A 71,390-nucleotide genomic window follows, 5' to 3' on the forward strand; every position below is an offset into this window, starting at 1 on the left:
CATCCTGGGAATCCGGTCTACAAGCGCAGAGGGCTATAGGGGGAGAAGATGAAGTGCAAGAGCAGGTATGTAGCTAGTAGCAAGGTCTTGAACTTAAGAAAATAAACTCTTGGGGCATTTTTTGAGATTGAGAGTTTATTGCAGCTAGTGCTCAGCAGGGCTGGGTGCAGCCCCTGTTGTGACAGTGGGGATGTGCAGTGGGGCTGCAGAGCACTGGCTGTGCCAGGCTGGGCTTGTGAGGAGACGCTTTTGGGAAGGCTGTTCTGGGATTCAAGAGTCCCAGACTGGTCCTGTGCGAGGCAGTAAGCCCAGGTGATAAACCTGCTTGAGTCTGCATTGTATCCCCTGGATTTAGAGACTTGAGCTGCACTAGCTTGGGGTTGCTGCTGTGCAATCTGTTGCACGATGTGCATGTGCTGCTATGTCTGCAGGGACGGTGGAATAACCTCTTATGGAGGGCAGTGGAGTTGCTAACATCTAAGAGCCATTAAAAAGGTCAGGAGGCAGAATGTATAAATTAAATGCTTGTTCTCAGATGTCTCCAGGTGCTCCATGAGAGCTAATCAGAAGTCTTCCAGCCAGGGAGGAATCTTGCTCTAGATTCTGTAAGTCTCCTCAGGTCTTTGAGCCATGTTGGTTGCAGATTTCTTTTTTTTCTCTGCAAAGATTATTTTGTTTTATTTTTTGGTAGCGCAATATGTGGGTATTTCTCAGAGCTCTCCTTTCACTGTAACATCACCATCCAAAATAGAAGCATTGTGTCTGGCTTCATGGAAGGTCTCAGCACTCTTTGAAACTCTGTTGGAAGCTTTTCATTCCCTGGCTATTCATACTTAAAAAATAGACTATCTTGGCTGGATACCTTTTGCTTGAGCACAGAAGTGCTCTTGTAGGTTGGTGTTTGAACTGCTCTGTGGCCAGCGTGTGTGCATTTGTAATCCGTGCTGTTTGATTTCATAGCCGTGGCTCTACCTGCCTCTCTTCAGCCCACTCCACAGATCTCTTGGTGATCGTCCCAGCTGTTTATTTGTCTTGTCCGGGTGTGCATGTATTTCGGAGAGGTGACAGATTATTGAGCTGGTTTATTTTAAATGTATGAAATACAGCATGCTCTGTCTGCTAAACAGCTGCCAGAGTATAATCAGCAGCACCCTGGGCTCCAGCAGAGCAGTGTGCAAGATCTGTAGAATTTCTGCTTTGCCAAGCCCTGAGAGGACCCCGGGAGAGCTGCAAAGGGAACGAGGGGAAACTTGACTTTCTTCAGATATATTTTTCAAGCCTCCCCACTTTTCTTCCACGTGTCTAGATTGCACTTTTTTCCTTTTCTCTTGAGAGGGGGGGAAAACCAGCTTCTTCCTCTGAATTCTGATTATTAGTGTTAAATCTGTTGAGCCAAAAGGACTCCAGGAGATGGTATCAAAATGCCAATAGCAGATCGCAAATACCTTGCCTGGCAATCGCCTCCATGTCCCAAACATTGGCACGGGCAGAGGCAAATTTTGCACTACCAAGGAAGCTCCCAGAAATGACTCACTGTCAATGAACTTTTCCTCGAGCCTCTGAACTCGACGTGGGGTGCTGCCTGCTCTGCCACGGCTGCTCTTGGTGCTCTTTGAAGGTCAGCCTTGCTCCTGCAGCTTGTGCTGCTGTGTTGAAGGAGAAATAGCTTGGGACCACCTCCTGAGGTGACCTCAGAGTGAAACACTGCTGAGTTAGTTTGTTAATCGCCACGTTGGGGATTTAGTAAAAAATAATTATAAAAAAGCTTAGAGACTGCAGCCCTTGGTCGGGATGCAGTGCAGGAGGCCAGGGAGGGGCAGTGGTAGGTGATGTGCACCTTGGATGCATCGTGTCGTGCCCTCAGCTGGTAAAGAGCTGGCCGAGCCACTGACTGAGAAGACTGTGTCCAGATTTTCTTGGTGTGTTGTGGTTTTTGGTTTTGTGGGTTTTTTTGTTTGGTTTTTGTTTGTCTTTTGTTTTTTTTTCTCTCTTCTGGGTACTCTGTAGACCTGGGTGTAAAGCTCTGTGTGAGCACTGTAGCTCCCCAGTGCCAGAAGCCAGTGCTTCCAGGTCCTTTGTGACGGTGGCCAGCTCTAGCCAAGGAAGACAGAAGATGCTTTGTGGTAGCAATGGGGGAGACCTCTCACCAGGGCAGCTTTCCATCTGACTCTCACTAGTTTAATTTTTTTTTTTTTTCTTTTCCTCTCTGCAAAAGTGTTTAATATCTGCTGTGATTCTAGCTGGTGAAAAAGTTTCAGTCTGCTCAAATCTAAATGTTTCCTTTGGTTCTGATGATATAAATTGCTTTTATAATAGAAACATTTCAGAACAAAATCCTTTCAGCCTGCTCTGTTGTCAGGCGTGTGATAGCCTGGTGAGTGCGTCTATCTTGGCAAAAGTGGGACTTCAGCATTGATCTCGCAGGTATCTGCCTTGGATGTGTCACCATTAGATACGCTGACTGGGTCACACTTATGGCTCCTGTGATATCTCTGATTGCAGGCCAGGCTTCAGCCCTGGCTGATTCCTGCTGAAATGTGGCCTGGCTGTTCGGGAGCTGTTGCCAAGACAAATTGGGCTCCCTGCCCTTAGGGAAAGATGCGAATGTTTTTCCAAGGACAGCGTTTGGGGCCCTTTGTCGGTCACTGTGCTTGTGTTAGAAGTGATGAGTGTGGTGTAGTGTCCACAAGAGCAGGGAAAGTGCTCTGAGTTGGTTATGGCAGTCATCACACTGCTGTTAGTTTCCTTCCCCATTCTGAACCTGGAAGCTGTCTGGGAAGGAAAATTTTGATGAACATGCCAATTCTTCCTGTGGAGAAAAGGCTGGACTTCCAGAATCCCTTGCCTGTCTTCACCCGCACTTTCAGAGTCAAGTGATGTTGCTCAGGAGGGCTGTCAGCTTGCTGCAGGAGTGGCTCTGCTGCGGGTAGGGGTACAAGTGGAACCGCTAATGCCGTCGCACAGGCGGGTGCTGTGTGGTGCCTGAATGGCCTCCGGAGAGGCAGGGCAGAGACGCTGCGCAGATCCCGGCTAAGGGGCACCAAGATGGTTTATGCTACAGTAATGTCCTCCTTTGTCTGACTTAGTCCTGCGTCCTGCACATACTGAAAAGCAGAAGTTTCCTGGAGGGCTGAAGGGCCTTTTCCCACTTTCCATTAGTGTTTTTGCTATTACTTTTCTGCAGCTGCTTTTGCAGGCTGCCTTTTGTCTGCCTTTTGGATTCTTTGAATTTACTTGGACTGTACATCTATTTCCCTATGAGAAAAGTCAGCAAACTCACTGAGCAGCCATCTCCAGCACTGCTGCATAAAGATGCAGGGACACAGATGGGCAGTGATGTGGGAGCAGAGGAGATGTGCCCCTCTCCCGAGCACCAGTGCTGCTTTGCAGCCCACAAGCCTTCAGCTCCAAGTCCACGTGGTACAGAAGCATAGCATTTCCTTAGCTAGCCCACCCTGGTTTTCGCTAACCTCCCTGTGTCTGCATCCCTTTTCCTGGGGCCAGTCCTGTGCTTTTGAATGCTTTTGGCTCAGAGGGGCTTAGGACAGAATTATAGATAGGAAGAAAATCATATGTAAAACCTACTCTGGCCAGTGGTTTTTTTTTTTTTCCTTTTTTTTGAAACTGCTGTATTTTAAATGCCCTCTCAGTTGCAGCACTTAGTGGCAAGGTTTTGAGGGGTGCTTTTGTTCTGCATGCTGTAGTGTGACTTCTCCGTGAAAAGCAAAAAACCTGTCAGCTCTCCCTAGGTGCCTGTGGTTAGGAGGGACAAAGGCATTTTCTTGGAAAACGCAGCATTGTTCTGTAGAATTTGTACAATGTCTTTGAGAACAGGTGTACAGTAGTTACTTTGAGTGCAGCTTTCTTTGTTAATTATTTGACATCTGTCTTAGGTTTTATAATTGTTTGGAAAATGTGTAGGCTTTGTGGGTCCATGCTGCTAAAGGCAGGAGCGAATGATTCCTTGCCTGGGTCTGTTTGGGAAGGGTGTTCTATTAAAAGGTGTTTTATATGAAAATATTAGTGTTTTTTCTAATGTAAAGGCCACTTCTGGCCAGTAGCAAATGCAAAACCAAACCTTTCCACCACCTCTGCTTTTAAGAACAGGAGACGCTTCCATGACTGTGTTTCCCTCCAGTCCACTTTGCTCCTCAGTAGACACAAGGTGGAAGTTTGAAGAAAATGCTCAGGAATGAAAAGGAAACAATTTCTGATTTGAAATAAAATTAACATTTAAAAATAAAATCTAGCAACTGCAGTGATGGATTGTTTTCCCCAACTGCTCTATGAATTATTATTATTATTATTAAAATGTTAATTTATGGAGACATTAAAACACCTCAGAGTATATTGGTCTCGTGAGAAGTTCCTACAGCACTGAGGATGTATCAGAGCTCTCCAGCCTTCTGGCTGCTCCGATTGCCTGCTTTCTAGCTGCGGTGTGATTTCTGAGCTGGTATGCGCTGCTGCTCACTGATTTTATTCCTGGCTCCCTTTAGCATTTTCATTTATTTGCTTGTGTACTAGAGGTGGGGTCTGTGACCTTTTTGGGTGGATGCAGTTGGGTGAACCCCTCTGCTGCAGCCTGGGGTTTTCACACTCGGACCTCTGGCTCCTTTGGTTGTGGCCAGAGATGCTGGTGCTTCAGTGCAGTGATACCGAATTGTGCAAGAACTTATTCAGACACCACTGGAATTGCATTGTATACAGGAAAAATGGCAACATGCTTTCTGACGTCATGAAACAAAGAAGCAGGTTGCTGGAAAAGGCTGAGAAACAATTTGGTTCCTGGCAAGACTAGGGTGGGTTGTAGTCTTGTGGCATCAGGTTCTTAGCGCATTGCAAAACCAACCCCCTCTCTGTGACAGAATGGATGCAATGCTCTTTTCCTGATGTCACTGTCAGAATCATGTTATCCTCTCCAGGGAGGAATCGTGACATTGTGTGACCACAGGACTGCTGTGGACCTTTCTCTTTGGGGTATATCACAGATTTCAGGCCATTTAAAGCAAAACGTCATGGTGCTAGCAGCACTAGTACAGAAGAATGGATCCCTTGCACTTTGTTCATAGTACAGACCATCAGATCCTATGGCTTTTTTTTTTTTTTTTTTTTTTTCTTAATAATCACGTGCCACAGGCATGGAGCTAGGTTGCAGAAGCCCTCCTGCCCTCCAGACCCCTTTATCTTCTTCACTCTTTGCGCAAGCTCTCCATTTCTTTACCAAAGAGAGAGAATCCTCATCCTTCACCTCAGCTGGCAAGCACTGGCATGGTCAGGGCATCGAGGAGGTTGTGGCTGGCTCCCCTTGATCAGCCCTTGATTCTGTGCGTGTGCATTGCACACACACTTACTTTGTATAGTGTGAGAGCAGCCGGAGCTGTGGACAACTGAGTCCCGTTCCCGTAATGGAGAAATTGCTGTAATATGACAGGCTCTGTGTCCATCTGTCTCCACTGATAAGATCTCTGGAGAGCTTGGAATGAACCAGAAGTCAATCATGCTGTGTAGGGCTTCTGATTTTATAGATGGATAGATCAAGAAAAAAGAATTTTCCTGCTAGCAGGCAGCTACCCCGCTTATGGGAACAGAAACCTGGTGGCTCTTTGAGGCAGTTGAAGGGAGTATGTTCCTATGGGCATAGTTAATGGATGTAAATATTTGCTCGCTGCAGAGTTCATGTATCACCGAGTGAAACGTAGTAGTTTATTTTGGCCTCGGGCCACGTAAATGGCCTTGCTCTAAACCAGAGAAACTCATCTAAACTCAGTAGTTGTTCCTGCTTGCTTCAGGGCTGAATTCAGTCTGATTTGTGCAAGATACAGGGGAGGAGCACTGGCAAGTAAGGGTGAATTAGGACACGCTGTGCATTTATCTAATGACAAATGGAGAGGGAACTGTGAGGGATCTTTATTACAGGAATGATCCCCATCACTGATTACGCTCCCTCTCTTCCAGCATCTGAATTCCCAGAAGTTCCTAAATTCTTACCAGAAGTGCAGCTTGCTGCTTCTCTCTGTCCAGTCTGATGGTGTAAACATGTTTTATTTTCCTTCAGCGTTTCCAGAGGGTAGGAGTACTTAATTTTGTTTCCTCCCTATGGAGTCTTCTTAGGTGATATTGGGAGCTGCTTGTAGATGGCAATAGAGAAGAAGGGTTTGATGAGCAGCTGCCATTTCAGTTTGGATGAAGGAGGTGGGGGATGACCAGCCTTCTCAGCTGGACCCTGTGGAAGAAAACTCAGCTTCTTCCCACCTTCTTGCCCATTTCTGAAGGCCTTCCAGGGCAGTCTGCAGCCCTTTGCTTGGACTGTGCAGGGAAGATCAGGCTTGCTCCGGATTTCCTTTGTCTCTTTGAGACAAGCCCAGCAGAGGGAAAGCATCATACAAAGGCTTTTCAGATGCAAGTGTTGAAAAGGAAGGATTCAATATCCGCTGCTGGATTTTGAGTAGTACAGTTCACACATCCCATTCTTGTTAATCTCTGCAATCTGTGCAATCATAGGTGTTCTCTGCTTTTATGCTCGAAGCCCTTCTGTGTAATGCATATATTATGGACAGGTTTATGAGGGATGTGTTTAAAGGGAGCTCTGCGGTTTCTCTCCCCACCCTTTTAGCCCACCCTGATGGAACAGATTTCTCTGTCATCTCGTGAGCACGCTCCTGACAGTATCACCATGCTCATTACTGCATCTGCCCTGGCGAAGCTGAGATGCTTTGATGAAGTTCAGCCTTTTAACCACCTCTTCTCCCTTTGTGATCTGACAGCACCCAGGAATATCAAATGCAACCTTCGCCCCATTAATGAGAACATCTAGTAAATGTCAGCTTTCGTGACTATCGGTTTATAAGTTGCACCTTGGAAAATCGAGAAACACAGGGAAATTTAATTCCAGTGAGTGAACAGCTCTGAGAGCTGAATGCCAGATACTGGAGCGGGTGGCAAGTGAAACTCTGGCAGAGTACATTTATCTCAAATTACAGGAAATTGTGTTCTGTAGTGGGAATGGAGAAGTCTGGGGTTGTTTTCTGCCTGTCGGTGCTGCTTTGAAAGTATAAACCTTTGTTCAGATCATTTGCGAAAAGTGTACAAACCTGGTGCTTGTTTACTCCTGTGAGGTGGCCGTTCCAAGGAGAGTTTGACTGGAAGAGCTGGTGGAGTCTTGTCCTGCCTCAGCCTGCCTTATGAAATGGGGTGAGGCAGCCAGGATGCTGGCAGCTGCCCTTTTTGCAGGTCACTAGCCACAGACCTTGCAAATTTGGACTGCACTGGTGTGGTTGTCACCCCAAACTGTCAGATGTGTGTTCAGTGCAAATGTGCTTCAGCCACTGCTCACCATCGCGAGTGCTTTCAGCACTCGTTCTTAGAAATGAGCAGAATGAGGTTTTGGCAAAGGACCTCGGTGTTTTGGGAGTCAAAGCTTGGGTTTTCTAGCCTGCATCTATCTTATTCCTTGTGCTCACAGATACAGACTATTCCAGTGACTTAAGTCAACGGGCTAGGCTCTTCTGAGCTATCGCCTCCCAGGCTTGGAGAGCTCATGCAGCTGCCTGGAGGCAGAACAACGCTGCCATACAGATTCTGTTCTTAAGGAATCTTAATGAAATAAAAAAAGAGCTTACCAGAATTAAAGGATCACTGGGTGGAGGAATAAACACATACACTGAGAGTTAAAAAAATGTCTGCAGTGAGGAAATAGTGTAAAATAACCAGAGTCTCTGTGTGTGCTTTGTCTCAGCAGGATGAAGATGGTCGTTGCCCTACTGGTTACGCTCTGGCTGTGCATGGCCACCCTCGGCCGAGGCTCAGGTAAGGACAGTGGTGTGTGATGGGTCTGCCTGCTTGTCACAGGAAGAGCTGATCTGAGGCCAGAGAAAGAAAACTGGCCGCAGTGATTTTTAAGCATTTACAGCGTTCCTGGATGAAATGGTTGTGTGTAAAATACTTAAGCAGAATGCATGAACACGATGTTAGTTCTGTGTGGGTGTTGTATAATGGTCATGTGTAGAGGCAATGAACATGGTGTAAGTGGGTGCATTGTTAGCAAATAGCAGTAAGCACCACCTCAACCTAAAAGTGTTTTGCAAATTCAAGCTGCCTGCTTGGTCAGTATTGTTATTCCCCTTCTGTGAGGGGTGAAACCAGAACTCGGTATGTGGCGCTGACTTGTCACTGAGCTGCAAGCAGGACCTGGGCTTGAACCTGAACTCTGCTGTTCCTGGTTGGATCCGGAGGGGTTGAGATTCCGGCTCTTGGATTCTGACTCATGCCTCAACAACGCAAGGGGCGAGGGGAACTTCTCGAGTAAGAAGAGCTCTCATACCCGTCTCACTGAGTCATTTTCCTGACAGGAAATATGTTGTCATGCTCGCAGCTCCTCTGGCACACGTTCAGCCCAGCTCTTGTGAAGAGGCAGATTGTGTGCGTCTCTGCTCCGGACTTCCTATTTGGGGGTGGAAGGAGACAGCATGATTTGCAGGAGGCGAGTGGAAAGGGGGAGGGAGGAAAAAACAGGCACTGGCTTTATAGGGGGAAATGTTCAGAAATAGGGGCTGTGCAGAGGATTGACAAGTCCCCCCATGAGCCTTTGCCCTTCTGCAGTGCTGGCAAACAAGCGGTTGTGATAGCCTGAGCAGATGAACGGCTCCTGTATCATTATACAGTGATGAATTATTGGGGCCAGATTCACAACACGCACCTCAGCAAGGTTTGTCTCAGTGCAGGATTCATCACAGAGACTGAAGCTGGGAGGATGTTCTCCCGGGGTTGCCCAAGGGCTTGCAGGCATTCACCAGTAGGTTGTAGTCTTCAGTAGGGGATGTCCCATCCTGGCTAATGGGGGTCTGACAAAAGTGGTGAGCAGTGGGGAAACAGCAAAGGAGAAAGAATAATATATGGCCCAGGTCTCCTCTGCTAAGCTCTAGGTAGTAGAAGTGCCAGAGGAAGGAGGGACTCAGCGGCACGGATTGCTGCTGCTTGCTGGGAAAATCCCTGCTTTGTGTGTGCTTCTGGACGTGCTGTTCTGCTCTCCACCAACGCAATATCCTTCTCCTGCTGAGGCAGCGTTACGACACCCCATGTATAGTCATCTTGGGTTTTTTCAGAAATGGGAGGTAGGTGCAATTGAATCCGGATTGCCCAGGAAATGTTAGAGCAACTCTAAAAGCTGAGACTGTCAGCTGGGATCTGTGAAATGAGCACCCTGGGTTTGGGTCACACAGGCTTGTGCGAATTGATCTGGCAGAACCCTCCATGCATTTGTGTGAGGTATTTAGTGCTCTTTAAATGTTCCTCCTTTCGCAGAGGTTTTCTGTACAGGATGGTTAGAGCCCTTGCAGACTGCTGCAAGAACATAAGTGTCAAAGGGGGTGATGCATGTGGAACATGATCAATTAAAATACATTTCTTCTGCAAATCCACTGTAGTGTACGCATTTAATTTTTCTGCAGGTGTGTGGGTGACAGACCCACTCTTCAGTTCAGAGCTCCTTTTTTGTTCCGTGGACATCATAAACCACTTTGGGCTGTCAAAACGTCTTCTGTTATTCATGATGGGTTTGGATGGCTGTTTGTACTTGGATGGAGGGGTAGCCGTCTGTGCAGCCCTCTGTTACCCTGCAGGGTTTCCTGGAACTGGCACCAAAAGGCAACTGGAGCTTGTTTCACCCTTGCAAAGTCATAAATACAGAGCACTGTGGGACACTGGACAAGCTCTGATAATATTACAGCATTTTGGCTCCCATTTTCGTCTTGGAGTAGGGAACGTAGCTAGGGGGAGCAGAGCAGAGGTTATCCAGAGAGAACGCAGAAGGGCTGTGCACAGCGAGGCCATGGACATGGGTAACTGCCACTGGGGAACCTGGCTCCTGGGATAGTTAAGATCTGTAAATTGGTAGGGATTTGTCATTTCAGCTGGATCTTTTTCTGTGCTTTGCAATAATGGTCATGTAATGCTGTATTGTCAAGACCTGCTCTCTCTCCAGCCCAGGCTGTCATGGGGCTGGGGAAGGCTGGAGGCAGAGGCAGGAGTCCTGTTTGCTGCTGCTTCTCCTGCCTGCCTCTGCAGTCCTTCCCGGGGGAGCAGCATGGTCAGCAACACTGACCAGGGACTGCCCAAGCCAGGGGTACTGACTCGGCTGAGTCCTGAGCTCTCTGAGCTTACAGAGGGGATAGTCAACGCTTCCTAAATTTCAGCTATAAACCACCAGCACTGCTCTGGCTATAATGCCGACAGCCTTTCCATCCAGTTCAGCCAGTATGGCTGACAATCTCCCTGGTGGTGTGTCAGAAGCTTCAGCATTGTACTTCACCTTACTTCGTATTGGAGAGACAAATCCACAAATTTTATTTCCCCCCCCCAAATTTTGCCAACAGCACTGTGGCTCGCAGCATCTGTTCTTTGAGCTCTGCTGTTTCTGCTGTGTATGGAGGCTGGTGCTGAGACAAAATCATTTGCTGAAAGGGAGCCGCAAGCTAGAAGAGGAAAGAAATATGATCTGAGTAGTTTAGAGTAAAAGACTTTAAGTCTGAGACTGAATTTGTGCCTGAATCATTCCATATGTGTGGGCAAATCTCTTTTGGTCTTGAGAAAATATGTGATCTGTAGTGCCTGGGTTTAAATTCCTTACTTGTGACCTTTGGAACATTGTTTGCAATGGTACTTTGGGTCTTCTGCTTTCTTTGCCTGGAAATAAGGCTTAGATCTCTGTGCTTGTGTTGTAGGAACCTTAATGAGCCCAGATGTTCTGCTATCCAGAGAAGGATAGCAAAAACTGATGAACCCAGTTTTGGTCTTACAATGATTTCTTTGGCTCTGCTGAAGTCATATAAATATACACTGTCTGAAAAGAGATGAAAAAAGTCAGACAAAGAACATAACAGCTAGTATGAATACAGAATAATGTTATTTTCTTGTTTCCAAACAAGGCTGGCCTATGTTAGATATCAGCTTATTTAGAAGATGTAGTTGTGCTCCTTATTCCATTTTTCTCTCTTTGCTAACCAGGCTGCTCTTCCATTTTCCAAGAGCTCCCAGCTTTCCCAGGGTGAGGGCTGGGGAGAGGATCACAGTTAGGATTATTGTCCTGGGGAATCAGAAAACCAGAAAAATATTGCAGCCAGGAGAGGATGAGCAGCCTTGTGCTGATTATCCGAAGGACCCACCTAGTGTGAACAGGTGACCACTGGGCATGAATAGCCCTTTGGTGGGAGGAAGCGTTGTGTTTGCATAGTAAACTCCTCTGACAGTTCCCTTGGGGGCTATCAGACAGGCTGTGTGGTAGGATGAGCTCAGAACTGGGGCCAGATTCTGCCCAGAGTGACACCCCAGCATGGCAGGCAGTGACTGTAAGGCAGCCAAGAGCCTCTGTCCTGGGAGTTTTATTTCAGGCTTTGCAGTTATTTGCTGGATTGTGAGCATCTTTTACACTCTCCCATACCAGATGCTCTCAGGTGCTGATTTTGTCCCTTCTGAAGTCAGCTCCGAAGTGCCAGATGTCACCAGTGTTTCTGCATTCAGGTGGTGGCTAGAACAGTGAAGTTCTGACCGCAGTGAGCAGAAACTGGGGACTGGCTCTAGAGGTCAGAGCTGCCACCTGTACCCTCTTTCCCGAGTGCTGAGCTGTGCTGCGTGTGTGTCTCACACTTAGCAAAGAGGCAGAGCAGTTACTTATGGCCAGGGGAAATTTGCAGATTAATAAATTACTGTCTGTAAAACACTTTGAAGATGGAAAGCCCTGTGCAGTTCCTCAGGATTATTACTATATAGCTCTTATTCTACTGATGGAGTTCCAGTGGCCTTATTTTCCTTAGGATTTGTGACAGCCCCAGAAGCTGAGAAGCTTATTTTAGTGTGTAAAGTCAAAAGAAAAATAGATTAAACTGCATTATTGTTTTCTAAAGAGACTAAATCCCTCCCCCATCATCTTCTCCTGGGATTTCCTGACTTCCTCCTACTCTTCCAATCTCAGCTTCTTGCTGTCCTAATTTAGGACATGATTTTATAACCATCTATACCCATCTGTGAGTTACTGCGGTTGTAGAAGTTTATGGTGCTTGGGGGCATCAAGTTATTCAATGCTGAGAGTGTGGAAAGGTGCGTAGCCCTGAAGTGGATGGAGATAAAACCTGCAGAGCAGAGATGTGTAACCACAGCTGCCAGCCTTCCTCTGCACCAGCCAGAGTCGTGCCCATGAAGGAGATAAGACCTCACGTCTGCTTCTTGTCAGCTGAGGAGATAGGTTGTGAAGGGTGAGTTTTGTGCAGGCGTCAATGTGATGTGACCCATCTGCACTGAAGTGCAGAAACGTGTGGGGAAAAGCTGCCAGTTTTGGGTGTGTGGCTGATGTGATATTGGATGGTCATCTTTACTCCGCTGTGTGTATCTAACAGGGCATCGGGACATCAGGGACGTGCCTCCTGCCCTCCTTATCCATCATGTCCCCCTGCTGCAGCAGCACGGTTGTGTGCTCAGTCTCATATGTTTTATTGCACACAAGTGACTGCCAGGCTCGTAGACCCTTACAGTGCATTTTACTGCCTGCTGCATTTTTGCAGTTCCTGTCCTCCTCTGAGGACAATTTCTGCAGTGGGTTTTTTTATGCAGACATCCCTCTGGATGTTTGTGGTGGGCAGTGTAGAATTGTTGACTGTATTTTAAAGCAGGCAACAGAGACCCTGGCTAAGTGCAATAACTAGGCTGCATGGGTTTAACTAAGCAAGCCTGTGGCAGAGCCAGGAGTTGAGCCTAGACCTTGTCAAGTCCCATTCTGATGACCCAGGCACACAGAAGAGCCCCTGCCAGTTTGAGCACAGCTTTATGGTAGTTCTGATCAGGTAAACTTCCTTTTCACGCTGCCTTTTCTACAGATGATTTTGCAACAGGCCATTCCATTTCCTCTGTCTCTTCCTCTCCCGTGCTGTGCTGGTTTGCTTCATACAGCAATTTCTTCAATGGGGTGGGATGGAAAGTAGCTATTTGCTCCTTTTCTCCTTCAGGCTTTGAAGCAGTTCATACCCCCACCTTTATCGTTTTGATCTCAATTTTTTTTAAAAAAAAGCCTCCAGGAAAACATGTCAAGCTTGCTAGAGAAAACTGAGCACCTTTTTCTTGTGTTTGATTTTTTTTTGTTTGTTTGTGTGTTTGGCCCAGTTGCTGGAAGTAACCAAAATACTCTTTGCCACATGCAGTAAACACAGCTTTATGCACAGAGAGAGCATAAAGGTATGGAGCTCTCTGTGGAGGAATTTTAAGAGACACAAACATCAACTACCCCTCCCTATCTTATAGCCTGTGTTTGATTAGATAAGGAATCTCAGAGTCAGGAGCTATGGGCTTCATTACAGAATCATTGTTTTTTGGATATCGTGCCTTGTCTGCTTCCTTGAACTCAACAGAAGTTTATGTAGTCAGCTTGTTTTTAATGAATTTGGCAGAGAGGCAGATCATACCTGTTTAAACTGGGCTTTCAGGATCTAAAGTTAAACAACCACCCTGTATAAGTGCTTTTGGAAATAGTGAGTTGTTCTGCAACAAAGGCATTTTCCTTCTCCCTTTCTCAGCTGTCCTATCTTTTAAATTATGAAAGAAGTTGGGGGAAGATAGAATGAGAGAGATTGAGACTCCATCCTTGTGTGCAGCATCCAGTGGAGCTGCTTCTATGGGGGCATCACAGCTCAGTGGCAACACAGGATGAATGTGGTGAGGCCTGGGAGAAGCGTAAGGTGGTGTCACTGGTGCCAGTGCAGTAGAACTGGGTGGGTGCGGGTGGGCTCTGCGCTGTGCGGCGGAGCCAGTCACGGTGGCGTTTGTGCCAGGACCACTTCCACTTTCTCTGTTGGAGAGGCAGTGGGAGGAAGGCAATGAGGTTATGACAGGTCCTTTTTGGTGTGTTTCCTCTAGAATTCAGAGTATAAATTCCTGCAGAGTTTGTGCAGCTCCCAGGCTGAGCCTCCAAGGCAGCATTGAGCTACGACCAGTTTTTAGGCATCCTCTGACCGCTATAGCTCCTGCGGAGATAGTGGGAGCGAATGGGGAGAGCTAGCTGGGTTTGGCCAGAGCTAATCCAAGTTCTTGGTCATTCCCACCAATTTCAGTGTGTTTGGGTCTGTCCCTCTTCTCCCAGTTCAGAGAAGGTGTTCTCATTTGTTTTGCTCCACGTTACCCTCCCTTTGCTGTGTTGTAGTCAGATGGGATGCCGACCGCTGCCCTGCCACGCTGCCTAACTGCTCAGCTGCTGAGCAGAATGCACAGCCGGGGAGCATGGGGCGCTCCTGTGCAGGATGCATGTGCGAAAGGAAAATCGCAGACGCAGTGGAAGAGTGGGTGCTCCTGGCACTGGTGTAAATGGAAAGCGCACCCACTCGTGGCTGCTGGCCACAGCTGGTACCTCCTATGCTCACAGCGCAACTCCTCCATTCAGCACGGCTTCCTCTGCCGCTTCTCACTGACTGCTGTGCGCTTGGAAGAGGGGGAGGGATTTTTTTAAGGTAGCAATGATTAATTCTCACCTAATTGCTTTGCACAACCAGCTTTTTCTGCCTTATTGATGCTGATTCTTGCATCAAGCTAACCACTGGCCTGGCCGTGCTCCCCGGGTGAAGGCTGACTCACGTCAGCTTTGCTTTAAGATAATGCAGCAGGGGCGGCTGAGGAAAGAAAGTAGGAAGCTGTTGAGATAGCGCAGCCCCATCTGTGCTGCTGCTGAAGTGGCGTGGGGAAGAGGGGTCTGCCGTGTCATTCAGCTGACAGCAGTGATGGCTGCGTCTCCTGCTGCCGATGCAAGGGTCCCAGCCTGCATGCAGGGCAGACCCCCTCCCAAAATTAGAGAAGATTAAGAAAGGTGCATGATTTGGCAAATGGCAGGGTAATTTGGGCTGGCATGATAGATGGCCTCTCATAAGGATGGCTCTTTATTATTTCTTAAAAGAAATTTTATCTTGGGGAAGCCTTTATTTGTAGCCCCAGGGGAGGGAAGGAGGGTGGAGGTGTTGTGGGCTGGTAGAGTTTTGGCGGTTGAGAATTTTTTTTAAATGGAGGCACTTAAAATGACTGCACAGAAATGCCAAACTGTGGCATTTCGTGATGTGGCCTTAGTCTGGCTTGCTTTTTTGTTCCATGTCTCCTTGAAAAATCCAAATAATTGCACCAGTTCCATCTCTGTTTTCATTGTGTGGTTGCTTGTAACGGGTGCTGCAGAAGCTTTTCACTTGTGTGTGTATTCAGAGCTCTGTTCTGAAGGGGGTGAATCAGTGCAGTAAGTGAAAGGTTGGGAAAGGTTTCCAAATATGTGTGGTTTTGCCTTTATGCATCTGAGCAACATAATTTTTTTTTTCCTCTAATTTTCTACTTTGCATCTGGAGAAGCCACTTCTTTCAGCTTTGTTTGGCTTCTGAGGAGGAGACTGTTTTGGAATACCTGGTGTTTAGGGGTATTGTAGCACCAGATACAGAAATGGGAGAGATCTGACTATTTCTGTAACAGAAGAGGTTTCTGTCCCTTGATACCCCTATGAACGCAAACTGCAACATACAATCCAGGCAAGGAAAACATTTGCAGTTAACTTTGCCAGTTCACCTGGTTCACAGTGTGCATCAGGGAGAAGCAGTAGCTCACCAGCCTGCTCGTATCTTTATCTCAAGGCACATGAAATCAAGATGGGCATCCTTACTGGGATCTTCCTGTCTGCGCTTGCTCTTCCAGTGCTGGAGGTGGGTGTTTACTTTTACCATGCAGCTTCCCTCCAGGCTGTATAATCCTTGTCACTTTTCCCAAGCAAGGCTGTGGAAGCAGGACCGTTTCTTGCCCTTTTTTCTGCATTGTCTGTCACGGGTAGGTCTGATGGGTCACAGACTGCCTCACTGTGTGATTACAGAGCACCCAGCAGTAAGAGGGGTCAGCTGAGGCATCTGCAGTACACCTCATTGGTAATGAGAAAGATGGTGCCTTTCCAAAGTGTTTTGCAGAGGCGTTTCTAGGAAGATGCATTTGTGGAATGGTGGATTTTTAGAGAATTTTGTCATATCCTCCGTGTGTGTAGCGCTCCATTTGCATGGGAGGAACCGTGGAGTTACATATAGCTACCCGATCTCTTCACTAGTTTCCATTTGTTAGTGAACCTCTGAAGTCAGAGTATGAATGATGATCCTGCTTGATTTAATCAGGAGCTGCTCTTAACTCCAGCGGCTGTTTTGTGCAGGAAACATTTCAAAAGAGAAGAAACTCACTTCCTAGGCTCAGCCAGTGAAAACAAGTGTGAGTTGCTGCAAATGGGCACAGCACTGTAGAAGTTAGTGCTGTTTCTCACAGTTAAAGCTGGGTCCTTGCATCTGTCTTCAAGTGCTTCTTCAAATATTGTTACTGAAGTCAGGATATTTCAGTACATGTGTGTGTGTATGTATATATATATATATGTGTGTGTGTGTGTGTGTGTGTGTGTTTTTCATAGTGTGAAGTCATGCCACTTTTTCAGGCTATTTCCAGTTTAGACTGACATGTGATGTTAGCAGCAAAAAGGCTCTGAATATCCAATAAAGGTTAAAATAGTGGAAGGGGCACAGCACGGCTGTGCACAGTTGCAGGGAGCTGTGGGATGCAAATAAAATTATTGCAATAATAATGTGAGCATCCCCTCCATTTTACACATGTGTGGGGAGTGCAGCCAGCTCTGTGGGCTTGACCCATCTGCTGGGGTCTGCCACAAAAGTGACACAGTGGTAAAGGATGTTGTTGGCACAGGGAGAAGAGTTACATCACAACCAAGGAGGAAGCTCACAAAGCTGTGTGTGAGGGATGCCCTTCAGTCCCCTCAGTGCTATGTCAGGCAGAACCAGCTGTCTCAGGCATAAAACACCCCAAAAAAATCAAAATAGCAGTACCGCTGTCAGCATGGCATGGGGAGGTGGGAAGTTGTGCAGAGAGCCACAACTTCTGTCCTCGGTGTTTTATGCATGAAAGAGGTCTCACTCCAGCCCGTGGTGTTTCTGCCAAGTCTGCTGTGTGCGATGGGCTGTGGCTTTGCTCCCTGAGCCCTCGGAGCCGTGCTGGGCTGGCTTTGCCCTGGCAGCCAGGAGGACTCCTTGCCCACAGGGTGACAAGCACAACCTGTGATCTCGAGCTGCACGGCTGCTCCTGCGGTCTGCGGTGTAGCTGCAGCTGCTTGTTACCGGCGTGGTTATGTGTTGTGGTTGGGGTTCAGCTCAGGCATGCAGCTCCCCAAGGCAGGATGCACATGGGGAGCCTTAGGACTAGCAGTTTGGTGTGACAGAGTTCCTGAAGTCAGGCGAATTAGCCAGGTCTGAGGCAAAATCTCCAGGTACATACAGCTCTTATAGTAAAGAACAACAGTCACCTCTTCCCCAGCCAGGAAGACAAAGCCCCTACATTGATCTTGAGTAATCTAGGAAGGAAAAAAAAATAAAATAGTTGCATTTATTTTCAATAACTCATTTAGGTAGAACGGATAAGTAGTTTTACAGTGCTGATTTATGAGCTGTTGCAAAATGCAAGAGCTGTTCATGATTGCAAATTTCATTGATCTTGACTCCAACAATTTCAGTACAGTAATGTTTTATGTAGTTTTCTTCTTCTCCAGCCCTGCCATTTGAAATAATAAGGACAATTTGCCTTTACGCAGCCCAAGAGGAGACAGCAAAGTCAGGTGCCGGGAAGAGAACCCAGGTGTCCTGATTTACAGACCCAGGTCTGCTCCTTCCAGAAGGAGAGCCTTTCTTTATTAAAACAAACGCGCCCCCCTCCATGAATCAGTGCTTTATCATGCACTTAGCAGGCAGTCTCTGACAGGCATGTCTCATTCACCATTCTGTGAAAACTTGACCATGCCTAATCCAGTAGTTTGACCCCACCAGCATAAAGCAGCATTCTGATTCCAGTTGCCCTTGACCACAGTGGTGACTGGTGACTCTGCCATGGTATAAGGCTTTCAATAGTGGTTTGGTCTTTCAGAATTGAGCCTTGGCACTGGCTGTGGTAGCAGCTCTACTGGATAATGGTGTGCAGTTTTGAGAGAAATACCTATATGTTGCTTAGATGATGAGCAATGGCACTTTCCAGCCCTTTGGGTTTGGGGTTCCTACTAGCAAATGCTTGTACATGGGGGTAGCTTCACTACCTCTTCCAATCCCAATTCGCTGTCTTCCTCCAGAAGTAGCACTCTGTCATACGGGTATTTGGCATACCATAGGAGGAGCAGTGCAGCTTGCATTTACATTTATGTGTAAACCTGCCAAAAAACATTTCTATTCTTACTGGCCCAGATTCCTCCTCGCTGTGACTAACCATTGCTGAGCCACAGGAGTTAGCATTGCTGCATTTAAGCACTGTGGGCCTGTCTTCTCAAAGGTTTATCTCTTTGCTTTTTTTAATTAAATATGAATTTGGGGCTAAGCTACATCCTACTCTCTATTTAAGGAAGATAAAATGCCAGAAATCCTGCTTTGGGTCTGTGAAGTCAGTTCAGAAGAATTGGGCTCAAAGAGCATATTGTATTCTGCTTTTCCTCTCTGTCCGAGTTCTAATATCTGCAAACTGGAGAGGCTTTGCAGTGTCTTTTCTAGTGTGCCTGTGATATGCTGAGACACTGCTCCAGGGGACTGCTGCAGGCAGCACACCCCTCTCCTGTTTGACTCATTTTGGGCTCTCGGACGCCAGGCTGCCCTAGCTAGTGCCTCCCAGCAGCTACAAGAGCTGTGCTGGGAAGCATGCCATGCCATGCGCTGTCTGGGCAGCGTGGGAAGACAGGAGATGCAGTGACAGCTGCTGGCAGTGCAGGTTACTCTCAGGTTTGCTGATGCCCTGGTACTGTGCTTTGCTTGCACCAAGTCCCTTTGTGACTGGGCATCCTGATGGGTAGGAGGAATGGGGTGGAAGGGAGCACTTGGAAGAGAAATGGGTTTTGACTGTGCTGTCTGTCCTGAAACTATTCACTAATAACAAGAATTAAAAAAAAAAACCAACCCACCAAACACCAACAGAAAACCCCAACCAACTTTAAAAAAGGCACTGCACAGCTTTTTTTCATGCTGCCCAGTTCCTATGTTGGCCTGAGTCTGCTGTGAGCCACACTGAGCCTGTTGAACTATGCTTGGGGATTGCACTTGGGGGCTGCCTGGGGATCCCCAGGAGAACCTGCCGCCATCTCCTCCATACTGTCTCTTCTGCCCCTCAGCCTCCCTTCCCAAATTTCACTGTAAACAGTTGCTATGTGTCACTTCTTAGTGCTTTTATTCTTTGTGTTATCATAGCACACACAGGCACCACATCAATCTATCACAGGAAGGAAAGTCCTCGCTCCCAGGACCCACAGTCCGGCTGCTTCTGACAGGGACAATGGCCCATAGCTCCAAGGGAGGATTGATGTTTGCATTGTTAATTTTTTCTTCTTATTTCAACACCTCTATTTCCTGTCACTGTGCATGGATGCAGATACACCTCTAGCATTGTTTTCATCCAGATTTTATCTTCCCACACAAGATTATAGGGTTGGATTTTCTTGGAAGTCTCTCGGTGTTGTGCAGGAATATCCTGGTTTTATCCTATTGTCCTGATGGGGGATAAATAAATTGGAAGAAATGTAGAAGGTGTACAAATGAAAGTCGAGGCTTGCAGGTTCTCTAGAAATGAACACAGTACTCTTGCCTTTTCTAAAGCAGAGTGAGTTTGCTGCCACTGACAACACTACATTTTTGTCTCTGATTTTAATGGGGACAGGGCGAAGTGTGGGGAACATGGGCAGGACTGTTCTTCTCCTGCAGACATTCAAGCTAAGGTACCTTGTTCTTCCTGGCTGCAGAACGCTGTGATGACTGGGGTGTGGATACCATGAAGCAGATCCAGATTTATGATGGAGAACCTGCCAAGATCAAATGCCCACTTTTCGAGACCTTCTTGAAGTACAACTACAGCACAGCCCATTCTGCTGGTTTAACCCTCATCTGGTACAGGATTGGGCAGGACCGGGATCTGGAGGAGCCCATTAATTTTCGTCTCCCAGACAATCATATCAGTAAGGAGAAAGACACTCTTTGGTTCTGGCCTGCTCTTCTCAACGACACTGGGAATTATACGTGCATGCTCAGGTAGGTTGTGCAGTGCGGCTCCTGTATGTCTTCAGCATAATCGAAGGACTTTCATAGAGGCGGGAAAATTATGCTGTTAGCACCGGATCTTTCTGTAGGGAGAAGACCATTTACATAACCATTAATGGGAAAAGAATGTTACAATTATAAGACCGCTCAGTGCTGAGCCAATTTACATCGTAATAATGCTTGGAGCCTTGCAAACGTTAATGAGCATGCCTCTCTGCAAGCTGCAAGTGTCCATGAAAATATTGCTGAGCCCATGGCAAAATCCACAGGCGCTCACCATTAAGAAGTGATCTGTATGTCTAGAGTAAAAATAGCTTCAGATGCAGGGGTAATGTTTTGACTGCATGCTAATTTGGCAAAGATTCATGAGATTCAGACTTCTAGGAAATTAGAAGTGTCTCTAAGTGTGGTACAAAATGAACGTAGCATCTGCTATGCACTGAACACAAGAGCTCTTTTTGATCTTCCTCACATTGTCTCTTGTTCATTGTGCCTTTGACCCTATTATCTGCTTTACCAGCAGGGGAGTGGATGTTGCGTGTTAGTCATCTTTATAGGCTTTCCTGAGCTAGTGTGGCCATCTCTGATGGTGTTTTCTTTCCAATTTATGAATGAGTCAACTAAGGCTGTATATACCTCATCAGTGCTATGATGCTCATTATTGCAGATGTGATTTTTGTTTCATTCCACTGTTACAGGAGTAAAAAAGTTTCAACTAACCAGCCCTATCCTCCTCTGTCCTTAGAAATACAACCTATTGCAGCAAAGTGGCATTTCCCTTGGAGGTTGTTCCGAAAGACCAACACTCTTGTGTGAGTCATTTGATAAAACCCACTGAGGAGATGTTCTACTTGGAACACACCAATGAGATCATATGTCCAGATATTGATGGGTTTTACCCTGCTAGTGTAACACCAACTGTCAAGTGGTACTTGGTAAGAAGGACTTATTTGGGCAGTGGGGGAGTGTGGTGGTGTATCTGAAAAAGCAATGGTTGGCATGAGAATCATGGAGCTATGTTTCAGAGCCTTCCCAGTGATGAAGCTGTTAAAGAAGCTTTACTAATTTTAAGAGCTTTGTTTCTGCTGAGTTCAAGGGTAAAACTGCTCTTGGAAGGGCATTGAGAGCTAACAAAGTTTTCTGAGCAGCGTGCACAAGTGAAGAACAGGAATTAGGGATTTAGGAACCTCAGTTCTGCTGCTGGCAGTATACCTGACCTCCTGTGTTTGCCAATCACTATCCCTGTAAAGAAAACTGTGATTCATATTCCCTCTTCTGTTTAAAAAGAAAAAAAAAAAAAAAAAAAGCAACAACCACCTGCTAGCGAAGATAGCACCCTTTCCAAAATCCTTTGAGGTGAGGAAATGAAGTTGTACATCATGCCTCCGCAAGGACTGCAGGTGCCCTGTTTGACACAATTCAGCAAACCTCTTTTCTGAAGATGGAGACATCCCTGCCCCAGCCTCCACACTGCTCTGATAATTATGCTGTCTCCAGCCATCCTCAGGCTCTTGCCTACAGAATTAGTGCTCAATTTTATTAAATTTTGACCTCAGTATTTTTCTCTAGGTGGATGCCTTTAGTCAAGAGAGAATAAGAATTCTCAGGGGATGTGCAGCCCGAGGGTTATGTGACTGAATTCTCTAACTGCTTATAAAGTGCTTTTGGATTTCTAGATAGAAGGTTCTGTATGAGTGAATTTAATAACAAAAGTAAGTTGGCAACAAATATATCTGCAGATTTAAAAAAAACCCAAACCAAACAGTAAAAAAACACCCCAAAAGAAAAAACCCAACTCTGAAACCCTTCAGGAAAAACTTACTTTTGTATCCAAGAGGAGCAGTTTCACTTCAGTAGTTGAAATGCTTTACTTGTACCATTCATTGAAATTCACATCTCAGCAATCAATTAGCAGAATGAAACGGAAAGCCCCATGGAAGTAATTTTTCAGGCAGCAAGTCATCCCATGCCTAATAAAAATCATTAAAAATGGTATATGACCCTGTCTTAAACTGCCCCATTAGGATATATCTAATTTGGAAATGTACCGTTCAGAAATAATCTCTTAGAAAATGTGCCCATCTTTGGGTTTTATGACAATCTGCATAACCCCTTTCTGAAAAGGGATCTCTAGCTTGGTACTTGGCAGAGGTTTCCTGCCTCACCTGACAGAAAAAGAAGAGTTATTAAGGTTTCTGTACTACAGACTCTTGTTTGCCAATTGCCAACTTTGCGGCCTCATCCTCAGCTGAAGTAGTCAGGGTAGCTTGATTAGTCCCAAAAGAGTTAGACATGCTGACATCAACAGGGGACGTGTCCTTTAGCCTTAGTATCCATTTGTGAATACATCATCATTTTTTTCCTGTCTCTTTTTATGTTCACTGTTCACTCTGCTGAGGTGCTTACCTTGATTGCAAATTTACTTCTGAATCAGAGATCTCTCTTTTTATGAAATTGTCTGTATTTAAGGTGGGATAAAGCTATTAGGGTCATCTGCTTCATCACCTGATTTTAAAGATGAACACACCAGTTTATTATTCCAGCATGCTCAAAGTTCGTGGTATTTAGGTCCAACCTACATCAAAATCCCAAGTATCATATTCATAGTTTAAGACCAGACCTTTGTAGTAGCATTTAAACCAGTATCTTTTGAATCCCAGAACTCAAGTATTTTTCTGCCTGACTCCAGAACTGCAACTTGGTGGATGGCTTCTATGAGCGATACCCCCAAGGGCCCAGGCTTGTCATCGGCATTGTCCGCAGTGCATATAAAGGGAATTACACTTGTATTGTGACATTCAAGGACCACGGAAGAACCTATAATCTCACCAGAACCATAAAGATGAAGGTGGTGGGTAAGGATAACTTTAAAATGTCTAAAATGCAGGTGGCTAACTGCAGAAGTGGTAAAAATGGCTAGAAGGGTCTGCCACAGGATCCATTTGTGGTTGTGCTCAATCTTCATTACCCAACTGACCTGGTATATTTTGGCTTGCAGTGGTCAGCCTCGTGTGACTGCCCAGAACATGTTGCACTGGAGGTCCTACCCACCACCATATCAAATGCCCCAAACAACACAGAGTGACCAGGCTTAGGCTGCTGAGGTATAGCCCATGAGATGGCCAGGGGTACCCTCTGCTGGCATGTGAATGCATAACCCTGGCACTCTTGCTCATTTTTGTTTCCAGTGCCCTTGTCCCCATTTGCTTGTGAGATTGTCCCATTGTAGGCAACTTGCCTCGGTTTTACTGTGACCTCAAAGCTTTGTGTGCTGAGTCCAGGCAGGACTCCAGTTACCCAGACCGGTGCTTGGGCAGGTCTGTCCCAAGCACAAGGGCTCAGCCTACCTGCCAGGGAATTGTAGACAAAGCTTAAAAACCTAGTGTACAATAGAGCACATGCTGAGTCCCATGGCAACCACTGCTTTAAGAGCTTAATTAAATACTTGTGGCAGGAAAAAATGTTTGTATTTTGTTTTTTAGAAGCAGCAGTAAAAAGAAACTGGTACAGGTTGTGCCTTGTGGGAGATGAGAAGCCCGAAAATTTGTATCTCAACTCATCTAAACTTTGGAGTAGCCTCAAAGTCTGGGTCTGACCCTGAGTTTGTGGACTGGGATTAGATTTCTCTTTGCATGGAACTCTGCAGCAGAATGGTATCACAAAGTAGATTGGGGCATGTGCAGCAGTGTGTGAGGGTATCATGAGTGAGGCTGCAAGGACCCCGGTTTCTCATGAAGTCTGGGTCCCCATGGGGGGCTCTCTGTTCTCTCCCACAGGATCTCCAAACAAGGCCTTGCCACCACAGTTCACCTCTCCAAATGAGAAAGTTGTCTATGAATTGGAAGCAGGTAAATCGCCACGCTCGGTGCCTGCTGTCGTTCCCCTGGCATCCTGGCACAGAGGCTGTCCCTTCCACTGCATCCCTGATGCCTTCCCCTGCAGAGCACACAAGATGCCACAAGTTGCCTGACAGACAGTTTGGGGTGCCAGTCCTCAATGCTAGGAGAGCACATTTAAAAATGTTTGCTTTTGCAGGCACAAATAAAGATAGCTATTCACACAGAGATGCATGACTGCAGCTGCAGAAGCAGTTGAAACAGGGACACTCAGCTGCTTAGAGAAATTCCTGTAGGGCCCTCTCTCAGTGCTGCCCCTGGCTGTGGTTTGCTCCACCTCTCCCTTTTTGGCTGATGACTTCCTAATTAACGGCAGCTTTCCTTTTGCTGGTGTTGCATCATTTTGTAATGGGGTGCCACACCTCTTCCCCCACCACATCCGTTTAGAGGATAGCTCTTTGGAGCAATTCCCTGTACTGAGTGGATTGTGTCCCATTACACTGCTGTAATAAATGTGGTGCCAATGATGACAATTAGCAGCAGAGTCTTCACTTTAAAGTACAGCTTTTTTGGCTCAGAAGGTCAGACTTCTTCCATAGTCACTCTGTAAGATAAAATCACTTACGGGCTGATCACAATGATATTGATGCTCCCAAGCTTGATTTTGTGGGGAAGTTAAATGCCTGAACAAGTGTTCCCACACCAAAATGCTTTTGTGGAGCTGGATCCTTCGCTTTATGGCATCTGTCCCCTGCACAGTGGGGATAATTAACACTGCCCAGCTTTTCAGGGATGTGGTTGGCATGGAGTGTCTCTCTTTGGATGGGTCTCTTCGTGCAGTCAAGGAATTTGTAACATATTTAAGAAGGCAGAATATTTTTCCTGTTTATTTGCCTGTCACAAATCAATGTGTCTGGGGTGTTATCAGATGTCTGAAGGCAGATGATGGCCTCATTCCCTCCTGAAGGGAGGCAGAGCTTAGGTGGTAGGATCACTGGAAAGCACAAAGTCAGGGTGATGCTCTTCATGCTTTGCAATACCTCACTGTGGTCCTTTGTTCCCAGGAGATGATCTCATTCTATCCTGTGAGGTCTTCTTTACCTTCCTGAAGGACTCCCGGACTGAGGTGTGGTGGACCATAGATGGGAAAAACACAGATGACATCACAGACCCCAAGATAAAAGTCACACAAAGGTAACATAGTAATGTGAACCTTCATTTGTGTGGAAGCCTCTCTTGGGTCCTGCAGAGGGGTGTTGGTACAGACAATCCTATTTTCCTTTGTAAGGGAGTGTGGAGCCCCCCATTTCCCTGTTAATCAGAAACCCCTGTGTCTGCACCATGCCATGATGTGCACCAGGAGCTCCAGGGAGGAGGCCTCCAGACCCGGACAGTGTCTTGTCTTACAGAAGGATTTGAGGGAGCTTTGTTTACCAGTTCGCATCATCACTTGTTCAGGTCCTGGTGCTATTGTGGGACTTCTAAAACAGGGACAGACACAATTTTATTTAGAGGAATGTTCCCAAATAGTATATGATAGAAATGTTTCAAAAAATGGAGGCTGAAACCAAAAATGTAGTATTAGACATAGTATTGATTAGGAGGAATAGAGATTCAGTTACATGAAGAACCCAAATGAGGTTCAGAGTCCCTTTTGCCAGGTGCCGAATTAACACGAGGAAGGAAGTTGCTGCCCCAATCAATTTGCAAACCTACGTAGAAAAAGGAAAGGCAAAAGTACTGTTATCCCCGTTTTGCAAATGATCAGTTCAGGCAGAGACACACAAAGTGGCTCATTCAAGATTGCACAGGGAATGTGGTGTGGGCTCTGGATCCCAAGTTCCGGAGATCCTGTTGCTTTGTAGGCAAGAACTTCCTTTATCTCTAAAATGCAACGTGACACGGCTGCAATGAGAAAATTATGTGTGGCAAAATAAATATTAAGGAAAATCAGATAAAGGAACAGCTGCAGCTCTATTAAAATCTGAAGTATGTATTGATTTATAAATAGGTGGTTTGGGTTTTCTTTTAAAGAAAGCGTTGGATTATATCAGAGAAAGGAGTATTTGTCGCTTAAAACTTGCTGCAGTTTCACATGTGTAATGCTCTAGTTTTTCTCTTACAGTGAAATTACTAGAGATTTTGAAGACAAAACTGTCATAAGGACTCTAACAGTTGCAAAAGCCACCCCAGAGGACTTGAAACGGAATTACACTTGCTATGCCAGAAATGCCAAAGGCGAGGACCATAGCCAGGCCATAGTGCGCATGAAAGGTAAAATACTTTCAGAGCATGAGTGAAATGAGGCATGCGCAGAGAGGGCTGTCGGTCCTGCCTTGAACCTTGCCTTGCAAGACAGTAGGGGAACAAATACTTCTGCTTCTCATGACTTAATGAAACTTGTTAAATTCTTTCAGTTTTCTTTTTTGTAATTCAGTTTCTAATAAAACTCATTACATCTTGGAATCTGGTGATGTTTGCACTCACTGCTGTTCTTGTATCATGGAGTTCGCTAGTGTGCATGTCAGCTGCCACCTGAATTGCCATAAAAACAAAGTTGTCCAAGGATAGTTAGAAATTGTTTTCTGTCCTTAATACAAAGAAGCAGCAGTGGTGTGACAGACACTGTATGAGTTGGAGGGGAGCCTCTGATGTTCTGGCTTGATGTCCACAGGTTGTTCTGTTTGCAAGCATTTCAGTTTTTCTGCAGAGAACTCTGATTCTTCTTTCCTGGTAGAAAACAATCAGGCCATGGCTGGTTATATCCTTTCTGTCAGTCTGGGACAAGCCACAGGAACTATGTGTTTGATGGGAAGGGAAAATGGTGGCCATGGTCTTTATTTTGCTGTAGGTGAGCTTTGGCTGGCTCTCCTAGAAGTGAGTGATGTTGTGTTGCCCCAGGAGTTTGCATATGCTACTGAGAAGGTCACATTCGTGATCTGGCTTTGGACTGTGCAGGTGGTTTCCATCAACAGGTCATTCTACCACCTGGCTGCTCCCAGGGTCTCGTTCAGAGACAGAAGTCCAGCCTGTGCTTTGACTTGCTCTGCCAGCCCAATCAGACCTAGTGACCCAGCATGGGGGCTCCAGGGTGCCCAGCCATCATGTGTCCTGCCAGGAAAGCCTTGGCTTAGCCACCTTCCTCTGAAGAGCAAACCTGGCTCTTGGCTGTTCCTCTGTGGTGTTTGGCTGCATGTTACACAAGCTTGTTCCTGCTCTAGCTGAAGGCCCAACCTGTTCTGTAAACCAGACCCCCTATTTCTTTTTGAACCCAGTTGTAGCACCGAAGTACACGGTGGAGCTGGCCTGTGGATTGGGGGCAACCATCCTGCTCGTTGTGGTGCTGATAGTCCTCTATCACGTTTATTGGCTTGAAATGGTCCTCTTCTATCGGGCTCATTTTGGAACAGATGAAACCATTCTAGGTAAGGTGTTAAAGGGCTTACATTTATTTTATCCTGCTACAGGCGAGACCTTTTTTTTATATAGGAATTTTCATATAAGTTATTTTTAACAGTCTTCACAGCATAATGACTTTTTGACCTTCCATTTCTGTACCTGCATTCAGTTGTGTGGGTTACTTTAGAGCAAGAGGAGTCAGGCTTGGGTCAGGGGAAAGGAGAGAGAAATCCTCTGTATTCTCTGCAGAGGTGAAGCATGGATGTGTCAGGCTCCTGGGGGTACTGCTCTGCTGATGGCTAGCTGTTTCATCCAGTCTAGATGGTAAAGATAAGTCATCAAGTTTCAGTAAGTCCCTGGTTTCTCTGGTGACTCTATGTAAGGATTCACAAATCCAGAGTGATTTGCTTTAAAAATGTGGAAAGCATCCAAAGGGATGGATCTGGAAATCACCCTTTTGTCCTCAGTTCTTCCACAGCTTCCTTGTGTTACTGGGAGTTCATCTCTTGGGACTCTGAGCTGAGATTTCTTTCTCTGTGCGATGAGGAGGTGTTTAAACCCTCTCAGCCTGTGGTGTGAACCTGCCAAGGGGGTGCGGTGGTTCTCAGAGGGTGTAGGCAGGGTGCAAGTCTCTGTCTGGTGGGACTGCTCATGTGGATATAGAGCAATGAGAGGAAGCAGTGTCAGAGATGTCAAAAGACAAAAGAACCCTGGACAGAACAGGTTGGTCATTTTACTGCAATCTTGTGCCTTCAGTGACCCAGCAGTGTCCGAGTACCTGCACATTCAGTCTAGGTAGTCAAAGAGGCAGCGCTGCTGTCTTGTAACTATGGGAATCAATGTGTCTTAACCTGCGCTGCCTGGGCTCAGAGTGAGCCTTCATACCTGCTTTTCCTGTGAAGCAAGTCAAAGGTTCAGCATGTGCAGTATCACAAGTGTCTCTTCTGCTGTTTGTATTTCTCTGCACTCCCCATGCTCAGATGGGAAGGAGTACGATGTGTACGTGTCCTACGCACGCAACGCGGAGGAGGAGGAATTTGTGCTGCTGACGCTGCGGGGAGTTTTGGAGAATGAGTTTGGGTACAAGCTGTGTATCTTCGACAGAGACAGCCTCCCTGGGGGAAGTGAGTATTTCACAGGGGACTGTGTTCTATGCACATCCTCTCTTTGTTGTTCTCTGAGGTACCGATAATTGATAGGAACTGCCCTATCCAGATTAACTTTACCTGTTGGTTTTTTCCCCATCTCCATTAATGATCTCTTGTTGGTATCTTCTAATGTTTTTGCTTCATGTGACAATGTCGCAGATGCTCCAGGCCACAAAAAGGCTGTGGTGGGCAAGTGGTGGTTGTTGGTCGTTTCAGTTGCTCTCCCCAGGAGTGATGTGCAGGAGTGAGTGATCTATCAACATGAGGGAACTGGACCACTGACCTTCATGCAAACCCTCTGAGCTGCCTTAAAAAGGGATAAAGTCAAGGCTAGAAAGAAGAGAGGCAGGAAGAGTGTGATGCTGGACCAGACTGGTAGTTTGCAGAGGGTAACGGTGAGTGCCTGTAAAAACCCAGGAGCGTCTGCTTCAGGGAGATGTGGAGAGCACCGTGCCAACATCAGTGAGAAGGTAACGTGCCCTCCCAGAAGGCCTCCCACACACCCTCATTAATTAGAGTCTGTGTCTAACATGGCATACAATTAAGCTGATACGATTAAGAGTACTTTTGTTGCAGGAAGTGTGATGCATCTCTTCACTAAGTTGTAGATTTTTTTTCAGTTTCAAGCTAAATTATACCAGGTTCCAGACACAGTGTCTGCTGGAGGGATGTGGGAAATCACCAGGAATAGAAGTTTGTGAAACTCTCCAGATAGGCATACGGTCTCACAGGTGCCGCAGCAAGGGCACAAATCTAGCCAACACTCTCAGTTTCCAGTGTCCTGGGAGCTGAATTGGCTGTGTGATCCCTGGTAACTGCTAAAAGTTCAAAGCCTGAACTTTTGTCAGTGCAGACTGCCCCACTTTGAAGTCACAGACTTTGGGTCAGGACCCCACTGATAACAGAACCTGTGCTGATAAAGTCCATTGGGGTCTCTTGGGTAGGACAGGAGGGACTGATGGAGTCCCAGCCCTGCTGCGTGACAGAGGGAGAAGAATCAATCTGCATCTGTTATTTTTATCTCCTAAATCATTGCCAGGACACAGAACCTCTGAGTTTGAGGACAAATAAATGTGTGCGCCTCGGGGACAGGGAGAGAGCTGCAGTCTTTACTTCTAGAGAGGGTCTGGATGACATGGCAGGGCACCCTGCAGGCTTGATTTGCTTGATGCCAGTGCCAGGCTCTGAGCAGGTTTGCTCTGAGCTGTTCTCACCAGCTGTTCCTCAAGACGTACATCTCCCTCCTGTTCCCTCTGCCACTTCTTGCCATCCTTCCCCCTTCCTTTTGGCGGGTCTTATTTTCCTTCCAGCACAGCTCTCCTGGGGTTCCTACCCTTCACCCTCACCCCCAGAGTACTCCCATCCCTGCTCTTCGTGGCAGTCACTGCCAGCCGTAATCCAACGCCAACCCTCCAGAGCACTTCTGCAGTGGCTTGTCATTGCATTGCCACTTGCAACACTGCTGGGGCTTCACTGTTGCTTCTTAGCCAGGATTTGACTAATCTCCTTCTGGGGTGGAAGCATGGTGGGCCAGTAAATAGCTTTTGGCAGCTGGTGTCATGCCTCCAGAGTGTGCATCTGTGTCACAGGTAGAGAGTTATGTTGTCTTTGATGAAGAAACAGTGGGAGATGGATTATCCTGAAAGTTTGCAGACAGGAACTAGTCAAACGTGCGTGACAGCTAAATGAAGTTGCCTGTCAGTGTTGTTTTATTCTCCATTGTGTTTTCTGACCAGTCAAGAGACTTGTCAACGAAGTGTAGGAGATTCTGCAGCAGAGAGTGCAAGCACTGAGATTCACACTTAAAAGGAATTCTCACATTAATTACAGAAAGGTGCCTAACAGTCTACCTGCAGATGTTAGAAAATCAAAGAGGATCTACAGTTACCATGACATGTCTCCAGCTCGAAGGGTGTCACTTTTGGGACACTTCATTAAAAGTCCTCAGAGCGGTTTACTTGTCACTTCTAGAAACACTCAAATCTGCTTTCATCGATGACAGTATCAGGAAGAGCTGGATGAGTAGCAGGAGTTAGTATGGTAGTATTTCTAAAGCAAACTAACCAGTGAGTACAGTCAGGAAGGGTGTAGATACTTATTGTGTGTCTTTGGTGTGGGGAAACTGAGGCAAGTAGAGTGAAGGGGTTACTCAGAGTCATTATGGACATCTGCCAGAGGAGGAGGTAAATGTAGGCATTCAGGCTTCCAGACGCCTCTTCAGGCTCAGTCTTTTTTTTGAGGTCATGTGTTGTCCAGCTGGCAACTTTCCTGCTTTGCTCCAGAGAGCCTCCTTTTCCACTCTCACTAGAAAGAAGCTAAATCTGAGCCTACCAGAGCAGCCCTCCTGGCCGCATGGCATCCTCATAGCATCAAGTGGTGTCACTGCCATGTAGTACCGTGCCTTTTAGATGTAGCCACCTCAGGCATCTTCGTGTAGCATGGGTAGAAGGAAACACATCTGTAGACAGCCTGGGGCTTGGGAGTAGAAGATGTCACTGTATGGGGCAATGGGTACCAGCCATGGTGTAGGAGGCTCTACCTGGAATCACTTGTAGGGTTGGGAAGCACCAGTATAGTCTCTGGAGAGGGCTTCCGAGGGATTTTATTATCCCCTTCAAGAGACAGCAGGTGTCACACTAGCAGCTCAGCAGAATGTTCTCAGCCATCACTAACCACCTCAATGTTTCTTTCTCCCAGTTGTCACAGACGAAACCCTGAGCTTCATCCAGAAAAGCCGACGCCTGCTTGTTGTCCTAAGCCCCAACTACGTCTTGCAGGGGACACAGGCCCTGCTGGAGCTCAAGGCTGGTCTAGAGAATATGGCCGCCAAGGGCAACATCAAAGTCATTCTAGTGCAGTACAAAGCCATCAAGAAGAGCAAAGTGAAGGAGCTGAAGCAGGCCAAGGCGGCCTTGACTGTCATTAAATGGAAAGGCGAGAAATCCAAGTTCCCCAAGGGCAGGTTCTGGAGGCAGCTGCTGGTGGAAATGCCAGTGAAAAAAATTAGCAGGAGTTTGAGCCTTGATGGGCTCATACGTATCCCTGAAAAATGTTTGACACCATCAGAAAACAAACCAAACCCCCAAACTCCACAAGTTAGGCCAGGGAGTGGGAAGGAACTCAGGGTTTTTGCCATGAAGGACTGTCCTCTGAGCATTTCAGAGGGCAGTCAGGCCTCCCTGCAGCATTTCTATTGCCCTGGCAGTAGAGAGACCAAAGATGCATACACCTCCTCTCTGAAAATGCATGTCCTTGTCATCAACCACACAAACCCTGAGCTCAGGGGCTAAATGGGGGCTATCCAGGTGGGATGCAGCCAGCATCTTGTGGGTCCTTTCTTCTCATAAGTGGCTTCACTCCTTCCTGGTCATTGGTCCCTGTTGCAGAGGCTGGGGAACAGTTTGAAAGGTGGGTCCAGTATAGAGCCTTTCATCTATGTCCCAGCTATATAGTCCTGATCACTGTGGGATCAGAGATCTGCGTTTCAGTGGGGGGAGTGTAGAGTCTTGAGGCTCCTCATCTTTGCTCCCCACATTTCTGTAGGAGCAGATTCATTCAGATAGTTTGGCAATGTGAAATGGCTGTTACTAAAGCATTAAAAAAAAAAGAGGGGGGAAAAAAAAAAAGCTCTGCTAGGTGATATCTTTATTGTAGCATTTCTACTAATAAGTGGTCAGTCTCCGGAACTCTGCATCTCCCAAGTATCCCAGATCCTTCAGGGCTGTAATGCTCGTAATCCAGGGGAAATCTCTCATTAGTACAGGCCATGGAGCATGTCTGAGAGATGCTTCTTTGTAGAGTAAACTCAGGGACTTCACAAGCACTGCAAGGATCCCCCATTTACTACTGAACCCGCCTACTGTCTCTGCTGCTGGCTCGGAGAAAGCATCATGCAAGGTGCTGCCAAGGCCTCTAGGATGACACTGGATATGTGTCCAGCTCCCCAGGAGATCCTGCAAACTTATTTGGACTTACTGAAATCTCTTAACTCTGTCCAGCTGGGTAAGACTCTGAGGGATGGGTGAGAGAGTTTGGATTGTTCAGCCTGGAGAAGAGAAGTCTGGGGAGACCTTATTTTGACCTTTCAATACTTAAAGGGGCCTTATAAGAAAGATGGGGACAGACTTTTAGTAGGGCCTGTTTCAATAGGACAAGGGTAATCGTTTCTAAATAAAAGAGGGTAGATTCAGTCTAGATTCAAGGAAGAAACTTTTTGCTTTGAGGGTGGTGAAACACTGGAACAGGTTGCCCAGAGATGTGGTAGATGCCCCATCCTTGGAAACATTCAAGGCCAGGTTGGAGATGTCCCTGATCATTGCAGGGGGGTTGAACTAGGTTACTTTTAAAGGTCCCTTTCAACCCCAACTATTCTGATTCTATGAAGAATCCGTGTTCTCTGCCTGGGTACGAACATCACCGCCATCAGGGCTCAGGTTTAAACTAGCCTTGACTTTACGAAGCAAGTATCTACCCATGTTGTTTCCAGCCCGGAGCTGCAGAACAGAGGATGTATCTCAGCCTCCGCAATCTTTGCACAAAATGGAAATATAAAAAAAAACACTGAGTACCAGTCCCCTCCAATGGGAGGCAGCAGGCATAGGAGAGGACCTGGTGAGTTAACCACCAGCAGACAGAATTTTCAGACTGGCAAGGGGAGTGTCCCTTCCCTTGCAGGACAGACCAAAGCACAGCAGGACCCTAGCATTGACTCGTACTGTTGTTCAAAATGTTTTCACATAAAACTACAAGCTCTGGGGGTGTCTTCATACTCCTGTAGCTCCCAGTACAAGAGCCTGCCCACTTAATTGTGGAATTCAGAGTTACGCACACTAGGTGCATGCTTATTTTTTTGTTGATAACGGTCGCTCCTGAGTCACCTCTGACTCATGGCTTTGCGCTGTAGGTGTCCAGTGGGTGAAGCATATCTATTCGTGATGGCATTAAAAAAGCACTACAGTGTGGAATCTATGCACTATTCATGCAGCAGAGAGGAAGGTTTGAGGGTGTCCTAGTAAAGAGCCCAGCCTTTAACGGTGTGGGACTGAATCCTGGCATCAGTGAAACCTCTTGCTCTTAGCATCGTGTGATTAATAATGTTATTGCAGGGCAGTGGGGAGCCACAGCCATGCATGCTGTTGGGCAGGTACTGTACAAATGTGGAACAAATTGAGATTTTTTTCTCACCTTCCTCCTTATCCTCCCTGCCTCAAGTAAGCTTTGTTTTAAGCAGGTAAAATTGCAATCAGCTTCACTGAAGGTAGTGGAACTCCTCATCTGTTCAGAGGTGCTTAAAAGCCTTGCTGTCAGGAGCTTTTCTACTGTGGCTGGCTGTGGAGGGACAGAGCTGCTTCCCACACTCCAGAAAGCTTCATTTATATGAGACACCATCCAAAACCATGCATCCAAAAGTGTCATTTTGCCCAGCTTCAGCTTTTTGTTTGTGTTTTCAGCATCTCTGTAATCAGCTGCCAGATCCGCAGGCAGAGGGAAGGTCCTGGGGCCAAAGCAGAACTGTGTTAGATTCCAATTTGATTTTTTAAAAATTGACTCAAAAATAACCATAAATTAATTAACATCCCAGGCCTCACCACATCATATCTCATCTCACTTTTGGCTGAGGTACCAAGAAAACTTATGCTGATATTTTAGTAAGTCTGATTATTTTAGGAAGTTAAATCCACCTCATTTATTTTGCTGATTTTATTAAAGGAATTTTCCAAATAAATAATAGACCAGGATTTTCTCTGGCATATGTTGCAGTGGCCCTTGGTGCCATCGCAACCCCAGAACAGGATTACTGAGAGACATCAGCAGAGCATCCACAAGGCAAAAGGTGCAGTGGTCTGAAAGGGGCCTGGGCGGTCCAGGGGGGAGGAATGCTGGACAGGCTCTGCTCCCCTGGGAGCTTTACCACTGGCTTTGCTGGGAGCTGTCAGGCCAGGGGTAAAGCCCAGTCCCAGCTGTAAAGCAGATCCACAAAACACCTCAGATATACCTGCTGCTTCATCCTATGCCATGTGTGGTTTCCATTGTGGGAATCTGTCACAGCATCTGTCTAGTTCAGTTGATTCATTTGAGTTTCTGTGCTCTAACCTAACATTTATCAATATGCAGCTCATACAAAGTTCCTCATTGTTATTTCATGGGGAAACGGTGTGGCAAAAATATCTTTCCCTCTGTGCCATTTGATGTCGTGCAGCTGTTCCAAAGTTTCCCTTCTCTTTTCTGTATGTTTTTGCCTTTGTGTTATTTGGTCTGTGAAGTGTCAGTATTATTTTATTTTGCTTTTCAATAAAACATTTTCACTTTTGCATTTCAGTCCTTGTGCATTTCTCATAAGTATCATTTTCCTCCCCATTATGTCTGTAGAAGGCTGTTAAAGAATGATGACTGTGTGTAGTCCGAGCATCAGAATCATTTGGGGACATCTCCTTAGAGGGGAGCATTTTCCTGGCTGTTTCATGGTGTTCCTGCGGAGATCCTGAGGCACCACCACTGCTACCAGGGCTGTGCAAGCAGGAACACAGTAACACGCAGCATTCAAATGTCACCCAGCAGTGGATATGTGCACAGAAAGTCTCTGACCTGGAGAGTGCTTACTTGGCAATCACAAGACAGAGGGGAAGGAAACAACTCCCCTTCATTTGAGAGACCAAGCCAGGGTGTTGAACAGATCTTGTAAATTTGCCCTAATCAAACTCATTCTTAGGCTGCTTTGCCTATCACCTTCCAGGTAGTTGGGTAGAAAATGTTCATTCAGCTTCGTATTTTCTTATCCAAGCCACTTCCTTGGCTTTTTCCATTGTTTGCATGCTAGAAGGTAAGTTGAGAGAGGATACTTCTAGACCACTAGCAAAATGAATACTTGTGACTATCTATGGATTTGGGGTCTATGGGCTATGGTGTCTACGAGCCCCCAGCTCTTACTGGTCTGGGACATATGTCTATCTCTTAAAATTCTCTGTTACATCTCTGGGATGCATTAGGGGAGATAAGTAAATCAACAAAAATATCCAGTGTCTTTGTAACCATGTAGTAAAGATGGAAGTTTTAGAGTATAAAGCAGATACCCAAGAGTATCAAATTCCCAGCTCTGTTGGTACCCACCCAAAGCCCACAGCGTTATTGCTGCCAGCCCCATCTTGTGCTGTTGGTGTTTCTGGGAGGAACCCTTCTGCCTGCACACTGTGAAGTGGCCACTCAGGATTTTTCATGAGCTGGGTTTACATTGTAAACTGAACCTCCCAAGGTATCCCGGTCAGCCAAGTCTAAATGCATCCCATTCTCAGAAATAAAATCTATCTTTGGGAATTTGAGCATTTTCCTGACAAAAAAAATATTGAGTGTTGCAAATTCAAAATTCATAAAAGAAAACCATCACTGTCAGCTGAATCAATATATTTCATTTTAGCAGTGTTGGATTCATTCACGTTAATTTAACCTGTGCTTCCTGAGCAGGTGGGTAGAATAGGTGACCTCTCAGGGGCTGCTCCTACCTACATTTTGCTGTGATTCTGTGATTCCAGTTTCAAAAAGAAAGACCTTTCAAGCCAGCAAAGGAGCTTTTTCTTTCACAAGATGTTGGAGCTTGGCTGATTTCAGAATAAAGCTCAATCAGTTATAGAAAGGTTTGAATGAGGTCTAGACTCAGTAAATTGGGAGATTGCTGCCAACATTTTGTGCCTTTGAAATAGGGTGGTAAGAATGTTTCATGACATTAAGTGACAGTTCTGACAGAACCAACTTTATCATCTACTTTTGGTTTCAGTGCATCAGTGTTCTCCTGTGTGTGTTGGGGGGAAATCCCTCCAAACCTTGTATACAAGAAAAAGTTACTCCAAATAGTTTGATTTAAATTCCAGCATTGTGTTAAAGAACCAGAGTGCCTTACTTTCTCCATTAGGATATTACTGTTCAGTCATTTTCCCCATCCCATGTTCTTGGTCTCCAAATAATCTAGTGACAGTGGGTTTTACAGCTAGTCATATATCTTTGGGGGAAAAAAAAAAAAAAAAGTATTGCTCTGTACAGTATTAAAATAAGAAGCATTCAGGTGCAACACAGCGAACCTTCTGCTGTGAGATAAGGAAAGAGACAATTGCTGGAAGAATTAAGAGGTATTGCCATTGCAGGGAAGGAGCAATATTTTTATTTATATAAAATACCACTGGCAGGGAGGGATAGGAGTCTCCAGACTGAGAGATCAAGGCTTTAGCAGTGTGAAAAGTGATGGAGCAGCAGGTAGCTCTTCTCCCCAGAACAGCTCTTTGCAAGACATTCCTACAAGGCTTATTCTCACCGAGTGTGCAAGAGCTCTTAACCCCAGTACTCCCGGTCCTGCTTGAACATAACCTTGTCCTCAGGTCCACCCCCCTGCCCATCTTGGGCACCAGCACTCAGTAAGTGGGTGGGATTTTAAAGAGTTTTTACAGTTCTATAATCAGCTTGGGTTAATTTGCTAAGTGCAACAGCCCTATTAATTCCCATCATTTCTGCTGGTCACCCATTAGCCAATGACACCTTCAATATGCTTACTGCATCTCCAGCCACACGTAGAAGTCCAAGGACATCCTTCAGGTTTGCTGCTTTTCAACATTAGTAATGAAAGAGATGCTGCCCTTGCTTGGCGCTATTCCAGCTAACCATCTTGCTGAGCTTTACAAACTGCAATTAATCCCAAAACATGCTTTGAAGGACAGTATTCTCACACCCCATCACAGATAGGGGAACTGACAGAGAGGTTTAAGGCTGACATTTTTGCTTTCCAAGTCTGGAGGCTTCCATTTCTAGATGAGAGAGCATGAGAAGGAGGGAGGTGAGTCTTAGCCTCAGCAGTGTAAGCTATGTCACCATTACATGATTCCTTCACTTTGTTCCCCCCATTCAAAGGGCTGCCAGACCTGTGGGCAGGTGGTTCCTGAACACGACCTGCTCTTTATCAAATGCCTGAATTTCCCTGGGCAGCAACAATTCTGTGCAGTGAAGAAGTCATAGTACAGTCCCGGTTTATCCAGCTATCCTGGCTTCTCATTTACCACTTCAGCCTTCTCAAAAACCAACAGCAAAGTGAAAACGCTGCTACTGCTCCTGCAGTCCCTGCTGGCAGGAGCGTGGGCAAGTTGAAAGTCACTGGGCTTGTGCCAGGTTTCCCTCTGTGGGAAGGGGGGAATCTGTGCAGGTATGCTACTAAACAGCTTCCTTCAGCTTGTCTCTCCTCACTCCCTCCCCGCTTGTGCACCCCAATTCCTCTGCCCTTTCACTCTTAGATACCACTGAAGCTGTGTTCGACTTCATCCAGAGGAGCCGCAGGATGATTGTGGTCCTGAGTCCTGATTACTTAACGGAGAAGAGCATCAGCCTCCTGGAGTTCAAGCTGGGCATCATGTGCCAGAACGCCATCGCCACCAAGCTCATCGTGGTTGAGTACAGGCCGCTGCAGTGCACCCACCCCAGCATCCTCCAGCTGAAGGAGTCTGTCTCCTTTGTCACCTGGAAGGGGGAGAAGTCCAAGCGCTCCGGCTCCCAGTTCTGGAAGGCATTGCGGCTCGCTCTGCCCCTGCGCAGCCTGAGTGATGGTGCCGGCTGGAACGAGAGCTGCTCCTCCCAGTCAGACATCAGCCTGGACCCCATCCAGAGGAGAAGGAGCCGCTTGAAAGGGCAGCCTGACCCACGGGGCAGCATGGCGGGGACTTCGGCTCCTGGAGGGATGGCCCCGGCCCCTGAGTCAAAGGCCAAACACCGAGCCAAGCACTTCTTGACATGCCAGTGTTGTGGGACCTATTGCAATGGCAGCAGCAGACTCAAGCGCAAGCATCAGGCTGTGGCTGAGCCCAGGTGGGACACTCATCTCTGCAAGCCGGGCTCGGGCAGGCCCTTGGTGCAGGGGGTTCAGGGCAGAAGTCGACCTGAGCCCCCACCGGCACAGGCTCCTGCTCTCGCCCTCTGCCATTACAGCGACCTGTCGAACAACAATGACTTCTATGTACTTTAGCCAAGAGGCTGACAGCACCGCAGGTGCTGGGCTGGCAAAAGAAACTCACTGCAGCCTCAGCTAAGATATTTTTTACAATATCAGAGCCTGATGCAGTGTTGTTCGCTGTCAGTCTCATGCCAGCAAGGCGGACTGCAGCGATATCACAGGTGCTGGTGATCTGAGCCAGGGACTTGCAGCCACACGCAGAGCAACGGCTGGGGGCTGCCTGCCCGGGTCCTTCTCCTTAATTTAAATTGCAAAGTGGAGCTGAAAATGTGTTTCTCTGGTGTTGCTTTTCCCCAGTTGTGGTCATGTTTGCTGCAGGGCTGCTGCTGGGGTTGGCTGTGGGAGGGCAGGTCCCCAGCCGAGGGTCGGGAGGGAGGGGGGAAGAAGCCATGCTCCTGTCAGTAACCTCTGGAAGGGGGAGCAAGCCTGCATTTTGCAAAGGATAAAACTTTGCTGGTGAGCGCAACAGGAGCCCCTGCCAGTGCAGGAGTGCACTGTGCAGTAGGAAGTGTTATCCACTGTGGTTTAAAAAAACTTGGTCAAAAGTTTTAAGACAAGTCCCTTCTCTCTAAATAAAACTGATTTCTTTACCCTGCTGTTGTTACAAGTGCCATGGGAATTGGTAAATGCTGGAGCCTTGTTCACCAGGAGGTGCCTGGGGAGGTGGTTTGCCCAAGCTGGCTGAGGTCCCCTCCTGTTCCCAGTGCTTCCAGTGGGCTCCTGGGCTCAGTTCCTCTCCCAGCTTCACCGTATGATGAATTTGTTCTGACAGTTATGTGGCCTGTCACACAGCAAGAAAGCCATTACAAATCTAGGGAAATACGATTAAAAAAATTCCCTGAGTAGTCAATGAGCTCAGGGAGAGGAGCAAGACCTAAAACACTCACAGAAAACCTCAGGCGCTGAAGCTGAGGGGTCAAAACTCAACCACACTTCATTAATAACCGAAAGAGCCTTTGAACTGTCTCCCTGGGGCTGCTGTTTCATCAGCCGGTTGAGCTGGCTGACAGCAGTGTTTCTCACTCTTCAACCGCAATGAAAACTTCATTTGCATCATTCTACTTTGTATAATGACTTCTCTCCCCACCAAGGAAGGGTGCTAATCCTAGGATTTGGCTGCTCGCCTTCAGCTGATGCTCAGACACGCCAGACCAGGTAATACACTACATTTGTTTTTTTCCTCTGAGATAAAAAAAGGGTCTCCTTCGTCACGCTGGTCAGTCTAGTTGTTGCCTCCAAGGTTGGCAAGCAATTATTTTTCTCTGCCTTGGAAACAGGAACTGAGCCCTTGGTGTCCAGGGCCCGTGGCCCCCAGGACAGACCCTTATCTGATGTCCTCAGGTGCAGCCGTAGTGAAACTGCTGGAGCTGTGAGAAGGGAAGGGGCCACGTCTCACCCATTTTAATAGTGCTGAAGCCCAGTTATAATTCACACATCGCTTTCCTTCCCTCAGCAGCCTCTCTTCCCCACTATTGCCCTGACTTTTTCGATCTTTTCCTTCTGAGATCAAACACAGCTGATGGCTCTCCCGTTACAAGTTTCTGTGAGCTGAATCCTAACAGCCCTGCTGCAACAGACCGAGAAAATAGAAACCAAAAAACGTGGTGCTGAGTCAATCCAAATACAATAAGGGCAAAAAACACCTACCAGCTCATAGGAATTTGAAATTTAAACTCTAAAGAACTCTCCAGGCATGGATTTCTCTGTAATTTCAAGAAGACATGATGTAAATGGCTCAGAAAAGTTTTGTCTATGTGTGGCCATTCTCAGTGATCAAAGAGGAGGAGCAGGAATGAGATATTTTTCAAGAAAGCTGATAAATTGCAGAAAGCTTTGTGAGAAGTAATCAAAACGCCATGAAATGGTTAAATGCTTCCAGTTGCTTACAGCTAGATGGGGGATGGTACTGTCAATGAGTCTGCAGAGCTGAAAACACAAGTTACAAAATACAAATAATTTGCAATCAATCTACCCCCGGAGTCAGCATATTTGTTATTTGTTGGCATTTAAACAGCTTTTATTTACAGACTTTGCCCTTATTTGACTGTGGTGTTGTCTCAGTCCACTACAGCAATCCAAAGATGTAGGAGACAACAGCTGAAGCTTCTAGTAGATGTACAGAGTGATCAAATCCAGCCTTTTTGGGCAAGCTATCATCTCTTCATGAAAGAACAAATGCTAACTGGTAAGGACCATTGCTTCTCCTGTCGCTTCAACAGAGCTAGTGCAATTTTACTACCACTTTTCCTACCCACCAAACAGACCCAGGGTTTTGGCTGTTCTCAACAAATACGGAGAGATAGTGGATTTCAGTGGGTGCAGAGACTTTGCCCCCCGAGGCCAGGGTCGCAGAGCCCAAAGGTACACTGTGTTGGATGGGATGTCTCAGCAAAGACACAGGGACCAAATCCAAGAACGAATTTCCGTTGTATCTGTTTCACATCCTAAGGACGTTGCTTAGAAATAACCCAAGCACCAGCATGAGGTCTTGCTTTAGGACGAGAACAAACTCTTCACAGAGCTGATTTCTGCTCGCTGAAATTCAGTTAAAATCTGTTCATGTCCCATCTGACACTGACTGATGCAGATGGACTGTAGTCACTGCTCTCTTCGCTGATACACATGTATTTGTTGTATAAAAAAATGCAATCATCTCTAAAGTTAACAGGCAGCACAAAACCATTTTACAATTTACTTCACCCCACCCAGTCCTCTCAAGAGAATTGTTCAGAGGGGAGCAGAATTAGTATATATGGAGAATTTCTACCATATCCTAATATAAAAACATTCATACAACATTGTATATCCTACCTATGGCATGCAACAGTACAAGACTACCAGGTCATAATGTGCAGATCCATTTGTACACATTTCCACGGTTACCTAGATGTTTTTAACCTGTGGAAGGCTAGTGGTGTCATCAAGACACTGAACAGCACTAGCTAGACAGCTAGGGAACACAGGCGAGTCAATTAGTCCATCTCAACATCAATCTGTCTTGACTTCAGTGATGGCAAAGCTCTGGTACCCAGGAGGTCTCTCCCTGGCAAGTTCCACTGGACATACCGATAATGGGCTGCTCCTCACAGCTGAGATGCTGGATGAATCACTAACCACCAACCTCTTCCTAACATCAACAATATTTTTGCTCTCATCTACTACACTAGATACTGATCTCAGAGCATCTGATTAAGTGTATTTATAGCAGACATTTTGCCAAACGATGACAAGATCATGAAGGAACCAACAGATGCTAGAAATAGGGAAAAAAATGCTTCAAACCTTTAATCCTTGTTCCACATTTATATTTTTTTCTCTTGTGGCTGATTCACCATGAATATCTGTGAAGGGCAGCACACCATTTAGGATGGTGTCTGCCCAGTGTGACATATCCAGTGTAAGAGTGTAACCCAGAGCCACATCAAGCAGGTGAGGGGAGGCTTTGCAAGCAGGTGCACCCGTAGGACAGAGCTGCAGCCTGGGGCACATAGGTGCTCCGTGCTCACCACCAAGGCTCTTGGCCTCAGCTGGCACCCAGAAAAATGTGATGCTGTTCTGGAAATACATGAGTTAAAACACTGTAGCAGGAGTAGGAAGAAACACTCATGAATGACCCCGTAGCTGCCTGCCCCAATCCATGTGAAAGAGACAAGGTTTGACTCTAGTTCAGGTGCGTGTTCATGTTACATACCACTGCTGGTCATGCTGGGGAGAGGCTACGGCTCTAAAAAGATGTAATAAATGCAACACTCAGGCCCCTTTAACTATTAACATAAAATGTTAATGAGACACATAAATGTTGCGGAATAGTTTGTAGAAGAATATGACTTTAATTCTTCATAGCACCAGACACAGTAATGGCCAGACATCAGGGGACACAACATTTACACTGATATGCCTGTAATCAAGCTAATGATTTGTACTTTACTAAAACATATCGGCCACAAAGTCATTTGGCTTGAAAACACAAAAGAGTTTTCCAACTCATCAGTATTTGTTCAAGTGAATAATCAGCCTCACCCTTAATATCATGCCTGATTGGTTTTTTGCCTGTTTTTTGCTTCCAGACAGGGTTCTTGTTCTACCTTCCTCTGCTGCAACAAATAGACTTCTTGGGGATTTTTCTGTCCATGGGGTATTTGCACGCTGTTGCCAAATCATCTGGCAATCCATTGCCCATGAAAGGTTTGTTCTCAAGTTTTCTGGAAGGTTTTATTTCTTTTCTTTGCTGTTTAATAATTTCCAGATGATGTTCACAGACACCTCTCTTGTTGCCTGGGCTGCACAAGGAGATGAAGTCCCTGATCTCGGGTTATTCACTGCTTCCCATCGACTCTTGCCTTCATGCCACCACATCTCAGTGGGAAACCAGACTTCATTGTTCGTCCACTCCAACACCTTTTCCAAGGAAGTGTTATGGCTGAGGTGCCCTCCACCAGCATGATCTTAGATGAATTCTTTTGTTACACGTCGGGCAAGCCAGATCACATTGCATGCTTGGTGAAGCGGGAAATAGCGATGACAGACAATCTTTCTGCCATCTGCCATGGGTATTAGCAAATGATGTTTTATTTATCTCGAGATCAGCCATGAAGACACTGACTCCCATTAGAAACATGTTCAATGACAAGGTCTCATCTTTTGAGATCTATAGGTTAATGGATGAAGAACCAAAAACCTGCTGCTAATGTGCACAGGATGATGCTTACAAAACACTACCACATCTATGTACCCACAGTTACCAGTCAAGCTGGAAATACTATTGATGGAAAAAGGTCATTTGGGAGTATCTGTTCCCACCAGGCCATGTTTACTGGATACTAATTAATTATACTGCCACCTTGAAATTCCATATGTGGCCTATTCCATATTGACCAGTCTAGGAATGAACTTGCAGTGAGCCATACAGATTCAGAAAGAACTAGAGATTCCCATTCACAGGAAATCTTTTTTTTTTTTTTTTCTATCAAACAGAACACAAATAGTACAAGATGATATCAAAATTTTCTATCACTTTTTCTCAGCAAGCTATATACATGGCAAGGGGAAAATATTTGACTCCCATTTTGAATTCTATTTTCTTTAAGATAAATGTGTTTTGAAAAGATTTTTAAACAAAGCTCAAAATGTTCTCTACCAGGAGTGTCAAAAACATGTCGGTATTTCCCTTCTGTTTTGCTTAAAGCATGCTTTGTTAGGACTAGTCCCTTTTAAAACATTTCAACTTAGATGAAAACAGCATTTTCCTTTGGAAAACAGGTTTCATTATAAACACACCATCAGAGCCGGACTGGTTATCAAACATACCCTTTTCTGCATATTGGTCCAGCAGTCTCAGTTTTCAGTATTTGCAGTTTCCCAGTCTTCCAAGATTTATTAAATAATTAGGTCGGGGTTGCCCCAACCAACCCTCTAGCAATTGAAAAGCCTCCAACTGTATTCTTACAACTAGCTGAAAAGCAACATGTTTGCATATCAGATCGTATCAGCTCCTCAAATCTCACTCATGTTTGTGTATGAGGTTGAAGAACTTGGCTGTGGATAATGCCTTACTACCTCTTTCTTCCTATATATTGCCAACACAAATGGAGATGTCTCTGAAGACAGTAATCTATGCCTTCTGCTTTGCTCGTGCTCTTTCAATGCACACTGTTGCCAGTGAAAGAAAACTCTGCTCCATTCACGTCTACATTTTGATTGCATGCTTCTTTCTGGAGGCAGACAAGGATATAATTTTGTTTCGCATCTCTGCCTCAAAAGCATCTGGTTCACTTGTGGTGATGCATGATAGAGCAGCTGTTCACTCCCATTCAGCATCAGCCTCACTGGCACGTGTTCATTTACCTGCATTTAACATCCTGATGGAGTCAGATGGCATTTCAGACTCACCCACTATACCCTTCAGATTCGCACACATGAAAAAAACTCACCACCAAAACCCAGATATCTGGCTATTGTCCCCTAATATCTGCATCTATTTTGGCTGGTTTCGTCTACTCCAGCAGCACAATCCTGCCAGGGTCCTGGTTCACCCAAACAACAGTAAATGCTCAAGTTGGTCTACCTGTGCCCAGCCTTTGGCACAAAGCTGGACCTGAATGGGGAAAAGTGAGGGCATCTGGGCTATGTCAACACCTAGTTACCACCCAGCTCCTCAAATAACCATCAGATCCCATATGAGAGTTCTCTGTTAATGATGGGTGCTTATTTTCTGCTTCCTTGGCCTTGTGCTCCCTTTTCCCTTGGGATACAGTTTAATAAATGCCTGTAGTGTCAGCAGAATCCATTCATATCATGCTAATTTTAAGTATTCATTACTGCTTCTTTTGGGACATATGGAAATAGGCCCAAGTAACTGGGCTGTTACTCTTTTACCTGGGGACACCTTTCACCTCTGTTTTGCTTTTTTCTTATCAGTGAGCCAGTCCTCTGACACGCTGCCCTCTCACTCCTGCCAAGCTCCTAGGCACAGACATCATTTGGAAGATGCCCAGAGCTCACTCCAAACCTAACGCTCTGTCCAGCTTAACTGCTTGAAACTCCTCTTATTTTATGCCAAGCGGGGACCCAAGGTCCCCACCTTGTAAACTGTATCAAGATCATTTAGCTTCCCATTCTCATTGTTCATTTAGGTACCCCTCTTTCTTGCCTGTCTATACCTGAATCTTCCTGATAACCATTGTCATGAATACAAGCAGCATCCAAATCTTTCCAGCTGCTCCCTGCACACCAGCCTGACTATTAGAGGGAGACACACTTAGCAGGTGGTTGGGACTTGCCGTCTGGCTGTACTCCACCCTACCTGCTTGCTTGCTTTCTCTCACTTATTCCTCACTGAAATAAACCAGCTTGCCCTCTGCCTTCATACCCCTCTGCTATCTGGACAATTCAGTCTCTAGCATATTCTTTCTCTCCATCCTCCACAGGTAAGGAACTGTGTGGCAGGTGCTACATAGATGTCAGGGGACACTTCTGCTCAAAGAGGCTCTACTCTTACTTTGTGCGATCCACATGGCCATACATAGCCTTACAGTAAACCTCTTGGAGGTTACACTAAACTGCCCCAGTTTGGCCCCGCATACAGGGAAGAGGTCAACACAACAGATGCTTTTGAGCAGTGACTTCATCAGCAAGCGTGGTCCCAATCTGTGTGCAGACGTCTGTCTGCCAGTTACCAGCATAATGCTGGAGCATGCAGATCCAAGCAGCCTGCAGGGTGTCACCTCCTGTCACTGGCTGTTTCAGTTTGGTGGGTAGCTTATATTTAGTCTCTGGTAGGTGATGTTATGAAAGGAGATGGAACAAGGAAAGATATGGCAGAGAAAATAGATCACATCATTCCAGTTAAAAAAGTGTATTCATCCTGGCATTTTCAGTTGTACTTTTATTTACGATAGAGTTAATTTTTTTTTTTTTTTTTTTTTTTTTTGGAAATACAGTACTCGGCAGGACAATAGCAGCTCTCCATTATAGTACTACAAAGTGAAACTCTGACCACTCCTTTCACAGACTAAAAGTAACCCTTATTATTCTCTGTGTAACCAATGCTTTTACAGAAACACTAGAATAAGAACAACTTGACCAAAAGCAGGTTCTAGGTCTATTGTTGAGAATTCACAGCGGCTTGGCTGACACCTTAGCAGCACTCCCCATTAGCTGCTGTCACCTTTATCGCTCAATGTGAATAACTACTGCGTTATTTGATTTTCATGGCTTTCCTCTCAGGTTGGCATTTAGCCTTTCTTTTTAAATATCATATGCTGTAACCTCCCTCCCCTTATAACTAGGGGTAGTTAGAAGCTCTTGCTACCTCTTATCCCTGACTGCAAAAGCAAAGCAGACAGTATTAATATAAACTAGTTACATGAATATTTTCCTTAGTTATTGAAAGATAGAAAGCAGCAAATAATTAAGTAACATTGCTAGCAGGTGGCAAGGAGAATCCTTGCAACAAGTCTCATCTTCAGCAACTCCTTTACTACCTCAAGCAAGTCCCTTAAGGGTCACCCTCTTAACTAATCAGTCAATGCTTATTAATTACATCACAGCTGTATCTGAGGAATATAGCTAGGCAAGCAAGCCCTCACAGAAATGACTGAGGAGCAGGGTTGTGTTGAGATGTATCATCGTATGCCTCTTTTAGAAGCAGGAGGTGGAAGGGAAGGTCACCAGAAGTCACTTTTCTTATGGATCACAAGGGTGAAGTATGACTTATTATATCCTTTAATAAAAAACACTGAGTGGTAGGTATCTGAGTATCTAGATACCTTACCCTAGCTAACTGCCTCTGTTTACACAGAGACTTCATTACAGAGCAAAGAGATGAATTGTGCATCTGTTAAGCTTAGTGTGTTCTGCTGAAACACAGTTTCTGCATTGTCTCTCTTGACAAATTGAAGGTAAATGTGCTGGTGCTTCCCTGTCACCTAAAAAATTAGCTCTTTTGAGGGTCCAGATTCCTACTTGCAGAGCTGACCAGACAAAATTATTCTTTCCTGTGTACCCCGATGCCCTGTCACATGCCGAATGGATGTTTTAACTGGTGAGCTTAGCAGTCTTTAGTGTTCTCTCTCCCTCTGCATGTTTTCGTGAAGCTAGCCCTTTTTAATGATGATTCCACTAGACTAGCTGTTACAATGCAGCCTGGATTAATCCGTTAACCCAAACCACCTTTTTTTATTTGTTTGTTTTTTCCCCTCTTGATGATTTACTGCTTCTTCTCTACTGGTCCATTTGGTTTTGAAGAGATGCATGCAGAATCTTGTGAAAGCCTGACCCTGTGTTCGTGACTTGCTCTGCACAGAAGTAGCCAGATAATCAGTAATGATAAATACATATGAAATCCATAACCAGTTTGTATCTTGCCCTCTGTGCTGTCAGCTGTAGCTAGTACAGGCTGATCAACACACCGGGAGCATATCACTCCTTTCTGAGGTGCCTGTGGAGTGGGGAGAAAATGTGGTTAGGTTCTTTTGTTCTGTTCTGCATTTTTGGAGATGTTTGGGCTCCTAATATATGGCTCCAGATATGGGGGTGAAGGTTTCATTTCTTTTTCCTTGTAGCTGGACCCTTCTTGCAACTGTGCTTCCCTGTTAACCCTTGCTCTTTCCAGGGCTGGACAATCATCTACAGACATCTGTGGTGTTATCTATAGATGGAGTCAGACAGTGCCCTTCAGGTGCAGCCAAAAGGCAGGTTATCCTCATAGGAAATGCAACCATCAGTCTGCACTTCCCTCTGCATTAAGCACACACCAGAAAGGTCAGTAGATGGTTAGTAGGGGCCCCTTCAGGTAGGATGGCTGGGGGTTCTCCTGTTCAGAGCACTTCTGCTGGCATCCACCTCTTGTGGGCACTGGGTTCACTCACATTTCTACCACAGGACAACACACCTTGCCACTCCAATAAGGCAGCTCTTTTGAGACATCTTGCTTGCTCTGGACACTCTTGCATGGAGGTGTCAGCTCCTATTGCGTTAACATGCGTATCGGGAGCGCTGTGATATTTGCTCTGTGCTCAGGGTGGGAGCTCTTCTAGCTTCCCCCACCTACTTCATGCGCAGATACACACACTTCAAGCTGTCCACTGTATCTCAAGAGAGCGGAAAGTATTTGCTAAAAATATTTATGCAGAAGTTATTTATGGACTGGCCCACATCAACCCTGTGGCAGCCGTTACACAACATCGCACAAAGAAGCCCTTATCTGGAGGAGCACACAGCCAGTTTTACAGCCCACAAGTTACAAAGAGGCAAGCCTACTGACTTTTCAATCAAATCCTAGGAATTTGAGGCCTGGACGTTGAATTTAGATGTCAAATCTTGTCAAGCAGGCTCTGCCAAACTGCTTTCTCATGCCTCCCATTTTGAAGGGGGTCTGGTAGAGAGGATCAGAAAATGTTGCACCACTCTAAGGCATGGTACCGTTCATCTGAAAAGCTGGGGAGAGGTAAAGCAGGTCTTCTGGAGTTATTTTCTCTCTCTACACGTTGTAGAAACCATCACGATAGCCTGTGGAAGGGGAAGGAGCCTTGCCCCTTGTCTGACGTTGGGCGTGTACCCACAGAGCTGGGCGCAGGAAGCGGATCTGTCTCACAAACGCACTTCACTGCCAGAGTGCGTATCTAGCCCAGGTGGCTCTTGGCTCAAACTCTGATAAAGGTGAGGAGAGTTTATAAAACTCTTATTAAAAAAAAAATAATTATTCAAACTTCAGTGTAAAGGAGATCCAGCCTTTTAGCCTTTTGTTCTCCACTATCTCCACCTTCATATAGCTTTTTTGATTGCATTTATGGTCTGCAGTGGCCTCATGGGTGCTGATCTTTAAAGGTCTGTCTAAAACTTCCAGCCTCACTTATCATGGTGAGGACGTGAGAAGTGAGCTTACACAGGTAAAAAGGCAGAAGATACTCTTGATATAATGACACTGGTGGGATGTAAATATACTAGAGGAATGACAGGAATATTAGTCCTTCCCTGTTGAACTGCTCAGTGCCCGTGAGTCAGTGGTGGTCAGAGCATAATTCCCCGGTGTACTTATGAGATGGCAGTGGGGAAAAAGCATTGAAAGCCTTACTGCTCTCAAGCTAGGATCACACACATCAGTTTCCCCTTCTCCATCAGGTCATTCACCTTCTCAAGGAATTCAGATTGGTTTGACACGCTTGTTTAAATTCAATCTCTGGTGGCAGGTACTTATCATTTCATTATCCATTTGGTACTAATGATGGGATGCTCAGTAATCTCTTGCATGTCCTGACTCCTGGAAAGGCTAATCCCCAGAGCCCCCCTCTGCCCTCTTTTTAAGGTAAGTATTACACTTGCCCTTTTCCACTCCTCTGGGACCTCTGCTGTCGTCGTTGCCTCCTTGAAGGCAATCACTAATAGTTCAGAGGTTTAATTCAGCTAATTCTTTAAGCACTCTAGGGGGAATTTCAGCAACCCTTGCCAGCTTGAATACATGGGGGTTTTTAAAGTCTGAATATTTCTCTAAATCATTCTTACACTATCCTCCTTCAGATTAACCTATTCCATTAATACAATTAACCATCTTAATTGCTTGGTTAGAACTCACTTGCTTGTGAAAAATAGAACAAAATTAATTGAGTACTTCAGCTTTGACTTGATTTTTTTCCCCACTAAGTAACAGGCCAGAAGCATCTTTTGTCACAACCTGTTCCTCTTTCCCTTGCATCTCCACCTCTCTTCTTGTGGGTGACCAGGCCAAAGCACGGCCTTCTTGGGACTCTTCATAGAAAAAGGGACACAAAGAAACCTTCAGAGATGGAGAATCAGGTGGAATGTCCGGGCTGATAACACCTGTCTTCTCTTGGGTAAACCTTCATGGGACTGTGGGACTTTGTCGGCAGCATGTGGGTGCAGGTGGACAACTCTGAAGGGAGTTTGTGCCCTCTTAGGCATTTGCTAATTTTTGTGCTGTTAAATCTGCCTTGGCTAGATTTCAGCGGTGTTTGATTGTTAACTGGGTTGCCCAGGTTGAGGAGAACAGCATCCTCAGAGCTCCCACCAAGGAGCCAGAGGAGCCTCATCCTGCCTCACCTGTGTCTAAGCCTACCGTGCAGCTCTGCAGAGCTGGAACTGCTCAGCAATACTCACGTTTTTGCCACTGGGGATGCATCTCTACATGAAATGGGCATAAACCAGTCTCATTTAGATAGATAAATGGGAACTCGGAGGAGAACTGCTTCTGATTAGGCCTTTCTATTGCTTCCTGGAATTCCTGAATTGTTCTGCAGGATGGCTATCAGCTGCCACCATTCAGAGAAGAACTATAAATTTCTTTTCCTGATGCTTTTCTATCTCTTGCAAGCTGTCAAGAAGAGCTAAGGACCATGATCCATGAAAATCAAGTGATTCAGTTCTAGTTATCTGAGTCTAAATCAGTTATGAGCTGCAAAGATCAGTAGCAAACTAATGTGCAATAACAAACTAATGTGCAACAGACTATCATCAAACATCTGCTGCTGTGGTTTTCCTTCCTGTGGAACACTTTATTGTTATCAGAAGCAAGATCTTGAACACTCAGTTATGGAACAGTCACTCCTATGTCTCTAAAGGGTCAAAAAAACAGGAAGAAAGTTTTAAAAGCCTCAAAATCACTGTTTTAGCCCATCACTATTTCCAGGCTGACCTGATTTTGGAAGGACGGTCTTCATTAGTTTATAGTCCTCGGGGATGGTAAAGCTGGTGGATACTCATCTGCATGCACTGTAGCTGACCGTGAATAGAGGTAAACAGAATTTGCCCATATAAGGGCAGCTCGTGTCTTACAGATACCTTCTGGGTGTATCTACCTGTTTTTAAACCTAGTTTAGCAAGAGCAGGGCCGTGTTCCCCCTGAGCCCCCTCTGGCTTGCTTCCCTTGATGACATCGAGCGACTGCTAGGGGCCAGAAATTCTCGGACAAGAGCACAGAATTTACAGAACCACCTGTCTTCTGGGCTGTGGGAGTGCAAGTAATAATTATGCTTGGAGTGGTAAAGTTAAAAATCAGATGAGCCCACTCCTAATCATCTGCTGGCATTAATCAAGCCACCGAATCCATGGCAGAGCCCAGCACAGGCGTGGCTCAGCAGAGTTTGGCCAGCTGTAGCCTAGAAAAGCCCAGCAGGAAAAAAATTGTGAAAAGGGAATTCTGCGTAGAAAAATACAGAAAAGGAGCATCCTTAAAAAAACCCAGATGCTAATGTGAAGCTCTGGGTATCCAGCATGGGTATGGAGCTGATAGCCAGTGTTTTCAAACATGGTTACAGACTTCACGTGAGTCTTTCCCGGTTTCTTCCAAACCCTGCGACCCTAAGTGACTTAACCAGAGCCAAACGTTTCTGTCCTGTATCCAAGCTGATGACACTGATTTGCAGAAAATCCCAATTAAAACAAAGTTCTTAGATGCAATTGTAGGTATTGAGATACCCGAACGAAATATGTTTTGAAGTTGACAACTGAGCAAGCCATCTAACGCAGCCTTTCCTCCTTCATTCACAAATTAGTTGGCATGGACTTTGGGGTTTTTTGTTTTAGGCTTTTTGTTCTTGTTGTGTTTTGGGGTTCTTTTACCCACTTTAGTCAGTGGTGCGAGAGAATGGCTGGAATATTCCTGTAAATCTTTGCACAAAATCTTAAGACTATTTCTGGGCTTAAGTTTTCCATTTAAATTAATTTATGATCCCAAATATTTTTTTGTTTAGTGAACATTAGTACTCAAAGTGTCTTTCTTATCTGACTCTTTGAGAAAATAGCAATATTTACTCATCAAAACGTTTAGACTGAGTTTGAGTTTCTATAAAATAGTTTATGTATAAGAAGCACAACAAAGTATATTTCCATCACATGATCATAACCTTATTTTCTGACCACAGAGTTGACTATATGAGAGTTTCCAAATAGAAATTTTATTTCTTTTAATTTCTGTGATACTAAGGAATCTAACTACATTTGCTTCCTTGGATTATTTTGGATTTTAGCAAAAGTCTCTCTAATTTAGCAAAGGCAGGATAGCATTTTCAAAATCTAAAAAATTTGTATTTATTCTCCAGTTTAAAGGAAAAGGGTTTTCTATACAGTATTTTCAGAGTTTGCTTTGCATAAAGCTCAGCAATTGCTAATGTCTAGATATCTAATCCCTTTCTTCCATTGCTACTGTTTAAACAAAGGCCAGTGTTATTATTTTTCCAACTAAGAGCTCTTTTAATAGTCACTTACACAGACCATAGATCACAAAGTCTATGGCCCCATAGATCACAAAATATGAGCTCATGTTCTGATGAATCGTTGATTGTTTCCAAAGGGTTTATAGGCAACATGGCTTTGGAAAGGAATGTGGAGTGACTATTTTTGCTTCCACTATTCATCCATTCCTTTTCCCCCCAAATAGCCTCTTTTCAGTTCCAAGGCATGTGCAGACTAGAAATAGCCTTAGCCCTGGAGGATTTTCCTTTACGATTCACTTGGACATTCATTCCCCAATTTAGGGTGTCTGTTCTCAACTTTTCAGAATAGCATCTCCTTCCCTTGCTCCATCCCACGTACTTCCCAGGCAGCGGTGACCAGGCTGCCTGGGGAGCAGGCTATTCTCAAATAGGCCAGACAAAGTCAGAACAACCCCACTGCTTGTCTGCTAGCCAGCAGATGTAGCAGGACCTGATTTTTATTTGGAATAGATGGTGCAAAATTGCCTGTTTTATGCTTAATAGTCACTAGAGGGCAAAGCAGGTCTCCATAAGGCAATCCTGCAGCCCAGAGGGAGGTTACGTGGCCTTTGGCTCAGGAGCTCTGGTGTGGGGTCCTGTCTGTTGGGATAGAGTTGGACAGGCCCAGCCTGACTGCTGGTTTACCTGGTGCAGGAGGTGGTCAAGTTAGCCCAGAGACAGTAATTCTCCCGTGTTTCTGTTTTTGAAACACAGTGTTGGCATCTTTGATCTTGTTTTTCTTGTATAAGATCATCTTGTAAGATCAGGGCAAGGGTCCCTGTAGTCCAGTGTTCATCCAGTCATGCATCTTGCTACTAGGAGATGCCAAGGGAAAAATACTTTGAGCTGTTTTCCCCAGAATATCCTCCCAGACAACTTTGGCTCAGATATTTCAGGATGCAGAGCTTGGGTCTTTCTAGATAACATGTAGCTTTCTTCTTGAATTTCTGATTGATTTTTGCATCCCAGTAGCCCTTAGGGATGTACAGTGCTTTTGCACAGAAGGCCCAGAGTTTACTTGGGCATTGCATGAAAAAACCACCTCCTTATGTCTCTCTTGAACACACTGCCTGATTGCTTTGTGCCATGTCCCCCCTTGATATTGACATTAGAAGTGGCAAGCTGAGCCACCTTTTCATCATGAGCAAGCCCATCCTGAGTTAAAGTAGCTCTGCCATGTTCTCACCTATTTTTTTTTTCTTTTCTGGGATGAAAATCCCTAATGTATGCAGTGGTTTGGACGTTCACTGAGTCATTCATCCTGCATGGCAGATGAAGAGCCACCCCTTGAAGTCAGTATAAAGCTAATCAGGGAAAAGTTGACTGAGAAGACAGTGGAGGACAAGAATGAAACCTAGAGATGACAACTCCAGGGAAACAGAATATTTTTCTTGGCATGGCTGTGTCCTCAACATATTGAGAAAACCCACCTAAGCAAGGATAATAAAAGGTGCCAATGAAGCTTTAAATCTCTCATGTGTAGAGCTAGAATCTATTGATACTGTCCAAAAAGTAAACTATTTTCATGTTAATGTGCACTAAAATGCTTTTGGAGAGTGCTTAAGCAGCAAGAAGCCCCGACTCTTTAAACCTGAGATTTGTGCTGCTCATCTTCCTGATTCTCAGCATCTTAGTGAATGTTAAGGTTCCTGAAATTAAGAGCAGAAATGTTTTGGTGTTTCTAAAGTAAATGGTGGACCTCAAGATCTGCTGACCAAAAGGGACTTCAATCCAAAGTGTTCCAATTTTGGATGAAACACTTAAAAAATTAAAACTTCCACTGTTCCTCACAAACCTGAAAACCCATTTTTCAACCAATTTGGCTAGATGTTTTTGAGTACCAAGATTCAAATAAATGTCTGCAGTTGGTCATAGTGTGCCAGCTCCTAGGTCCTGCTCACGTGGAGAGTGGAGGTCACTATGGGCCAGCTTACATGGCAGAAGCAGTTGGACTGAGCTCCAGATGGAAAGAGCCTGCACTGGGCTGACAAGGGATTTCATAAAACAGCAGGGTTTTCCTTTCCAGAGTGCTGGCACATTTTCTCCTGCACAGGAAAGGCTTTTCAGTCCATAGGGCTTTACCCTGAGATGGCGAGTCAGCTCATAAATAGCACCTCAAGCAAGTCAGTACACCCAACCCTGAGCCAAAATCAACAAAGCCTGTACTCAGGCCTTGTTGCTGAGAAATGATAATTGCTTTTTGAGTTGTGCAAATGTCCCACGTGGAGCCATTTAGCTGAGTTATTTTATTTCCTTGAAATCCCTGAAAATGAGCAGCATGTATGTAATGGTTAGGGAGGTCTATGACAACCTGGAAAGTCAGGGCTTCCCAGTCAATGGGATCGCGGATTTGCACCAGTTGGCACTCTCAGCAGAGAACATGTAGGCAGCCCGCACGGCCAACGTGGGGCCAGAACATGCATCACTGGCTGGAGCTACTCTGCTTTTGGGAGAAACCAACTATCTCTGCTCACACTGAGAGTCTCATGAAAGTCAATGGGAGAATGTATTTAATTTTTATGTATCTACGTTTGACCTTACTGCAGGAAGGACGAGGATCTAAGGCTACGTTTTTTTACTTCTACCCACTTAAAAAGAGGCATCGGAATGCCTAGGCTGGACTTTTTGATTGTTAAGCAGCCACAGCTCACACTAAGCACAGGGATAATTGTAAGTTCTCATCACTTCTGGAAAATGGGCCATTAAATAGGTCATTAAGTATAGCATTAGCTGCCTCATTTCAGCCACCCAGACTGAAGAAATTTGGCTGCTGAAAGGCAAACATGCTCAGGTTAGTGCTGGGTGCAGACCGGCTGGCCATGCTGTGGTTTCCTGCTGCACTGCAACAGCACAGGCAACCTGGGAGCCTTCAAACACATGCTCTGAAGTCCACACTGGCATTTAATATTCCACCTTCTCAGGGGGAATCAAACCTTTCCTGAAACCGTGTTTCCAGAACACAGAGGATATCCACAGTATCTCTGAACGTGGCAATCAGAGTTTTACATTTTTAGATCATTGATTTATGCCTGATGCAGGTTGGAAGGTCATTCAAACAGTGGCTCTGGGTATCCTGCTGTGAAATGACATGACTGTTGTCCCTTTTGGAGCCTGCCTGTCCACTGGAGAAAGACCCGGGTTCCACACATGAGTGGTCTCCTGTGAACAAGTCACTCCAAAGGTCCATCTACCCCCATGTGCCATGTCCAACAGTGACCAAAGCAATCCACAGGAAAACATGTAAGAACTTGGCAAGGACATATGAGTCCCCCAAACAGCTCACTATTTGCTGCTTAGGACCTGCCAGAGTCAGAAGGAATTTCTCTGTCTTTAGTAACTTAATGCATTTCTCTTTCAGGCAGTTTCTCTGTCCTCCTTGGTCTCGTGTAGACCTGTAGCATCCACAGCATCCTCAGGTGGGGATATGCTGAATCAACCTGAAAAGTGAATTAGAGAGAATGGATATGAGGAACAGTTGGAATCAGCATGAGAAAGCAAGCCAGGTCTCTTCTGGCTCAATTTCTCCTTGGTGCAGCTGTAAGGAGGCCTTTTCTCAAAATGCTGAGTCTTTTCCACAGCTTTGGATGTGCTGAAGCAGTTTGTGAAGAATCAGGAACACACAGAAAAAAAAATATTAGTGAGGTATTTAGCATGAATGTGTGTAAAATAAGCCAACTGTGGGACTATGGGATGACCCCACCCAAACCCACATGTGTTCTATAGGTCCCGGAAACAAAACTAGGGGCTCAAATAGCATCATTGTACTACAGTGAGGTCTATTTTTTGAAACATTTACTGATAAATGTTTAAACAGCTGCTCTCATAGGATTCGGTGAAGGAGAGCAGTTAGGCATTGTCTTGTATTAAAGCCACAACTGGACCTTGGCCAGAGCTGAAGAATTTGTAGGTGACCTGAGTACATTTTTCATGCATTTTCCTGAATCCCCTGCATGGCGTAACTTTCTCTGTGGGAGATTTAGCCAAACAGTCCGAAGAAAAGAAAGAAATGTGGACAAACCAGCTTTTGTGATTTATTGCCTTAAAGCTATTCATAGAGATTGTCCCAGCTGGTCATAAACTACATATTTCCTACTTCAGTGGAGGGGAAGAAGGGTACTGGATGCACATTTTGCCCAGATAGAGATCTCTATTCTTTAATTAATCTCATACACTTAGGACAAATGAATAGTAGTGTTGATCTTATCCCATGCTTAATTTCTTGTTTATTTTTTTCTTTTCTCAGTCCTCCCCACACCCCCTCTGCCTTTCTTTTTTTTTTTTTTTTTTTTTTTACAGAAAGGGAAATAGGCACATCCCTTATTCAACAAGATGGGAAGTTTCTTACATTAGCTCTATGTGTGGCTGGAGGGTTGATAAAATTCATAAATCAACACCCGTGGAGATCAAGGCAGAGCAAACCTTATTCATCTCATATCCTTAGTAACCATAAAGCCTCATCTGGTGTGAGCCCAGAGAATACAAATACTTGAGGCATACCAAGTCCTTATTTTTTTTCTCTCAGCAGTGCTAACTGCAATTTTCTTCCTAAATATGGATTGATATTACAGATCCATTAATTAAAACCATTGTGGAGACCTGAGTGTGTGCCTGCACTAGTGTTTCAGTTCAGATCAGGAGCTCATGTTAGAAGTAGATTGGTTTGCATTGTGGTGCCATCTTAAGGATGCTTGAATTAGTATCCCTTTTGGAGGAAATTTATCTGGAATATGTGCTCCCCTAATCCATTCCAGTCACTACTGGGAAATCAATCCCTCAGACCAGACTGTGGTTGGCATGAATTAAAAAAAGAGAAAAACAAACCCAAACCAATCCAACCATGAAATGCATTTACTGTGGATGTCAAGTCCTCAGCAAAAATTTTCCTAGTCCATGGCTCTGCTTCTCTTAGTCCATCCTACTTGCTAATGCAGACGGAGTCTTAGAAAATTCACAATGATCTGCAGTGAATTCAGGCTTCGGGGTTAAGCAATTCCAGCATAAATCTCAAAGTAACAGTAAGAAATAGAATGAGTCAGAGGCCAGGTGTGTTGTGTGTCATCCATCTGCCCACAAGACGTGTGAAATCCAATTTTTTCTGTTGTGATAGATAGAAATTGTTTAAAATATGAGTGGTCTTCCTTTTATTTCCATGTAAATAAAATTCTTATTTGTACAATATGCTGAATTCTGGGGCTGGGAAACCCTCCTTGGAAAGGGAGCAAACCTGAGTTTCCTCTGATGGACCTGTATGTGCTGCAGGACTTCAAGAGCAGCTCTGCATTGTACAAAATTTAATTTTCCACTGGGAAAAATGTTTCAAAACATTTTCTGCTGGGAAAAAATGTAATGCCAAAACATTTTCAATGCATCCAGGAAACATTTTATCATGAAGGCAATTATCCTTTTGGGGTGCGATCCTGCCCACCTGCCGCACCAGCATCCCAGCACTGCCAATGGCTTGTCCTTCAGCCTCAGGGACAGCAACCCACCGAGCATTACATGAGGCAAATCCTCACGTGTTCTCACCTCCCACGGCCTTCACCTCCGCTGCCCCCTCAGATGACTGTAATTAAATCCTTCATTTATCAGAGCTGCCTGAGGTACAGCACCTGTAGCGTTACGGGGCAGAGGGGCGCAGCGTGAGGGAGGCTGTGCTGTTGGGAGTGGGATTAAGTGTTCCTCACCATTGTACCTGGATGTCTGTGCACCAGCCCCATGCTCTGACCTGAATGTACACACTGCTTTTTTTCTGGTGACAGAAATCAAGTTAAATCAACTGAGACTGATTTTTTTGAGAGAGAGAGAAGAGAAAGCAAGTGAGACGGGCTGCCACACGTCTGATACTCATAAAGCTGCTGTGCAGGCTGGTGGGCAGGTAGTGATAGCGAAGCCGTGTGTTCTGGTCTGAGCTGATGTGGAGGTGAAAAAGCAGACACCACCTCTGCCACCTTGCTACCCCCAAGGACTAAATATCCTCCAGAAGTGAGCTGGGGGATCGTTTTGTTCAAGTGCTGGAAAGATCTCCGAGTTTATAGTGGTAGATTGCGAAAAGTTTCTTGGTTTATTCCTTGGGACTTTCCATAATACTAGTGAATACAAACTCCTTCCTCTTTTTCTCTCTCTCAGACACATGCACACAGGTGTTAACATCCCACCTGATGTCAATCACTATTTCAATAATATGAGAGCATCACTTTATACTCAGTTTTTTACTCATGACAACCCAGTCACCATAAATACTTAGAAAGAAGTTCATGATGGTGCTGAAAATCAGAACAAAATTTGATGTATAACTCTGCTATATGTTTTTTGTTAAAATATTTTAGACTTTAAAAAAATCAAGGAAGTTCTGGGAATGGTCAATAGTTCTGGTCTTTTACCAAAAACCTCCTTGGCTGAAAGTTTGCTTACAAGTAAGATATGTTACTTCTTTAATAACCCGAAGTTTTAAACATTCATTTTGCAGGGTCTTTAAGGAAATTATGGGCAATTAAAATGTAAAGGATTGTTAATAACTCAGACAAAATAATAACCTACTAGATCTAACTTGTTCTATTTAATTTTTAAATGTGTGAGGCACAATACATTGAAGTGCTGTGCCATCAGCACCCAAGAAACCCCTGCTCTACCCAATCTGGTGTAATCTGCAGAGATTGATGTGTGTACCTGATTTGCTTTTTGACAGACGTTTGACTTTGGGGATCTATCCTTTTCCAGACAATCTTGGTAGAAACCTTGCCCTCTTCTTATCTGTTGTTTTCCCAGGTCTTTGTGGACACAGATTTCATAGAAAGAAAACTGATACAAAGAGAATTAATCAGCTAACCTTCCTTACAGACATGAGATCTGCAGGCGAAAATACCTTGCAAACACAGATGTTGAAACTCAATGTACAGCCTTGGGATTTTAAGGGCATGTTTGAATTTACGAAAAATAAGCGACTCAGTGAATATGAATAGTCACGGCCTCTGTTTTGCAGCTTATATACTGCTTCTGCAAACACAGTGGTTTATAATTGACTGAAAGGAGAAATACATCTTGCAACACCCACCAGCTTCTGCAACCTGGGTAGTTTCCAAATGGGGCTTCCCACCTGAACACCTCGCTGGTCTGTTTTTATCCTGAGGAGAGGTTACAGCACTGTGCTGGCCGTGATTTCCTTTACCTAGCAGGTGCTGGTGATACTTCATTTTGCAAATGAGGCATTTCATGAACTATCATGAGAATAAAGAACTACTACAGCTGAGGGGGGTGAAATGGAAAGAAAAGGAGGGAGGACAAAGAATAACTTTGCAGACAAATCCTCCACACTATTGAATCTTTGCTGGCACAGAAAAAAAACAAACATCAGAGAAGTCATGCTTCAGTTCTCCACGGTTGCATTATCTTTTTCCTTTTCTTTTGCTAGTTGAAAATACCTACAAGTATGCTGCCCTCCTTGAAGCAGCCTCCTTGAAAATTAAGTGTACATTTCAAAGACTGTGTACAATATAACTCTTTGTGTTTGGCTTGGAGAAATATTTGTTGGGTAAAAAAGAAAAAGTAATTTAAGTAGCTGGTAGTAACCAAATGTTCCACCTCTGCCTGGTTAAAACACATTGAAAAGAAGGACAGGTCTTGACTGTGCTGGACAGGAGTTGCATTAGAAGCCTTAGAAGAGAGTTGGAGCCCTTGACAGGTTCAAAAATCAAGCACCCCCAAAACCTGTCGGACGCACATCCAGAGATGGGTAAGTTCACAGTTGTGAATGTAACAAAGCCACAGACGTGACAGTGAGGACTGGTTGCCTCAGCACCTGTCCCCAGTCCTGGGCAGGGTCCTGAGGTCCCTGTGGCACAGCTGTACCCCTGGCAGGGCTGTTACTTGTTGAAGTGTTCTGTAACTGCACATGGAGCAGCAGCAAAAACAGCTTGTTAGCTGATAACATCCCCTTCCCATTCCTGCTGCTTTGACCTCTTTATCCTCTCAAAACTCCTGTGAGTCAGAAAAATGCTAGTATCCCATGAGTATAGATGGGGACCCAAGGCCCAGAGAGAGAGAATTGGAGACTGCTCAAATACTGCTGTCAGTCTTTATTACAAGTTGCTCCACAAAATCCACTGAAGATACCACTGATGAAAGAATGAGAGGGTTTTTTTTTATTCCAGACTTGGCAACTAGATTTTAAGTAACATTTTTTTTTTTTTCCCTGGTTCCACACTTGAGACTGATGCTTCCAAAAGAAGATTTCTGTTGAACTGGCAGGACAAATAACGATGAACTCACCACCCAGGTGACATACTCTACCTGCTCCATGTTCCCCAGGAAAATCAGGGAGAACAGCCGATTTGGAGCGCCTTTTGTTTGCTGAGCAGAGTACAGATGAGACAATTAGCTCAAGTAAGTGGATAGAACTGAACTTTCTTAGTATATACTTGTTCTGCCCTCATTTCTTTTCATTTGGTCTCAGGTGCCAAAGCACATTACCATCATGATGAATATATGAAGGTCTTGGAAAATTGTAATTAAATATGTGATTTTTTTGAAAGTTGAGACATAAAAAAGGGAACTCAAAATCTAGTGTAAATAGCTATCAACCTACTTCTGTTTGTTTTTCAGTCCAATTATCTAAGGGTGTTATGCCTCATGTTCTAAAATAATACTTGAGCTGAGCTGATGCCAGGCTGCATCTCTCTTCTCTCAAGATACCTAAGCAGCATGTACTCAGCCAAGGAGAGGATGGGTGCTCAGGTCTGGTGTTGTCCAAAGCTTAGATGCACCACTCACCCAACATTCTGCCACTTCATGGCTGAGACAGAGGTGAAACACATCTGGATTTAATTTTTTGCTTGGGCACTAAACAGACCAATAAGAAATCTTTGCCATGCTCTTGTGGTTGTTTGGTTGTTTTGTTTTTTCTTTTTTAATTACCAAACTACCATAATTCTCTGTGAGTTAGTAATTACCTGAGCATACTTTGGAGTTGGTTTTCCTTGAGCTAGAACTTGAATTTTTCCATCTCCATTCAGAGAAGATGGAAGGTTTTCCCTAACGACGTTTATCTGAAGCCTCAGTTTCATGCAACCCCCTAAAAGAAGCTCAGTTTTATACATGCAGGAGAGGTATCACAGTTAGTGCTTGAAATAATTTCTAGTGAATACTAATTTCCCACATTTTGTGTGGCTTTCAGCATAGAACAGTCGGGAAGTTTTTCAGTTTTTGATTGACTTTGACCTGAAGCTGTCCCACAGCAAATATGAACATTTCAGAAGTCATCATTTCAGCATATTTTGAATTCCAGACTAAAACCAACTGTGACTTCCCTTGAAACAAGAATAAAATCAATTATTATTATTATTATTTTTGAAGGATCACTTGGAAGTAAAAAAATGGAAGCATTGAATTTAAAAATTGTTTTAATGGTTTAGAAAAACATCATTCTATTTTTGGCTTTACTACACTGCTTTTTCACTGAAATGAAAACAAGATTTTGGTTGACAAGTAGTTCAGTTAAAATCTTCCTTCTAGCTGTCTTTGTGCTTCTCTCCTGTACAAGACATGCTCACTGGAAGTTACAGGAACAAGATCAAAACCATCATCTTGATCTGGGCAGGCAGAGCCTGTATCCCGAATCCATACTCTGAAAGATGTGCAGCTTCTGGCATCAAATTGTTCCTTTCTTTGGCAATCATTACCAAGAGCTTCCAGCAGACACAAGGATAGCAGTTTTCCTGCCCAGGGACCTCTGAGGTAAGGTATTCACTGCTTGCTTCCATGGGGAATAAACAGAAGAAGAGATGGCCAATGAAATAAAAAATGCCAAGTTCGGAATGACTTTAAACTATGTTTTCCATTTCAGCTACAATCAGGCTGGGAATTCAGTGTTATTTGATGTCATTATGGCCAAGAATATCACAAGATGGATAAAAATTCTTGTACGTGAGATGAATGTATACGTATCTCTGCGTGAACATACACACATATCTCCAGAGTTATCATAAGTCATTCTGATATATTTGGATGTAATATTATACCTTTTGTGACTGTGTTGATGCCACAAAGATATTTAGACCCTAATCTGTGCTTAGAACCTAAATTTTCATTGAAATCTAGAAGTCTAGATGGGCTGGTTTCCAAATCCTTCTGTTCTTCTATGGCGTCTGCATTATTCCAGCTCAGTTAATCTGACCTGAGTGTTGCAGTTCCAAGCAGTAGTCTGCTGAGCCAGTCTTGGTGCTCTTGGAGATGAAATAGTGTTAGCAAAAATTCTGGCCCACCTGGTGGAGGAGGCCAGGCTGCCTACGCTGGCATCATGCCCACAAAGCAGCAGGTTCCAGTGGGGTTCAGGTACCTGGGACCTGCCAAGAATTGTACCAGCATGTCCAAATTGAACGTTTCAGAGCCATTGGGAAGCAGTGAGTCAGTGGAGGGAGCAAAAAAGGACCTGATAAATTCTTTGTTAAAGGCTTGTTCCAGTTCTAATTAATCACATTCAATAACAATTCAATTAGTGCCATGAGTTAAAAATTACCAAGTTAGCTGCATATACTAAGATGGACACATTCAGGGCTGAGACAAAAATAGGCTGGCAGAAATGAGAGGCATTGAATAAGGTAATGATCTTTTGGGACATTTCTGGAAATTGTTCATGCCTATTTTCCATGTCCTCATTCTCCAAATGCTTCTAATATCTCTTTACTTCTCTGACCTAGGCCCTCCATGGCTTTTGTCTCACACATTTTCTCTTGCTAATGAGCAAGAGTGGAGACGACTGGTATGAGCATAGTGATGTTAATCAAGCAGACTGGACCCTCTCTGAGAAACTCAGTGCCACTCTGTTAAGAGCTCTCTGTACACATAGTAAAAAAAAAAATGCACACTGGAGAAGCCCTGGGAAGATGAATACAGACAAAACAACAAGCAAAAGGAATTAAACAGGATCAGTCTCCCTGAGAGCCAGTGGTCCCAGCAGTTCAGCTGTCAGACCTGGATACCACACTCACGTTTACCAGTAGGAAATACGCGGTACAGCATCTTCCTTCTGACTTCCACAAGCCATCTTTATGTAGTTCACCTCTCTCAGCTTTTACAGCTCTTGGAGGGTCTTCACTCTTTATATTGTATCAAATACAACAGGGTTCTGACTTGGCTTTTTGGCTGGTAAAATAGGAGGTCAAGAGAAAGTCACCATCCCAGGCTTTAGAGCATTAAAAAAATTAGTGATATAAGTATACTGAAGGGGCAGAGAAACTCTGTTACTAAGGGGAAGCAAGAAACACCAGACTAAAAATTCTCAGTAATTCTTTTAATAAGAAAATAAAAATTAAACAATGCAATCCAGGTCCATATTCTTCTGTGCATCTTTGAGGTGAAATGTTTTTTTGGTTGCTTTGCCAGGCATTTCTTCCTCCTGTTTCCACTTTTAAAGTTCTTTTGGAATGTCAGAAAGAGGTGTTTCACCAGCGGAAAAGGGAGCACAACCAGAATATCATGGCAATCTGACTTGTGTACATGCATACATCCACACACAAAGACATCTGTGCCAGCACACTAGCCATGTGCCGTTGCTGTCTCCGTACGTGTCAGGCTGCTGGAGGGATCAATCATGGCCCGCTAAAAAGCAGATTGCCCAAAAGCTGATGGTGCTGTTGAACATCTCTTGTCGGCTTGTAGAGCCAGTTTTGATCTGCTCTGAAAGTGCTATCATGAAAATTCTTCCCTCAGATTCCAACATTTCATTTCCTCTATTGAGAGCACTGTTTTGTTTCAAAACAAACTTGTCTTGCATTTACCTGAACTCAGATTTCACTGCTCAACCAATATCTAACTGGAGCATAGACAAAGTGACCTTTGCACCCACTGCATCTCCACATAGCATTTCATAAGCAAGTCAGAATATTGACCTCTAATCTCATCTTGAATTGAAAGGTATGAACAAATTCCAGGTGAAATCAGCCAGAGCAATATATACCATTTTGGGTAAATGATTTGAAAATAAAATTAATCACAGCTGTTTTCCCATATGTCACCAACTGAAAGACAGCTGCAGCAGTGCTAGTGATGGGGCTAACCACAGCATGGATGTAACTACTGAAACAGGGACTCTGGAGAAGAAAGAAGTGGCAAAATAAACCTTTAACCTAGCAGTCAGATGAGTGGTGGGAATGATTTCTTCAGCACACAGTGTCCCTGTGGCTCTCAGCACAACAGGTGCTGATGTGCTATTGCATAATGATTCAAGTCAACTCAAATCACAAGAAAGGAGGTTTCTACTAATTTCTCTGAGCTTTCTACTTATCTTACAGAGGCAACTGCTTACTTGTTTAAGCCACAGATGCATAATACTCTCTCTAGGATGGATTAATATGCTAAGGGATGGGCAACAAGCAAGCAGGAGGCTGCAGAAACTCTCAAGGATTCCAGAGTAATTTCATCACTTTCTTCTACTGGTTAACGACACTGCTGACAAATGTGCAGTCACAGCCTTAAGATGGTGTTCCTACACATGAGTCGGTGCCCTGACAGCACTAATAGTTCTTAATTGCCGTCATCAGTCCCCCTTGGGACCTCCACATATATTGCTCATTGGCTCAGGGATCCTATTTAAACTCAGCCTGGGGCCTTGAGTTCTGGTTTAAGCTATGCTGTAGGAGAGTGCTGGTGTACAGCTTGGCTATGCTCTTTTTTTGGCAATGAACCCTGTTGATTTAGGTCACCATGCATAGACTGACTTCCTGACCTGACCCTGGATGTCTTACCACTGTGGACCTGCCTGGCTATCACTGGATCTGACCTGTAGGACCCTTCTGATTTGCCTTCAAACCTGCCTCATCACCATAGATTTCTCTAGTGAACTGGCTTCTCAGCTGCATCTGGCTGCTTCTCGTGACCTGCTCTGCTTAGGTGTGGTGGATGGGGTACTGGCTGGTGAGGCCCCTGTGCTGCCAGTCTGTCCTTGCAAATACACTTGATCCCTTGGATGCAGAAGATCCCTATGCAGCAGTTGAAGTCCTTATGTATACTGTTTTGGCCATGGAATTGTCCAGTCAATCTTCAAAGTGGGTAAGGGTGTTAAAGATGCGTCTTTACTTTCAAGGTTTTGCCTCTATTGTGAAAAAAAGTGGCTTAAGGCATAGACCACTCCTGCACCCCATGCAGACCCTGCTTTGAGAAGGAATAGTTGCGGCAGCCTGTTCTCAGCTGCTGCCTCCTCCACACACTCCTTAGCTGGGTGTAGTGCAGGACTCTGCATTCACTGAAGCCAGCCTTGGTAAAGGGAGTGTGACCCTTGGAGGTGTTAGTGGTACATGAATACACTTAACCAAGGCTCCACGGTATGCCAAGATTGTGACTTTTTGGTGGCATGGACTATCTTTTTAGTGCATATGGAGCACCTACCTTTGTGTGGCCTTACTGGAGTAACATCCAAGCTCCAGATACCTTTGCTTTGCTTTTCATAAGCTCACATACCAGAGAGGGCTGGAATTCAGGAGTTACCAGTAATCGAGCCTATTTTAATGGTGATGTTGCTGTCACTGGCAGTATGTAGAGGAGGGTGAGGTGTGTTGGGAGATAGCAAACATGGTTGTGCCTGGGAATAAATAGTTAGGGTTGCTTCTGTGAGTGCCTTGAGAATTGTTTAACCTATAGTACCTGTTCTGCTTGTTGAAAATACTTATAACTATTAATTAGTTCAGAAGGAACTTTCTCTCTTCACTGTTATTATTCATACCTTGCAAACCTAGGCTTTTATCTGGCTGGGTTGAGGTAACTAATGTTGGTGACAGGTTAATCTATTTGGTGGGGTTTGGGAACCTGCTTTCATGACTAGTGCTGGGAGGGTGCAGGGAGCTAGTGAAGGCAACACCCCCCACACCCCCCCCCCAATCAAATTCAGTGAACTAATACTGGGTAAGACTGCCAGGAGGACCGTGATAGCCACCATCCTTGATGGAAGGTTTGTACAGTACCTGGGACAGCAGGGCCATGATCTCACCTGACATGGGTTAGGCCTGACCACAGGCTGTATCAGCACAGTCTTTCAGGAGCTGTCTGTATCTAGCACTAAAATGTCACCACTTCTGTGCTGCAAGCTTTTCTAACAGCAAGCTCCAAGACAAGAAATGATGTACTCCCTGGATGGCTTTGGTTTGATTTGCAAACGTTTCCATTTCAGACCTAGAAACTTACCTGGTTTTAGAGAGAAAGCAGTGTCCTTTGCTTCCTACTTCCTCCTAATTTCTTTCGAACTCTTCAACATGACATACAGTCTTCTGAGGATGTTCAGCATTAGTAATGTATCACTGGTGCAGCTGAGAATGGACAGCTCTGGCATTTGGGTTTTGAAGTGGAAATCTGTTCCTTGATTACTCCTCCTGAGGAAAAGCCTCAGATCAATTTGATGTGTGAGCAGATAAAGTAATAGGTATTCTGTAGTAGCACAAATACTTGTGCTGTTTAAATAGTGCTTAATACGTTATAATGCAGAAAAGGCTTCAGCTCTGTTTACATATATGCTGTCAAATATCTTTCACTTTTTAATAAAGATCATATATTTGTATTCTATTCTATACATACTCACCACAATATATACACACATATGATGCTGAAATGTGCTTACTTGTGGTTACAGATCTTTTTCTATTGATGTAAATGCCACTGTTCAAACGAACAAGCATTTGCGAGATCACATGCTATACGTGTGTGTGTGTGTATGTACAAAGGTACATTTATGTATAACTTTCTGCTATCAGTCTCAATCAGAGATATAGGGATCAAGAACTTCCTCTGATAAGAGTAACTTGTGATATGGGGAAGAGAAGTGAAGCTGTCATGGTCTGGATCACAGCCTCCCAGTGATAGGAACTGTGCTTGAGCAATGAATGCTCTAAGGAATTCTGACTCCAAAACCTACCTATGACATTTCTAAACTAGCCCAAGCAAGCCTTCCTCCAGAAACCCTATCAGAAGTGGACTTCATGTCTTATTTGAAGATGATTTTAGCATTTGCATTAATTCCAGTGGGAAAAATATAGTGGTGGAGTAGGAATAGCACCCAGTGACTGCAGGACATACTGGCCAAGTTTCTAGCTCTTGGAAGAGCTGTGGAGTTTGAAAAAAAAAACAAACAGTTTTTGTTTCAAAATCTACTTTGTCATATGATTTCGATGAATTATTACAAGGGAAAATTCCTCTGAATCAAACTATTGTGTTTTGGGACAAAACCAGGGTCTTTGCTGTGCAAACAGTAGACGCTGCAGTGCCAACATCTCCCTTGCTTCAGCAGCAATAGTCCACGCATTTCTTATGCTGCTCAGCTGGAATCTGAACCCTCATACTTGAGCACTCAGAATAAGCTGGTTAAAATGGTCTGAGATTAGAGAACAAGTCTGAGGACTGCAGTCCTCGAGAGAGAGGGTTGAATGCTGGGTTTCAGTGTGTCCTGCTGGCTTTACTAACAGTTCACATGTAGGGATCATAGCACTCTTTACTGTGCTCCTTCAGGCAGTGCTTGCATGGACATCCCAGGGGATTCCAGTCTTTGATTCATCTTCAAACAACCTAATAGCTAAATCTGTAATGTCTGACCAAGTTGCTTTGTAAGGGAAGCCACTTCTGTGAGCTGCTGCCTTACCTCTCTCTACATTCCATGATTTCCTCCTGTTTCTTCTTCCTCTGACTTCTGTTTTTCTTTCACTCCACCATCCCTACCCAATCCCATTTTTTCCTTGAACTTTTTTTTTTATTACCTGACAGCTGAAATTGTGCAGTGTATGAGTACTTCATGCAGGCCACCTGCACGCATCCAGTGGCTCTACACAGTCCATGAATTGTATATACTTGACAACTTCTGTGTAAAATGCTCTGCAACCACAAACTGCGGACTTGAGTCTGCAGAGACTCGAGGAGAAAACCCTAAATTAAATGATTATTTACCTCCTGTAAATGTTGCTTATTTGCATAAATTTAGTGGAGCCTCCTGGAATTCCTCAAAGCTGCAGTGGTTCCACTGGATTAATCTCAATGACCCGTTTGCTCTGGTTTGTGCTGCAATTTTGCCAGCGCTCGCTGCTGTCCCCGTAGGGCACGGCTCTTTGGTACCATGTGTTGCTCTTCACCTAGTACATGTAGTAGCACCCGATGGTGCAAAATGTTACTAGTGGGACAGATACAAACATTTTAGATTTATTAAGTGCTTGGAATTTGGTTTTACGGCAATTTTGTACACAACTCGTGCAGTGAACCCTAAACCTGCAAATACAATAGGAGTAGCAGATAGTCATAATTACCAATAAGTGGTGTTTCATAAGCAATCTCCTGGCAACATGTCCTCCTGTGCACACTGTTATGCAAGCCATTTCCCCTTTATTAATTGTTGCTAATGTTTTAATTGCGAGTGATCCATTAGCTAGCTTACTACAGCAGAGTTGTACAAGAAAAAACAATTTCACTTGCTCAGGGAACAAGCAGAAAAAGGACAGAGTAAGTCTTGGCTGAGTCCCTCACTGTTCCCTGGTCTCTTCAGACATGTTTCTTCATTGGCTTTCAGGCTCAGTGGGCTGTACAGCTTGTGAAAGGAGCATGAAGGTGATATGATCTGTTCCTTCTCTCTAGTGTAAGTGATTCAAGGTCCAAGTTTTTTTTTTTTTATTTAAAATGCTTTTGCTAGATGTAAAAGCATATTATGGTGATGGCTAAGATGTGGTTTGAATACTTTAACCAGTAACACCAGCTCTGGGACTTAAGCAATGGCATCAATCATAACAGATCTGAACTGCTTGGAAGGTGGAGTTGCTTCCAATCAAATTAGGCACAGCTTTTTCTTGGGATACTCCTGAAGGAAATTCCACCCTCTGAATAAGTGAGTTTTAATAGCATGGATCTAATCACAAGTATTTGTTTTAGGGGACTTGTATACCAATGCTTACCCAGAAAACCAGGGCCACTAGTGAGTAAAAGAAGTTTAATTGAAGACTGATGTCTGTACAAACATATACAGAGAGACAGGCCTAATCTGATTGTGGATGCAACCTGGTTTCAACACCCTAATGGTATTCTAAAATAGTTATTGCATAAAATATATAGAATTTATAAACAAATATAACTATATATTTGGATAATTTACCTCTTTATCAATTAAACAGTTTAAACAATTAAGAGGGAGTCCAAAGGGAGTAGGGATTTATCAAGCTGCTTGCTTGTAAAGCAGGAATATACAATTGGATGTCGCTCAAATCCAAGGCTCAGAAAAGAAATAAGTCTTTGAAAATACGTCATGGTAAAAGACCTTGTAATCCTGGTTTTAACCAAGTTGTATGCTGAAGCTATTACAAACAAGAGGTGAAGAGAAACAGCCTGCAGTTCAGATTAGCAACAGAACTGGGAAAAGAGCAGCCAAGCTGACTATCAGCACTGTCACAGTAACACATGATGCCTAACCCAGGGATTGAAGACCTGCATGAGCAGACCCGTCACTGCCTGCATGTGGTGGTGCTTCAGAGGAAGAACTGTCCTGAATCATCTCCAGAGAGCACAGGGAAAATAGGGAAGTGTGAAGAGCATCTGAGAAAGCAAAATCCCCATGCTGTGCTGCTCTGGAGAGGAATTACAGACCATCCCAGTGACCTGGAGGAGCTCTCTGGCACTGTCCCACTCCTTAACTCAGGTGCATGTCTGCAAGAGGAGCAGGGGGCTTGGTTATTGCAAATACCTACTGCTATGATGTCTGTGGTTTTCCTGCTACTATATTTAATTCTCTCTAGTTACGTATGTTCATTGCACTTTTCTTGTTGTTCTGTTTTAGATTTGCAGTTAAACCCTCCAGCTTGTTTAACTAAAGGCTAAAGACAGCAGAGCTTGGGGATTGGCCAAAAATTGTCAAAATTATTATAGATTCAAGAGGTGTGACATGTGTAAATATTCAACTGTTTCCCCGTTGTGGTGTGACTCATGGCCACAGGGCAGGTGCTCCCCAACAAAGATGTAGACAAGTATAGGGCATCCAGACTTCTCCTTTGTCCACCAGTCTGCAGGGAGAGTTGGGCAAAAGCTCTGTGGACTGACTAATTTTCTGGAAACCTGGAGGAATTTTTGTGTGTTTTTAAGTAAGCTGCAGGTTAAGTTGCTTGGGATGCTGTATTCAGGATGGGAAAATACTGAGAAATTCCACAATGATGCGAGAAAATTGTTCTCAGTTTAGAAAAAAGGAGCCTCACTTTCAGGTGACTCTAAAAGCAGAAAGAAACAAGGAGATGGAGAGTCACTTCCGATTCAGGTGTCAGGATCAGATTGATAGTGAACACAGCTTCTCCTGTCTGTGCCTATGTGGTGCATAAACATAAATTTACCGCTTGACCAGGGCTACAACTCTGAGTACTGGAGCAATAGGTACACAATCAGATCACCACAAGCTGTGCAGTGCATATATGTCAAAAATATTTTACATCTGGATCAGAAATATATAGTGTGTTAATGCAACTATTGTTCATTGAATATAGATTTTCAGCATCTATTAGCTTGGTTCCAAAGTTTAAAGTTTGCTTGAGGGTACTGGTCTGGAAGAGATCAAACACTAACCACACGGAGATTTTTAAAGTCTGTTTTCCTTTAGGCATGATGAGGGTGCTGAAATGATTGATAACAATTTCAATATATCTAAAGTATGAGAGAGAACATAGAGTATAAATGCCACTTAAGAGAAAGCTTTCAGTGAGTTTTGCTTTCAAATACCTTCAAATTGATGATTTTTCACATAATCACTCTTTGAGCAGCTGTTACAGATGGATGGTGAATCCCAGAGAGCTGCTTTCATACCCTTTCTGCACACCAGCACATCCCTGCAGCCAAGCCAGAGTTGCACTTGTGACCTGTCTTGCATCTCTGTGCCCTATAGATCAGCCTTGCTTTAGCAAGAAAAAACACTACACCGTTCTGACCAGAAGATGGCAATGAGAAATGAGGTTTTAAACTTTATACTTAACTTTATTTCTTTATCAAACGTTGTACAATGATGATTCAAGCTTATCACAGATTATATGTCAAACACTTTCAGTCACATTTTTTTTTGAATAATTAAAAAAAGCAGCTTCACCTCTGCACACATGAGCTATCAGTGGGCTGTGTCTGAAAACACGCAGCAGTAAGGGAAGTAGGGAAGCAGTTTAAAATCCATTTCCTTGTAAATGCTTTTCCATAGCTGCTTTCAACGGACAGTGGTTGAAAAGCACAGAAATGCCCAGCAG

At 44.7% G+C, this 71,390-nt stretch overlaps 1 protein-coding gene across 3 annotated transcripts; it reads left to right on the forward strand.

The window, feature by feature from the left end:
- The first annotated feature begins 7,738 nt into the window (after window positions 1-7,738).
- Window positions 7,739-39,598, forward strand: IL1RAP (interleukin 1 receptor accessory protein). 3 transcript variants are annotated; one of them, XM_026855113.1, is made up of 10 exons: window positions 7,739-7,809; window positions 19,808-20,093; window positions 20,848-21,037; window positions 22,792-22,957; window positions 23,879-23,950; window positions 25,003-25,132; window positions 26,064-26,212; window positions 27,214-27,363; window positions 28,318-28,461; window positions 37,752-39,597. In XM_026855113.1, the coding sequence occupies exons 1-10, from the start codon at window positions 7,743-7,745 to the stop codon at window positions 38,474-38,476; spliced, it is 2,079 nt and encodes a 692-aa protein (XP_026710914.1). In that variant the 5' UTR covers window positions 7,739-7,742; the 3' UTR covers window positions 38,477-39,597. The 3 variants fall into 3 exon arrangements, with proteins under 3 accessions (XP_026710914.1, XP_026710916.1, XP_026710915.1); XM_026855115.1 differs by lacking the exon at window positions 37,752-39,597 and adding an exon at window positions 31,183-32,092; XM_026855114.1 differs by lacking the exon at window positions 7,739-7,809 and adding an exon at window positions 12,157-12,248 and having other exon boundaries at window positions 37,752-39,598.
- The last annotated feature ends 31,792 nt before the right edge of the window (window positions 39,599-71,390 follow it).

The sequence above is a fragment of the Athene cunicularia genome (genome assembly GCF_003259725.1).
Source record: "Athene cunicularia isolate RWA chromosome 9 unlocalized genomic scaffold, athCun1 chr9_part1, whole genome shotgun sequence".
NCBI classification, from domain to species: Eukaryota; Metazoa; Chordata; class Aves; order Strigiformes; family Strigidae; genus Athene; species Athene cunicularia.

Excerpts from the sequence above, each read along its gene's own strand:
- IL1RAP (XM_026855113.1), top strand. The coding sequence starts at position 7,743 with ATGAAGATGGTCGTTGCCCTACTGGTTACGCTCTGGCTGTGCATGGCC. Across the intron at positions 21,038-22,791 it reads CAACTGTCAAGTGGTACTTG|AACTGCAACTTGGTGGATGG; the intron begins GTAAGAAGGACT and ends GCCTGACTCCAG. Across the intron at positions 27,364-28,317 it reads AACAGATGAAACCATTCTAG|ATGGGAAGGAGTACGATGTG; the intron begins GTAAGGTGTTAA and ends CCCCATGCTCAG.